We start from the raw sequence: 72,089 nt of genomic DNA on the forward strand, positions 1-72,089 counted from the left end.
CACATCCTACTGCATTCTACCGAGGAATTTGCGACATAATTGGTTTCATTTATCATAATTAGAGCCACTTCTTAGATTTTACTCTTTTTATTATCTGCTTCTTTCAGGACTATACTTGAATCTCTCCACTGAACTCTATGTTCATTATCCCATGCGTGTTGACATATTTGAGATCTATCAAATTCTCTATTTTTAATATAAGACTGATGGTCACTTATTCTATAAAGTTTAATGGTCTTGATGTTTCACCTAAATAAAATTGTTCGCATTCACAAGGTATTTTATAAATACAATTCTTTGTTCTTTCTTGTTCATTGTTAAGTTTAGTTTTAGATAGAATAGATCTCAACGTGTGTTTGCTGTTTTGAATGTTGTTGAAATGTTGCATTTATTTCCTATTGTTTTAAGTTTCTCGGATAGTCATTTTATAATATGGTATTGATATTTTCCTTGTATTGTTTCTTGTGGCTGTTATAGGATCCCATTCTAAGTTGTTCTGTTCTATTCGATCCAAGCTTCACAATTCCTTATTTATAAACGATAAAGGATAATCATTTTTTATTAAAACAGATGTTAACAATTGATTTTCTTCTAACAATTAATTTTCGTTGGAACAAGTAATTTTGGAATAAGGATTTAATGATTCCCTTTTTAACGTTGATGTTGTGATTTGATTTGTAATTGAGATATCTGTTGGTGTGTGTTGGTTTTCTATACACTTGAGTCTCATATCCAGTATCCTTCTTTGAGACTAAAACATCGAGAAAAGGCAGAGTGTTATTATTATATTCCTTTTCCATTGTAAATTTTATTGTCTCTTCTTGATCGTGTATAATATTTAGGAATGTATCCAACAATTCTGATATATGAGGTCATATTGAAAACATATCATCTATATATCTCCACTATACTGTGGGTTTTAAAGTTTGTTTAGATATGATATTAGTTTCGAAATCCTCCATAGATATATAAGCCAATAATGGAGATAAAGAAGAGCCCATTACTAGACCAAAATTTTGTTTATAGAATTCATTATTTAGTTGAAAATAGTAAATAAATTTAAATTAAATTGAAAATACTTTAAAATGTATAATACATGTCTGAATTGCCGATATACATGAGTCAGATTAAGTAAATTATTAGAAGAATTTTTTACTAAGCAACAACATTTTTGTTTAATTTAGTATTATTTTGTATTTTGACAACGACACCCGACTTGGGCGTCGAAACGTTAATAAAATCATTTTTTGGTAATAATGTGGCTTATTTCCCATTGAAAATAGTTGTTTATTTTTAATATTTAATATAATTAAAATAATTATAATTTTAAAAATTATTTCAGTTGAAAATAAATTTTATTGAAATAAAAGTAATTATTATTGATTATATTGTTATTGCAGTGTTTTTATTGTAGGTATTAAAACGTCTAAGGTGAATTTATACATAAATATGTACGAATTATATAAAATCAAAGTTTTCTCGAAAAGTTACCAAAATACGATTTTGATTTTGTTCAGAGGTAATTACTGAAACACCGACTTTTGATTCTGTTGATTCTGGAAAAATTTTGGGGTGATTTACATGTAGGATTAAAATTTTTTCTATACTACCGTGCCAGGTATCTGACAAATCTTTTTATATAATGTAAACCCATACGAAGAAAACCTACCTGTTCTGTTTCCTGCCTAGACTTCGGAGCCGTTTTTTAATTAAGTACTAATAATTTAGTGCAAAAATCGCGATGTTTTCGATTTTTTGCATCCCATTAAAAAGTTAAATATTTGACATAAAATTAATACAAAATTTGGTTTTGATGACATTGAAAGACTCTCAAAATGCAACGCAATATCGGTATTTGTTAATATAGAAGAGTGAATGGAGTTGTTACTTACGAAAAAAAAATCAAAGAAGATAGAACTTTTTATAATGTCATTAAGAAATGTATAATAAACAACATATTTATCAAAAAGTTCTACTACACAAGTGGGTGCTTAATTTTTTATTAAACATTTTTTTTTTTGTTTTTTATTAAACAAATGAACTGCGAAATTAGTTTTTTTAAATACCTACAAAAATATAAATTTTAGAAAAAAACTGACGTGACCATTGAAAAATTCAGAAAATTTTACACAAAAGACCTTATATTTATACACATTTTTCTAAAATTAAATCTATAGCTTCTATCAGTCTATCACTCAAGTCACCCCTCATAAACATTCAGCGTTTGTTGGAGCGCGGGATTGAGTTAATTTAGTATTATTTTTTAACTAATTGATCAAATTAAATTTTGCAAATTGGAAGTAAAAGAAGAACACTAAGGCTATCATATTTATTACAAATATATACTATATAAAAAATATATATTGTATTACAAAAAAAATATGTGCATAAGTACAGTGTGGCCGGAAAATGGGACTTACATGAATTTTGTTTAAAAGTGATTAAAAATGTGTTACTAATACAATTTTAACTATAAAACTCTAAAATTTGTACAACTTACTTTTCAAACATCGTACTAAACGACGTTTCATTAAAAAAATCTCAAACTCTCATATAATAAGGATACTCAATATCTCTCAAATAATAGGACATCTCAAAAATATAATGACGGGCCATGGACACAAAAACTTACAGTATGGAAACCACGACCGAACAGAAGAAGCAGAGGTAGATCATCTACCCGATGGAAAGACGATGTCAAAAGAATCGCTGGGAATTGGCTGTAGAATGCAGCTCAATATCGACTGAACTGAAAGATTAGGGGAGGCTTATATCCAACTTTGGACGCAAAAAGCTCTATGGTGATGATGACCGAACAACGTAGTGCAAAAATACATTCGAATTTACATAAAATTGACTATAAAATGCAGCAGGTTTTCATTTGAAATTTGCGGTTGAAATGGACTACCTGAGAAGATCTTGTCGTTTATCAAGAGCAGAACGTATACCTAATAATGAAATTAAAAGAAAAACAGATAGAGTACGTACAACTTCGGAAAGAATAGATACTAGACAGTTAATATGGTATAAACATGTGAAGCGGATGGACGAAAACAGATGGCCAAAAAGAGCTATGGAATATAAACCAAGTAATAGAAGGAAACGAGGAAGACCAGCCAAGTCTTGGATACAAGGTATCATGGAAACCATGAAAGACAGAGCCATTGATGAAGACACCTGGAGAGATAGAAAAAGACGGCGATCGAAATGCGGGAAGCGGCAAAAGCTGTAGGACCCCCGCTTGTACATGTATATTAGATATATAAACGTTTTTGAGCAAACAAAACTTTTTATCGGAGACCGGTCCTGCATAGATAACTATAATGTTGTATTCAATGTTGGCTCCGAATATTTTTAATCAAAGTTTAATATAAGTTATAAATTTTGAATCTCAGTGATATATTGAAATAAACTGTAAGTGTACAAACTCTTTACATAATATCCAGTTAAATTAGCATTAAAAGTCAGAAAATTGCAATTATTTGTTATTGTTGTCAACAAACAAATCCAGTTTTACCAGCAAAATAACCGCTTTTAGTAAATACCAATATACCTGTTTTAGCAGGTGTAGAGGGTCGGACTTACTTTTCACTTAGCGTTTATCGAAATGAATTCAAACATGGAATCAAGCAACAGTTCTACAATACAAGACCATCAAAGTCAAATAAACGCATCACAGTCATACTCCTTGGCAGCGTCGAGAGTGCAATTTCCTTTTAAAGTCCGAAGCAATTATTTTTAATGCCTTAAAAAACACCAAACTTCAAGACTACTTTCTCCCTCTTGGAAATATAATTCAACCGAAAAATATAATCTTCTCTTCTAGATTATCTAATAACCGCATATGTATGTATTTATCCAATAAATAAATAGTGGATGATTTTATGAATAATCATGGTCAAATAGAAATAAAAGGTGAAATTGTCAGAGCAAGGTTAGTTACACCAGAGGAACGACTTGTGATCTCCGGCGTATGTCCTTCAATACCGCACGACATGCTAATCAATGAGTTACAAAAAAACGGCATAGTTCCTGTCTCCCCCATGACATTCCTGAGTACAATTACATTCTTAGTTTTCGAAGACAAATCTATATCAGTCCTCACAGTCTAACACTACCAGAGTCATTTACTCTTGTTTTTGACAACACGATATATAGAATATTCATTTCTCAAGACTGCTTAGTTTGCTTTAGATGCAAGAAGCCGGGTCACATTGCATCACAGTGCTCCGAACCACTAGCTCAACTAAACCCCAACCAAAACAATGAAGCATCGGTATCCAGCGCAACAAATATATCTTCGCAAGCACCCAATGATACAAACCCTTATCAGTGTGAACAAATGTCTATTTCTAATGTATCGTCCCGGAGATATCGAACAAAGTAAATGCGTCAAATAAGGACAGTCACATAATTAATCAACCAAAACGTAACGATGAAATTATTTCACCTGAAGCAGATCCATCTTCAAGAGAACGTCATTTTTCCACAACCTAAAGTCCAAGCAAAATCTAAAAAAGCTAAAATTAGTTCAGCAAGCACTTCTGAACGCTCATTTTCTCTCTTACTTGACCCTGCCAAAAATTTCATAGAAAATCACCCTCTACCTTTCCCTCTAAACTTTGATCAACTTAACATGCTCCTAACGAATATCACGAGATCAACAGATCCTATAGCCACGATTCAAGAATATACCACAGATCTACCAAGTGAGGCATGGGACTGGGAAAGTGACACATCTCAATTAAGTCAATATTAAGATTCAAGTTTCTACTTCAAAAGAATATTGATGTATTTTCCATCGCCTTACTATGCTCCAACATATTTCTCTAAATTCCAGCATCTATACTGCAGAGCTCTTTGCTTTGTTTAAGCCATCAAACGTGTGAATATTAAAAACCTACCTTGTCTAGTCCTTTCCGACTTTCTTAGCATAGTCAAAGCTATGCAAAATATATACCATAAACACCCCATTAAGAAAAGAATCAAGGCCGAAATAATGGAAGCTCAAGAAAGGCTCAATACTTCATTCTTTTTAAAACCAGTCGATAACTCTGAACTGACCCAAACAATCAATAGTATCAAAAGCAAATCATCCTGTAGTACTAATGGACTATCTATAAAAATTTAATCTCACAGAAAATGTGTTGGAAATCCTCGTCTCACTACTTAATGATTCCTTCGAAAAAGGTAAATTTTCAGAGTGCCTAAAGACAGCCACTATTATTCCTCTTCATAAGGGTGGTGCAAAATCTAATGCCTGCAACTATAGACCTATTGCTTTACTACCGGCACTCTCCAAAATTATTGAGAGACTCATTAAAACTCGACTTATGTCCTTTATCGTTGATAACAACATTTTATCTCAAAATCAGTTCGGCTTTTTAACTAATAAATATACCACTGATGCCATGTTTTCTGTACTACATGAGGTTTATCAAGCACTAAACAATAATCTTTATACTGCCACGGTTTTCTGTGACTATGCCAAAGGTTTTGATTGTGTAAATCGCGACATCTTGATTAAAAAACTAAATTTCTATGGAATTAGAGGTATTTCTTTGAAATGGTTCCAATCCTACTTGAATAATAGGAAACAACTAGTTAGAGCAAATGATACTGACTCTAGTCTCAAAATCATTGTATGTGGAGTACCGCAAGGTTACCAAGTAAGTAACACTGCGGTACTTGCGGTACCGCAAGTACCGCAAGGTATCTTTATAAATGACATCACTAATTTAAAAATTGATGGGAAAATTTTTCTTTTTGCCGATGATAGCAGTATCACTTGGAGCAACTCAACTATTGCATCTCTTCATGAAACTATAACTTCGGATCTACTGATGATAAAGACCTGGTCTGACTCTAATTTACTCTCTTTTAATATAGACAAAACAGTAGCATTATCCTATAAAGGAGCTCTTCAACCTTTGCTTCTTAATAACAGCCAGATCAGTACCGTTGATGCTGTAAAATTTCTTGGTATTTTTTTTTAGACAGCAACCTCAAATGATCCCTTCATATCGATTCGTTAAGTAAGAAACTCGCCTCAGCTTGCTATGCATTAAGATCTGCCTCAAGGGAACTCAATTTAGCATCTTCTAAAATAACATATTTTTCGTTGTTCGAGTCTGATCTTCGATATGGTCTTCCTTTTTGGGGTTCTAGTACAGCTGCTCAATTTGATGTCATTTTTAGATTGCAAAAAAGAGCAATAAGATATCTGTTTGGCCTCAGAATATCTACACATTGCAGAAGTTACTTCAGAAATCACGAAATTTTAACACTTCCATCTTTATATATTCTAGAAACGGTTTGTTTAATTCGTAAACACCTTCATGTCTTTCCAGCAAGGCCCAATCGTATTTACTCTGCCAGAAATTCAATCTTTGATATTTATTTACCGATCCCATCCACTGAGTTAGTAAAGAAATCTATATTATATTCCGCAAAAAAACTTTACAACTATCTCCCTTTACAACTTAAATCTGCAACATCTTTCCCAAAGTTCCGCAAAATGACCAAAGCCTATCTATCTAAAAGACCATATTATTCAATAGAAGAATTTCTTAATTAATAACTAAGAAAATTGGGTTTCATACGCAGTAGCTTAAACTGTCAATTCCTAATGTTGTATTTTATTTGTTGTAAGTATGTTCAATTTGCAATTTAGGTATATAAATTTTGCAATTAATTGTTTTTGTCTTTGGTTTTATATCATATTTACTGTATATTTACGATTTATCTAATTTTAGTAAATTGTAGTTTTTATTTGTTATTTGTTGTTGATATTATTTTTCTTTTGACTGTATGTAAGCTTTGTCCATAAAATTGTAAAAATTTTTAGTGACAATAAAGCATATTTCTATTCTATTCTATTCTATTCTAAAGTTTCAGAAGAATCCACTTCCTGTGGATACCATTCCACATAGGCAAAGAAGGAAATATAAACAAGCAGAATACTAGTGCGTGTAACGCTATCACTAATGATGTATCAGAAAGAGAGTGTCGGAGTGTCGCTAGCGATCTGAAATTTCATTTCAAAAATAAAGTGTTTAAGGTAGACTTCCGCACCAAGCGACCGAGACAGGAGACCGAGACAGGCGACAGATAGGCGAGGTCTCCCCACGACTGCTCTCAATGCAATTATATCAGGGTAGTTCTGCAGCCCGCGACAGAGACCAGCGACCAACTATCGTCTAATCGCGACCTATCTGTCGCCTGTCGCGGTCTCCTGTCTCGGTCGCTTGGTGCGGAACTCTACCTTTAGTGCGTGGAATCCAGTTATTGCGCCAAAGGTTTAATTGTTTACAAATTGTAACTAGTTTTTACCAATTTTTGATTTTATATTGTTACAAATGTTACAGAAATGTCGCTAATAACCTTCGGGTGGATGCGACTTTGTCTTTTAAATAAAAAAAAACTTTTTATCAAGCATGACATTTTTCGCTAAAAATAAAAATAAATATATGTTGCTCTTAAGCACCCTATGTGTATAAAACACACCGTACTTCCTATTCAAGCTGAGCTAAATATTTATAAATCTTTAGTATTTAATACCTTTAATACCTTTAATAACTTTAATACCTTTAATACCTTTAAAAGTATTAAAAAATAGATATATAGTATATATATTTAAAATATGTGCAATCTTATTTAATAGTAAGTACTTTAAAATATAAAGTTTCCAAACCTTAACTGCAGACTTTTAACAAGAAATGTGCTCCAAGTAAGTTCGCTTTAAACAGTTTTTGTCTCGGAAAAACTTCGACCTCTATAAACGTAATCAATTATTCATTTGAAACAAAGATCCGATATCGAAAACTTTTCAACGTAAAAGATCAGCGAAACGATATATTTATTTTATTTTCATTTAGAAGAAGGAAATGAACTTACAACGTTCAACTAGTTACTAGTTTGTCTGATGTATTTTTCCTATGTATTTATTAGTAGAGTCCTAGGATTTAGTGTTTAATTTTAATTCTTCTTTTCCTTACCATTATGTGTCAAACACTATTCATGATAGGTGAGCCCACGCGGGGATTTTTGCAGTTACTCGAGCGCGTCAGATTATCATATGTGGAGAAACCTGGTACCCTGAAGATGTACCCCTACCATATTGGCTCTTAACACAGGGAAGTTCGTTAAGGGGGCCCGAAAAAAATCTATCCTTAAAAATACTCGAAATTGTCATATTAAGATAAGGTAAATTAAGTACATGCAAAATAGTGTATATTTCAAAAATCTGACGATTTGAGCGGGGCCTAAGGAAATGGGTGAGTCAAAAGTTTCACAAAAAAAGCGAATAATTCGCGAAATGAACGTCAGATCGAAAAACAAAAAAATAGGTCAAAAATCTATCGAATGGTACTAACCGTGACCCCCCACGGAGGGGGGCGGGGGTGTAAATTTAAAATTTTAACTACAAACCCCGCGATATTTCGCAAAAAGACGACCCCCCACGGAGGTGGAGTGGGGGGTTACTTTAAAATCTTAAATGGGACCCCCAAATTTTTATTGCAGATTACGTAAAAATAAGAATTTTTATTCGAGACATTTTTTCGAATTATGGATAGATGGCGCTATAATCGGAAAAAACGATTGTCGGAAATGGAAAATTAAATTAAAAAATGGAAAGCGCCCCCTAAAATGGAAAATTTTACTTAGCTTTTTGTGATTTTAGGACCTAATAATCACAACCTAATAGGTCCCATAACGCTCGAGTGACTGCATTTTTTGCATTTAGCATTCTTTGCTCCCCTACCATCATGAGTATGAAACACAATTTCACTAGAAAATACATCGTAGTGTTTTTAAAGTTACATACATATCAAATTAGAAGTTGGTGGTAATATTTGGAGTAAACTAAATATAAGATCAAGTACTTACTATTTCAAAATAGAATCATAAGTTTTGCTTTTAATTTTTTCTCGTTGGACAATGGAATTACCAATGTTAGAATTTTAGTGCCTTGATTGAGTATGGTTGCCTTTTCAAAAATAATCACATATTAAAATTATTTCTGACTGACACTTCAAAACTAAAGTTGATTTCATAATAGTCATAATTTCCGTTTTTTACGAGATGATACTCATGATTATGTAGTACTTCAGAGTACCCCACTATGAAAATATTCTTATCGAGTTCAACTTCGAGTATATATGTTTTGCTCGGTTCTATTTATACAGTTCCTTTTGTTCCATGATTTTGGCCTACTTTGTAGCACCCTCTTATATTCTACTTTCTTTTTTATAATTTACGTGATATTTCTTACCGATATGAAAGTATTCTTTGCTACCTCTGCATGGCTTTCGGTGTTGTTTCTTGCTGTGAGCTGTTACTTTTCCTGGCTGAATTTGCTGCATACAGTAACAAAATATTCTGAGTCAACCTCCACCCATACATTAGGCTCCGATCGACATGTTTTGTCTTTTGAATTTTAGTCTTTTAAAGTAGAGGTCCTAAAAGATCCATGGTCCTTCATAAGCTGTGTGAACTAAAAATTCATATAAAATAGGAGACGGTTGAATGCTTGAATAATGAAATTTATGGAAATAAAAGGCAGGTATCGAGCACCTAGTTTATTAAAATTTTGCGCAAGTATAGTTTTGCTCCTAGAGCATCGTCAGGGGCGTCTGAAAGAGGCCAAAACACGCCATTGTAACAATACAAAAAGTTGAAAAAACTTTTACAAAAAATCGATGATGATGTGTAATGAAAAGTATGCAATAACGTTGTAGACTTACTTCGTCAAATCGGGAAGATATCCCAGAATTTCGTAACATTTGTGGCATTTACATAAAGTGATAGTAAAAGTAACATAATAACACACTGAACAATGTAGGAACAGATTAAAATTAAAATAAAACCCGATACTAAGTTGTGTATGTTCATATCTGTATAAATATCAATATTTGGGGGATCATTTTTCTGCGCCATATTAAAGTGTACTACAAATGTAATATACCAGCTTTTGCGACATTCCAAAATCTCTATTGGTTTAAGAGATATAGCCTGGATAAATTAGTCTGGGGTTACTCTACATATACTAACATATCCACCTAGAAAATAAAGAATATCCTTGGTGAGTGCGTCATAAAAAACTGCCGTTTTTATCATACTGTATATCGCCTAAATTATAACTTATAACATTTTAAATTTAAATCAAATTACCGAGAAACGGAATATGAAGACAGTTTTATGATTATGAATACCATTAACATAACTAATCAAGGGAAAAATGAGATGAAACGTGAAATACGTTCAAATTACATTTGTTAGAGGGCACATTGTGATGACTGCCCGTAATGTAGGTAGATTCGGTTTTGTGCCTCTTACGTTTTTTGGAATAATGAGCAACGTGTATCTCGAATGATAATTTTTTTATATTATTTTTTTTTTTATAATCAAGAATTTTTAAAGATAAAATGTGTACATATTGCAATGTTACATGTTAATAATAAAATTTTTGATAGGATGCAAAAGTCTGTATTACTATTATTAATATGTAGTATAGATCAAATAATGACAGGTATAAAAACAAAGAAGAATATTATTAAAGAAATGCCAGATGTAAACAATAAGTCTGACACCTCTCGTGGAACCACTATCTGGTAACATCCTTAATATCTGCCTTTTACAATTTATATGACAAATGCAATAAATGCAATAAATGCAAGGAATTAGAAAAGTTAAATGAAAAACATGATACGTTTAATATGTTTAAAAAAAGTTAGAGAAGTAGCTGATCTTTATCATAAGAAAACTCCACACAATATAACCGACTCGTCGGAAAAAATGTTAATAGACGAACACGAAATTCGAACTACCTGGTATAATTATATGTATAAATGAACTGTATAATGATGATAGACCCGAAGAACATGGAGACTTCAGATGAAGGTGAAGGACCAGAAATACTAAAATCAGAAATACTACATGCTATAAAATTTGCTAAAAACAAGAAAGCCGTTGGTCCTGACAACATACCTACAGAAATGTTAAAGCTCATAAATGAGGAAAACATTGGAATACTAGTCAAACTTTTCCATGATGTTTATTCGACTGGCGAAAGTTGGTTCCGTTTACTCAAAATATGGGTAAAATGAAAAATAAAAGACAGCTTATGTTTGATTTCGGTTAAGAGATGATCCATCATCACCAAACGTATGTTTTGGTCTCTTTCTCAGTTGGGCTACGTGAACACCTCTGAATCAAAACGAGACCAAACTGTATAGGAGCACACTAGTTCGCTCCCGTGGTCAAAAAACCCATTTAATTATATACTAGTTCGCTCACATGGTTAAAGCGGATTAAATACTTATCTACTAATTTCTAGGAGAATTAATATCGGCAAAATTGGTTCTGTGATTTTTGTATTTTATATAGAAATTATATTAAAATATTATTTGTTACATATTTATTTACAAGATAGTTGAATTAGATTGTTTGTATAATATTCACTTAATTTTGGTTCCTATTTTGAAAAATCTTAGTATGTAAGCAATTTTATTAGAAATTTTGCTTTAGAATGACCGGAGCGAACTTACCTGTGACCCTTTTCTGTCGGGTATTAAAATCTGACCGCCGCGCCGGAGCGAACTAGTTTATGCCCAACGGGCATTACTAGTTCGCTCCGGCGGCCAGATTTTAATACCATACAGAAAAGTGGCATAGGTAAATTCGCTCCGGCCATATATTTCTTAGAAAAGATAGTTTAAAAATGCCTTTACTGGGTACACAATGAATAATAATGAATAGCCAGGATCAGCGAATACAGACAATGTTTCCTTCATAAAGCAGATACTTTGATACATTTTATTAATACAATTTTTAATAAATATTTCTCAAACTTTGTATTTACCTAAATATAAACCTACTTCTTACTTAAAATTGTATTAAAATTATAACCATATTATCAGTAAAGTATTATTATGTATAATAAAGTATTATTATTATTATTATGATGTTATAGCTCATATTCCCTTGTTCAATATTTGATTGGGTTTTTACGTATAAGAAATTGCAAGTTATATATTTCGTTGAAAAGATTGGTAATTAGTAGCCACCTGAAATTTATAAGATAGAGGGGTGGTGCAAATCTCATCATTATTACTTTAGTTACGGTTTGAATGGGTCTATTGAATAAAAATAAGTATTTGCTTTTACTTACAAATATTTAAGTATTTACTTAATAGTAATTGAATAAGGTCATTTCTTTAATGCTTTATTTAATTACTATTAAGTAAATACTTAAATACTTGTAAGTAAAAGCAAATACTTATTTTTATTTAATAGACCCATTGCCTTTAGTTCATGAGGGAGATATCTGAAATAAGTGAAATAGGAGGTGTATGTTATTTATTGACAATTGGGCCTTGTTATGCAAAAAGGCAACCAACCCACATTTTTGAGGAAAACAAGGTAATGTCACATATCGATTTAAAAATGTGTATTCTACATTGTGTAAAAAGCAACCAAGCCATTCTAAAAATTAAACCATGAAAAATACTACTCCAAATTATTTCTGTTTAATAATAGTTCACTTAAGATTTCGCATAAGACAACCAACCCTCTTGGATTGTTTGTGTGTATCACTGGACTGAACATATTATTACATTGCACTGTCGAAAAGTACCAGCCAAGGGGGTTGATATTGTTATGCCGATTACGGTTCCTGGAATGTTGCATCTTTTTGTTTTTACATGTAGGTACTGACCAATATTACTTCGTGCTTAAATATTAAAATATTTGTTGTGTTATATCTATTATATTATGAAGAAATCTTTGAATCTTTAATGCGAAAAATATGTTTAAATCAAGAACTACTGTTAAAATAATTAAAGCGGCTCGGGAATTTCAGAAAATGGTAAGTTTTAGGATTAAGGCTATGTTTATCTTACTTTTTAAATATTATGGTTTGTTGTTTTGACTGATTATCGCATATTTTTTATTTGTATTGATATTATGTTTAATAGTAGAAATTCTACTGTATGGTATTACTGAGTTGACTGAATCGGTTTTATTCATGGATTTTGTGGGTTGGTTGGATTTTGCAGATTGCATTTTATTAGATATATTTCCAACAGCAAAAAGAAACCAACCCTCAATATGGCTATTTTTTTTGTAAAAAATTATTAGGATAATTTTGATACTACTATGATAAAATTGCTCTAAAATTAAACTATCGATTAGTGAAGTTATCGTTTAAAAAAATACGACGGAAAATTAAATATTTAGAAAAACATAAAAAGTTAATTTTCTCTTAATTTACAAATTGAGGGTTGGTTGCTTTTTGTTTAACATGGCCCAATTACAAGTATAACTTAGATAAAATGCTTGCTAATAATATCAAATGTTGGCATTGTGTAAAAAGAAGTTGCTAAGTATTTGTTAAAACTTTAAATATTTGTAACAGTATACTTGAATATTATAGTGATAAATACACCCATGAAGTTTAACAAAACCAGCGTTAAACCGGAAAAAATTGAGTAATGGTGTTAAGCGGAAGGCAATGGACGATTTTTGTGAAAAAACATTGAAATGGATACACAGAGAAATAAAACAAGGTGTAGGTATATTTGCTAACCATATTCTTTTTTTCCACAAAATACTTATTTTTTCAGTTGTTTGAGAAAAACCGCACGAAAACGTGTTTTTGTGTCCAAAAATAAACATATTTACTCGCAAATAACTCGAAAAGTATTAACTGAGTTAAAAAACTCTCTAGGACAAAAATTGCTTAGAATTAGTCAATTTATCCATTTCTGGACTTATTTCAAAGTATGTTTTCTCACTTATGAGAATGGGTGGCTTTCACCCCCCCCCCCCCCCTAATAAAAGCAATCAACGGCAGCAGTCTAACTTTGAAGTGAAAGGTAAGCAGAACCTAAAACCAAATTTTCAAGCAAATCGTAACGCGTAACGCAGAAAATTACACTCCAAAACGGTCATTTATTGGGATAAATCTAAAATAGTCTAATTCCACTGTCTCATATATTTATGTAAATACAGTAGAACCCCGCAAATCCGAACTAATTGGGGCGAGAGCCGGTTCGGATTCCGAAAAGTTTGGATTATCCGAAAGTTAGCCCGGAAAACATGAAAGAATAGTGCACTTTTTAAGCAATGGTTTGAAAAACAATTTATTCCATCCGTTTCGATATTTAATAAGAAAGTGGAAAAACTGTTTTCCTACCACCAAATATGGCCACCTTATTGAAACCCATGCTGCCGTGCTAAGCCCAAAGGCGGGAACTGATTTTTTATCGAAAATGAGATTTTTGTATTTTTAGGTAAAATAGGGTATTTAGTATATATTTATAAAGTTCTTGGAGTTGTAGAAGCATTATATTTTAAATAAAATTGCAATTTTGTTAGCGGTATCTACACTTTTCAGTTAAAATACTAAGCCATTTGGCGGCAAATGTTAAATACTATGGCGTTTTGACGGTATCTGCTACAGTTGCCGTCCATATACCTTAGCATATTGCACTTACCGCTAATCTACTTTCAAAAATACTACGCCTACATTTAGAAACCGCCAAATCGCCTTAGTATTACAAAGTAAATTCGGCCTAACTTTACAATAAATTATTGTGTTAGTTAAAAGAGTTGTGTATGTGTGTGTTCACAAAGAGGGGATGGCATTAGATAGTTAGTAAAAGAAATAATTAGCGAGGATGGTAAGAAATTTTCGAGTTTATTATATCTATTGAAATGTATTTTCATTTTTGTTTATAATATTTCAAGAATTAACCAAATTATGTTGTCCTAAACAATATGAATCTGCCCCAAGTGTATGATTTTTTATATCTTGAATTAGGCAGTAAGAGATTTTCATATTTAAAAAATATGTATTTTTTTAATTAGTTTTTAAAAACTTTTACAATTTATTGTAAAGCAATTACAAGAGGTGAAAAAAACTATGTTCAGCCTATACAGGCGCAAGGTTTGTTTCATACTTTGTTTAAAGGTTTGTTTCAGTTTTCTGTATGTTTAAACCCTTTGTTGGCCGTACATGGGATTAGCAGTCCCATCGATTGCATTTTTTTTTTGTTTAAATACAAGCTAATATCATTGTTTAACTAGATAATGTCTAGCAGTCTAGTTATACAATGCTATTATGGATACGGGATTGTAGATTTGGGATATCTTTATTTAATCTTTTGAGAATTCTTTACGTAAGTTTTATACAAAAATGCTGGTTTTATTCCTTTATAAATTTTCTAAGAATGCGTCAGGTACCTGGATAATAATCCAAAAATTTGTTTGCATATTTTAAAAATCTTATATATCCCATAATTAGGTATTTTTCGGTCTAAAAGACAATGGTCATCATATTTTAATGATAACATATAACTAGTTTGTACAATACAACTAATAAAATGTTAAAATTTGCCCTAATTACTGTAAATTATGGTATTTTCATAAATATAATTTTGTGAAATACCCAATAATATAACAATACATAATAATATTAGGGCAGGTGTCGGCGATCATAAAAATCTTGAAGCTCTATAATAACTCAGGCCTGTCGTAAAATAGCAAACCTTTGTCGCTAAGAAACAAAATAAAAATAGCTGAGAAAGTCAAAAGTATGGTTTACAATCACATTCACAGTTAAAGAATTATTTAAAACGCTTCAGCAGATGTTGAAACATCTATAACAATCTGAACGAATTCTGTTTAGTATAAGTACAGTTCTGCCCAAATTATTAGACACAGTATAAAAGATTTTATAAAAAATGTTAATTATGAGGTAATACCATTGTATTGTAATACTAAATAGGTTTTGTATATGTACCAGACACAAATTATGTTGTTTGGTGGTCTATTAAATTGTCTATATTGAATCACAAATATAACATTAATATTAATGAACCAATATGTATTTATTGACTCTTGAAAGAAACAGATATAACTACAACTAAATATTGTCAATTTGTTGTTGTCATATTGTAGCTCAACAAAATAATAACATTTAATAGTACTTTAATTCTTTCAATTTAATAAACTGTAATACACAGAAAAGCTTTTTATTTCATATCAATCACAACTGTAAACCACATACCGCTAATAGGCTTAGTTTTATAGTAAGTTTTGATAAAACGTTTTAGCGGCATCTACCTCTTTTTATATAAAACTTTGTTTTAAAATATAATTAATGGTTCCCTTAATAAACTGGGGCATATATCCATGCATAAAAACTATTAGCTAGTCCATAATTCCCTTACGGGCCAAAATTTTAGCCCTCAATTTTGAAATCGATTTTGCCACCATTTTGTGAAATGTTAGTTACCGCCTTTGGGCCTAGCACGGCAGCATGGACCAGGGCATTCTGCAGTTTATAAAACTGTACTATAGAAAAAATTTAGAAGGCGAGGAAAGCCGTCCACTACTGACAACCTGAAAAAAAAAAATCACCGTAAAAGATCTCATTTATTGGGTGGCTGAGGCCTGGGACAACAGCCCTTTGACTTTAGTTACAAAATCATGAAATAGGTTGTGGCCAGATTTACAATTAAAAGAAGCTCCATTACAAGATGATCTAGAAGTCGTAACACAACTTCTAAGATGTGAAAACAAAGAAGAAAGTGTAATTACAAAATGTATTGAAGCTGGCGACAATGGGCACCAATAATTTACGGATGAAGACATTGTGGACTTGGTTCAACCTTAGGCAACCATAATGTAGAAGAAGAAAGGGTGAAAGAAGTTTTTCTGCTAGATCGAATGTCACACGCAGTTGCCACTAAAGCTCTGGATGTGGCTCTATGTTACGTGGAGCAGAACTCTACTGCGTTACAGGTCGATGTAATGTTTATGCGTAAATGGTTTAACATCGCTGTATTAACTCGCTACACCTCCATGCGTCAGACGAAAGTTACCGACTTCTTAAAAAATACGCCTTATTAATCCTACATTGTTAAATTTTCTGGTTTTACTACGTATAATAAACATGTTTTTAAGTTTTTGTCTTGAATTTTCAAATTTTTTTAAATTTCCGTGGGTTCGGATTTGCCGAACGTTCGGATTAGCGGGGTTCGGATTTGCGGGATTCTACTGTATGTAACAACCAATATTTTTTAGAATTTCTATATAAAATACAAAAGTCACAGTACCAATTTTGCCGATATTCATTTTCCTAGAACTTAATAGATAAATACTTAAAACCCTGGAAGATCATACCTATTTTTTTTTTAACCTTTAACTACCCGCGCATCAAGTTATAACATAACTACACGCGTGGCGTACTTTGTACGCCACAAGAAAATACATTTAAAAACAGCGGATTTGTTTAATTTTTTTTGAAAAAATACACTTACTTGTTTGCTATAAACCTTATTCGGCATCAGTGAATACTTGGAGTTCCTTTTCAGTAAGCCAATTGGGATTTATAACTGGAATCATGGAATAACTGGATTCCATGATAAATAAAATTACTAATAAAAAATTTTTTTAAATGTGATTTTTTACAGGAGAAAAAGTATTGTTTACAAAGAAAAATATATTTTTTGCCATAATGACTAAAAAACAATTAAAATATGTACTTATATTACGACTTATAGTAATATAATGATGGGGTATATTGTCCACCACCGGAAACAACAAATAATAAAATGTAAATTACGATCTTTCCAGAACGCCGATTATAACGAAACTAAAACCAAATTGTAAAGCACATTCCAGTGATAGGTTAGAAAAATAAGCAAGGTCAAAAATTAAATTTTTAAATATATTTCCAGTAGAATTCTTATATCTGGCGTACAAAGTACGCCAGCGCGTGTAGTTAAATAAACCGCACACATGGGTATCAGATACTAAATGATTTTTTTTTTGAAGAAATAAAAAAAAGTAAATATTTTTTGATTTCCAGTGGCTCTCTAATCACTATTGAATACATAAGAATAATTAAATCAATCATTTTATTTTCTGTCTCTTAATTGTAGTAACACAAAAGAAAAAAATATTAAAAATACCTAAAAATAATTAAAAACATTTTCTAACAAACCGGAAACATAATTTAAACTATTTTAATTTAATTTAACAACAAAATGGTCTTTCTAACTAAAATATAACACCTTTTTATTATAGAACTCATATTCTTTCTTAGTCAGGTATTTCAGTTTCACTCATTTTAGTGACTACATTCATAAGACAGTGTGGCCCTATGCTCCATGGAATATGCTTAATAGCAAGCTGAGCATGCACGCTTTGTTTTTCCATCTTTGCCTTTGCAGAAATAACCTAGTTTGTTTTATTAAATTTGTGAGATATTGTGTTGTTAGGTCATTAACTTGAACGCACACTTGATCGCAAACCTCACACATGGGTGCTACATACCGTAGCCTGTATTCAATAAATTTTCGTGATTGGAAATATTGTTCAAATGAGACCGTAACTACACACCCGTCCTTGGCAGACTAGAGACTGAATTTACATAAAGCAGCATTACCATTGAAATGCAGCTGCGGAAGATACATGCAGTTAAGTTTCGCGATGGGTATATCACACCCAAGTGTGAGCTTCCAGGGTTAATCCGCTTAACCATGGGAGCGAACTAGGTTATGGTTTTCGGAGCTTACTAGTATGTAATTAAGAGGGTTTTTTGACCTTGGGAGCGAACTAGTGTGCTCCGTGCCCAACTGTATATTTAATTTTTCAAAATCAATGGGAAATTCCCAGTAGCTGGCTGTATACCATAATTAAAAATCATACAGAACAAGTAAAAACTTCGTTTGTGTAATGGTATAAAAAGTGTATTGAAAAACTATTAAAAAGCCATCCAAAAGGATTCGCAAAACGTTTTCGATCTAGATCAGATCATCTTCAGTGCGTTCTGCTTAGTAGATGGACCTAGCATCCTTATAGAATAGGTTACATCGAGAAATATGATTTACATTTCGAAAAACTGGTGTTAGTAGCGACTCTAAGTCGATGTTAAAAGATGATTTAAGAGTGCTCAAAAGGCCAACATGATTCAATGCTCCCATTGACAATTCGTCAATTAATTTAAATTTTATTCAATTTGTTTATCCAAAGAGCTTTTTTTTGCAATGTTATTGTTCAGAAAATAATAATGTTACAGCAATTCTGTGGAAAGTACATGAAAGAAGAATACTTATATTTTCAAAGCATTTAAAAAAATCTATAAAAAGTAATTTTTATCATTCCGAAAACATTTTACCAAAGTAGAGTCATTTTTGGCTTAAAATCAATTTGAAAAGCTTTGTTAATATTTACTGTAGAGTAAATCTACTTTGGAATTTCAAAAGCTGGTATTTTTACACGAATTTTAAAAAGAACACTTTTTGCCTAGGTTAATTGCGGCCAAAGTTAGCCACTTTTATTATTTAATTCACAGTTACTTCTATATACATAAAATTTTCCTTTAACAGGGTTAGTTACCATACTCCTCCGAAACGGCTTGAGCGATTTTTACGAAATTTTACACGTATATCCTGTAGGACTGAGAATAGGTTCTAATCTATTTTTCATGCCCATAAATTATTAGCAGGGTTGCCCCCTTGATATATTTTAATTTTTTTTTGGATAAAATTGTCTACCTTAATTTTATATGGCATAGAATTACAAAATACATACAACCCTTAATTTTCACTCTTCTATCACCAACTTCTATTTTTTAATAGCCATCTATATATTTGCATCTATAAAATTCTCTTGTCACACTGTTAGTTGCCATACTTCTCGGAGACCGCTTGACCGATAGTTATGAAATTATATATGTATATTCGGTAGGTCTTATAATCGGTCGTAATCTATTTTTTATATCCCTAAGTGAGAAGGGGAGTTCCCCCTAACATTTTGTAATGTTAGGTAGGGATATGTGTACATAACGTACTCTACAAGACTACGAGTACATACAAATTAAAAAAATTATGATCAACATCCATCAACAAGCTCCGGAGATTTTAATTGCAGCATATGTTTGAAGAATCAATTTCATTTTTTTGGTGCACCGATTTTAAAAATTATTCCCCTCCACCGACCACGAACCGATTTCGTAAGGACGTAATTTTGAAAGCTTTATTAACCACTTTATTGAAGTTCAAAGTTTAGTCAAATTTTACACATAAACTATATACCTTGAACTTCAAAATGGCGCTAGTTAGGTTGCTTAATTTTTATAAACGAAGTAGCTGTAAATTGAATAAAAAAAATGGCTAACTTTGACCCTGATTAACATATGCAAAAAGGTTTTTTTTAAATTCGTGTAAAAATACCAGCTATTCAAATCCTAAAGTAGTTTTAGTCTAGAGTCAATATTAACGAGTTATTCAAATTGGTTATAAGCCAAAAATGACCCTACTTTAGCAAAATGTTTTCGGAATAATAAAAATGACTTTTAAATGATTTTTTTTAAATATTTTGAAAACATAACTATTCTTCTTTCACGTGGTTTCAACAGAATTGCTATATCGGTATTATATTCTGAGCAATAACATTGCAAAAAAAGCTCTTTGGGATGAACAAGTTGAATAATATTATTTAAGTTAATTGATTAATTGATGTCATTTTTTGGCGCACTGGTATAACATCTGATCTACTACCACCTTTTTTCCATGATTGATCCCAGATATGTTAAGTTATCTACCTCCTCTATTTGTCTTCCGTTTATTTCAATGTTAGTTTCTTGGTTGCTGTTTTTTAAGAGTTTTGTTTTTTTTTGTATTTATCTCCAGGCCCATTACCTTGGAGAATTTTGCAAGCTTGTTGATCTTACTTTGTATATGGCTGCTATGTTCGGTTAGGAGACAAATGTCGTCTCCGAACTCCAAATCCTCCAACTGGTCATGCAAGTTTCACCTAACACCTCTTTTATTATCGCTTACTTCCTGTATGATCCAGTCCGTTATATACTCCAGGGAAATAAGGCAAAAATAAGGCATGTTCGGGACACTTGAGCAGCCAGGCTGCAAATGGGTTTTTTGGGTACTATATACCTAATACATTATACATACAAAAATGCCCGTCACAGTTCGGACGAGAAATTTAGTTATTAACAAATAAGTGTCAAAACTGGCAGTTTTTTCGTTTAAATCGCTACGGGTAAAAATAGGGTAATTAAATATCTTATTTATTCTATTATTCTCATCGTAGATGAGCCAAGGTTTAAAACGGCAGTTTTTGAATTTCGGTTCGATCATTTGTTGCTTCAGAAATTGCAAAATAAAACTAAAATTTCGAAAATAAAAAAATTGGTGTGAAAATGACCCTAAGACTTTCATATTGCACGAAAAGTTGAGGCAAACAGTCCGTATAACGCACAAAAATTTTTAAGACGATTCGTCAATTAGTTTAAATTTTATTCAATTTGTTTATCCCAATGAGCTTTTTTTTCGCAATAATATTGTTCAGAAAATAGTAATGTAATAGCAATTCTGTGAAAACCACATGAAAGGAGAAAAGTCATGACTTCAAAATGTTAAAAAAAAAATCATTAAAAAGGCATTTTTATCATTCCGAAAACATTTTACTAAAGTAGGGTCATTTTTAGTTCAAAAACAATTTGAATAACTTTGTTAATATTGACTGTAGATTAAAACTGCTTTAGGATTTAAAAAGCTGGTATTTTTATACGAATTTTTAAAAAAACACTTTTTGCCTAGGTTAATTACAGTCAAAGTTAGCCACTTTTTTTATTTAATTGACAGCTACTTTGTTTATAACAATTAAGCAACCCAACTAGCGCCATTTCGAAGTTGAAGGTATATAGTTTATGTGTAAAAGTTTGAGTAAACTTTAAACTTCAACAGAGTTGTTAATAAAGCTTTAAAAATAACGTTCTAATGAAATCGATTTGTGGTCGGTGGAAATGAATTATTAAAATCCGTGGACTCAAAAAATGAAACTGATTCTTCAAACATATGCTGCGATTAATATCTCCAGAGCTTTTTGATGGATTTTGATCATAATTTTTTTAAATTGTGTGTACTCGTAGTCTTGTAGAGTACGTTATGTACGTAAATCCCTACCTAACATTTCAAAATGTTAGGGGGAGTTCCCCTTATCACTCAGGGATATGAAAAATAGATTACGACCGATTCTAAGACCTACCGAATATACATATATAATTTCATAAATATCGGTCAAGCGGTCTCGGAGGAATATGACAACTAACACTGTGACACGAGAATTTTATAGATGTAAATATATAGATGGGTATTAACAAATAGGGGTTGGTGATGGAAAAGTGTAAATTAAGGGTTGTATGTACTTTTTAATCCTACATTATATAAAATTAAGATAGACAATTTTGTCCAAAAAAATAAAAAAAAAATGTCAGGGGGGCAACCCCCTTATAACTTATGGATATAAAAAATAGATTAAAACATATTCTCAGTCCCATAGGATACACCTGTAAAATTTCATAAAAATCGGCCAAGCCGTTTCGGAATAATATGGTAACTAACACTGTTACAGGAGAATTTTATGTATATTGAAGTAACTGTGAATTAAATAATAAAAGTGGCTAACTTTGACCGTAATTAACATAGGCGAAAAGTTTTTTTTTGAAAATTTGTGTAAAAATACCAGCTTTTGAAATTCCAAGGTAAATTTACTCTACAGTCAATATTAACAAAGCTATTCAAATTGTTTTCAAGCCAAAAATGACTCTACTTTAGTAAAATGTTTTCGTAGTGACAAAAATTGCTTTTTAATGATTTTCTTCAATAATTTGAAAACAAGACTATTGTTCTTTCATGTGGTTTTCACAGAATTTCTATATAATTATTATTTTCTGAACAATAACCTTACAAAAAAAAGCTCTTTGGGATAAACAAATTGAATAAAATTTAAACTAATTGACGAATCGTCTCATAATTTTTTGTGCAGTATATAGACTCTTTGACTCAACTTTTTGTGAAATATAAAAGTCATAAGGTCACTTTTGCGAAAGTTATAGCAAATTTTTTATTTTCAAAATTTTAGTTTTATTTTGCAATTTTCGAAGCAACAAATGATCGAACCAAAATTAAAAAACTGCCGTTTTAAACACTGGCTCATCTACTAAACGAAGAATACTATAAATAAGATATTTAATTATCCTATTTTTACCTGTAGCGATTTAAACGAAAAAACTGCCGTTTTTGACCCTTATTTGTTAATAACAAATTCTCGTCCGAACTGTGACGGGCATTTGTGTATGTATAATGTATTAGGTATATAGTACCCAAAAAACCCATTTGCAACCTGGCTGCTTAAGTGTCCCGACAAAAACCTTATTTCCCTGGAGTAATAATACTTTTGTCCAAAATGAATTATCTTAAAGTTATAAGTAAGAGAAATAGAAAAAAAAACGGTTTTTACGCATTTTTAAATATTTTAATTGTTTTATTAATATTCCCGACCTATTGAAGAGGGAGGAAAAGTCAATTATTATTACTGAAATTATCATACAACTTTTTATTCAAAAATGAGATTGCTATCTTTCACATCAACCTCAAAATATCCGCGCTGGTCTGTAATAAATTGTCATTAATAGAGTGTATCATAAAATTTAAACTGAAAACGTATTACACATTAATCTGTCCTGTTTTTCTACTATACATATAATTTTACACGGTAATGGTGTTATGAAATAACGTACAGACTCTTAAGGAGGGGGTATGGTATGAAATCAACATATCAAGCACATTTTTGTGAAGTTTTTTCGAAACTACGGTAGAATTATTTTATAAACACATTAAGTACAATTCAAAGAATATTTAAGAAAAAATTCAACTCAAAATATTGAAAAATAAGCCATTGGTGACAAATTTTGGCAGGCAGCTCAAGAAAAAATAGATTTTGCGGTGGACATCAGAACTCATCACTGGATTATACTAAACAATAAATTCAAAAAGATTTTATTAGTTTATGAGTTTTACGAGGTAACAAAGTTGAGTTTTTTTATTTTTAATGATTTTTGAATTTTTGGTATCACTCAAAAATCAAAAATACGAAATTTTTGATAAAAATTTTGTGGAAAACAAGAGATTTAATATTGTTGAAAAAAAAAATAAGCACAAAACAAAAAATATCTCGACGTTGTTACCTCACGAAATGTCTAAAAAAAATCTGTGCAAAATATCAGGTAGATCGGCCGAGTAGTTTTTCAGTTACAATGTCCACCGCATTTGAAAAAAAGTTTTGAGAAAAATGCGTTTAAAGTTTTGACAACTGCATCTTCATCTTGTTATTTGTCTGCCAAATCGTAAAGTGATGAACATTGGAATATGTTTTTAAAATTGGGGAGTAATCTACAAAAGAGAAGGCGAACAGTTGTTTAACGTTTCTCACTACGCTCCGGCGTGCTGGCGCGAAGCCGCGGCAAAGCGAGTCGAAGATAGGGATATTCAACACCCTGTATCTCTGGTAATTTTACTCCGATTATTTTGAAATTTTCAGAGATTATTCTTAAATAATAAAAAAATTTAAATATTTCAAACCATACCACCTCCTTAATGCACAACGCTGATGTGCATTTGGGAATGGACTGATTAATAGTAATATAATATTCAACGAGCATGTTATGCACAATAGTGAAGTTTTCGACACGAGCCGAATGCGAGATTTGAACCAAATTTGGTGTATAGATTCTTTTTTTTTTATGTGTAACACCGTGGTTTTGAAACGGAAAGAATCGGTATACCAGAAGTTGTGTTTTTCCTGATTTTTATGTAAAAATATATATATTTTTTAAAAAATATTTTTACGGTCTTTTCAACGCCGGTATTACCTTTTTGAAAAATTAATATATACAGGGTGAAAGAATTGAAAAAAAAACATCATATTTCTACATAAAAACCAGGAAAAACATAAAACATTTTGGTAAACCGATTCTTCTGGTGCAAGACCACGATCTAATACATCAAAAAAAGAACCTATATACCAAATTTGGTTGAAGTCTGATGTCTCGTTCAAAAGCTATCGTGCTATTAGTCACATATGTATGGTCACCATTTTGAATGCCCGCCGTTTTTGTAAATGGTAATTAACATAACTAAAAAGTTCAAAATATTTTCTAAAAGATATTTTTACACCCTTTTTAATGGCGGTATTAACTTTTTTTTTTAAATATTATATACAGGGTGAAAGAATTGAAAAAAAAAACAAAATATTTTTATATAAAACCAGGAGAAAACACACTTTTTGATAAACCGATTCTTCCAGTGCAAGACCTCGATCTTATACATCAAAAAAGGAACTTATATACCAAATTTGGTTGAAATCGGACGTCTCGATCAAAAGTTATCGTGCTATTAGTCACATATGTATAGTCACCATTTTGAATGCCCGCCGTTTTTGTAAAAGAAAAATCTGAGATGTCCTCCTATCTAAAATTGAACCTTTATATGTGTAGTGTATGTGGTCCAAATTATATGCTTATATCATTAAATGCACAATTGTTTCACGTAACTGCTGCACTATTATACATTTTTTAAGTTATATAAAAATTGTTTTGGTATACAAAATTCCCAAAATATCAGTCACTGACTTTATTCTTTATCAGAAAGAGTAATCATTACAACTTCTTACTACAAAATTTAAAATGAATGTAGTATAAGGATATGCACCTACAACTCAAAGTGAAGACATCGATAGGGAAGAATTTTACGGTCATATTGAACAAGTATTAAATTAAAAAACATGAAATACTTGTTATAATGGATAATTTGAATGGCAAGGAGAAATGCGAGCCTTTGATTAGAGATCTGGCATTGGCAAGCGCAATGAAAGCGAATTTGTTGAAGAAAAAGAAAGAGTAATAAAAAACACGTTATGCACGCTTCCGCTAGGAGAATTATATACCTAAGATTCAAAAATAAGGAGGATTAAATTGTAAGAAAGGACATAGGTTATAATTGTTTTCGCCCAATTTTGAAAGGATGTGAAAACGTTGAACTATCCAGGTCCGTCTGTCCGTCCATAAACACAAATCCTCCGCCATAATACCAGATATAATGACAAATGAGGTGTCGATTGAAAGCTTGGTAACTCAAGCATGGTAAATTTTATCTAAGACTTCCGATTTTAGAAATGCAACCGGAAGTACTGGAATGGTTCCTATAGTGGAGAATTTACTTATTAAAAGTAATATTAATAGAGTTTCAATTTCTCACTTGTTGGGTTTACTTAAATTTTGTTTATCACAAGATTTCTTCACCTTTAATGATATTATTTATAGACAAGCACAATGCTTGGCAATGGGCAATCCTTTATCACCCTTGCTAGCAGATCTATTTCTTAATAACCTCGAGATTAATATCTTTGATAATAATTCTTCGAACCAAAACTCTTTCCAAAAAATCTTATATTGGTTCAGATATGTTGATGATGTATTGGCTATTATAGATGGCAATTCTACAGATGGTGAAAATATTCTAGTTTCGCTCAACAATTTACATCCAGCTATAAATTTCACTCTAGAAACCGAGTCTAACAAATCTATAAATTTTCTAGACCTTACTTTAACTAGAATGGACAGTAAACTAAATTTTTCAGTTTTTAGAAAACCTACTCAGACTGACCATACCATCCCTAGATCTTCTAACCATCCTTTTCAACAGAAGATGGCTTCTTTTTATTGCTACATCCATCGTTTACTTAGTCTACCATTACCAGATACTAATTTCAAGTCAAAATTAGATATTATGAAACAACTTGCATATAGTAATGGTTACTCCCCAACTTTGGTTGATAACATACTCAACAAATTAAGGAATAAAAGGAATAGATCCCTAGCTTACAATTATGTCCTTAACAATCCACTGCAGCAGTTATGTATAGATCAATATTATACATAGGTTACACAGGCCTACAGTGTTTTTGGTGCCAAAGTGTTAAGAGCTGATTTTAGGTATATTTGGGGTCCTGATTCCGAATATGGCTTTAATTTAGCCCTATCAGCTCTAGTTTTCAAGATAACATAGGTCATGCTAGCTTTTTTGCATTAAACTACGAATATGCCGATATGGATATACTTACTAAATTGAAAAAAAAATCATACAATTAGAAAATAGGTATATTTTAAGCCATTTAACCACAATAAAACCCTTTGTACAATGAAACAGATAGACAATTAGTTTTGAGAAAAAAAACTAACAAAATAGAAAAAAAACTTTACTTGACGTAGGTAACGAAAGCTTCGGTTGCGTGATTTCCTGGAATGAATTTTTAAACAGTCTCTGTTCAAACTCCAGCAAAAATCTGCCATCATATGAGTGTCCCATCTTCCTTGGTAGCGGTCCTCCATGGTTTTTATATCTTGGTGAAATCTCTCACCTTGCTCCTCATTTGTGTCACCTAACTTTTCAGGGAAACGGTCCAGGTGGCCGTGATGATAGTGGCTTTTGATGCTCATATTACATCCAAGTGATTGGAAGTTACTCAGCAAACGGTTTACCAGCTCAGCATAATTTTCACTTTTGTGATTTCCCATAAAATTTTTCATAATGTCCACAAATGAAATTCAAGCTTTTTTCTCTTCCTGATTCATTGACCCCACAAAAGCCGGATCCTTTGTAAGATGTCTGATATTATGTGGTCCCTCAAAGATTCCAGCTTTAAGTTTTTCCGTACTTATCTATGGCAGCTTAATTCCTATGTAGGCGAAGCATAGTCCATTAGAATCAAGTGCCTTAACGAATTGCTTCAATAGGCTTAGCTTAATATGGAGAGGTGGTAAGATTATTTTCTCTGATTCGACTAAAGACTGGTAATGTAACGACATTAAAGTATTATTTCTTGCATAAGTAAGGCATAATACTGTGGGAGCAACAAATATACTGAGGAGTAAGTTTACTTAACAATATATATTCATTTGAATAGCATACTATTCATTATCTCAAGCATTAAAACTACTAATTTAGGAATGTGCCATATCCATAAAACTAGAGCTGATATAAAAAAAAGAATCCATATTTCGATTTATCGCCCCTAATATAGTAAAAATCAGCTTAAAGATTCACGGCACCAAAACAAATTTTTTTTCTGTAGGCCTGTGTTATCCTTCAGATAATATAGCCAAAATCTTAAATAACATTCCCAACCTTAAACTTTCATTCAAATGTAAAGAAAATATCAAATCTATTTTTTCTCACACCAAAGATAAAATTGAAAAAACATCAAAAAGTGGTATATAAATGGTCCTGTGGAGACTGCCCTGTTACCTATGTGGGTAGAACTATGCGACCTTTGAAAACACGCATTAAAGAATATTTGTCTAAGATTAACAAATCTAGATTTAGTAATCACTTACATGCTTCTAAACATAACTTCAGTCCCCAAAGAGATAGTAGGATTCTACATAGTATACCCATTAACAACTATACAATAATGAATTCATTAGAAGACTTAGAAATTAGCAGGGAACTAAAAAGAAACCCTCAAAATTGTGTTAACACCCAGATTCAATTAAATTGTAAATTTGATCCAATCTTTAAGAAGTTCCTTTATTAATTTTATATTCAGCATTCCCAACAATTTCTCAAGTTTTTTGAACATTTTGAATTTTCTTTCATCGATTACAAATAAGTAAATATTTTCGATTTGGCTTAATTTAATAATAATATTGTTCTTAAAGAAACAGTTTTGGAACTCTGAGCTTTTTTAATAATTTATAATAATTTACTAATACTTTGATAATTTTGATAATTTTTCACATTTAACTTTTTACTTTAAACTGAACGATTGTTATATAAATTTAAATTTAGAATTTCATATTAACTTCTAACTTCAAACCAATTTAACCTACATATGACAACTTAGTCATTTTCAAATTTTTAATTAGTTTTTAATAATAATATTAGTTTTTTTAATTTTTGATTGTAAAAATGGTAGCCATTTTTAAAACACACTAAATGTGATTAATTTATTCATTTAAGGGTTTTTACCCTGACCAGTGGTTAGATCCCTGGGTTAATTTTTAATATTAGAATGTGTTTGTTCAAAGTTATCTCTTCATTTGAGGTAGTTACAATTATAAGACGTAAGTTTCACTTTATAATTTTTTATGAATAAGATTCTTCAACTTAGTCTTTTTATAGGATAGCTCTGATGATGTCATTAAAAATGCTGAAAGTACTTAGCTGATTTTAATAAATTTATTTACACACTATCAGTCTTTGAAAACATACACCAGTTTCCGTTTTGATTTATATAGAAGTGTGCACAAGTCAAAGAGTCTGTTTCTATTTAAATATGTATATGTTTAGTTTTTATGTTATTTCCGGTTAAAAACTTGTAACCGTAAGTGGCATATTTTAGTCGCAGGAATAATACATGTGACATATAAATCAAAGCGTATTGAAAAGTCAAGCTTGAATCTTTATTTCCAGTTTTGAAGTCATTTCCGTTTAAAAAATTATGACCCAAAGGTCAATAAAAATGACTCGAAAGTAGATAAATCGTATATCACTCGACGCAAAGTTACACGATCATTTTATATGGACTTACGGTTCTACTTTCGGTCACTTTGCGTAAAAACCTAGACTTACGAAGTCCAGTCCTATTATGATAGGAAGAATATACAGAATTTATATCAAATTCACAAAGACGTGTTCAGGTGCTGACAAAGCTTCTGATAACAGCACCGTTGTTGCTGAGTTTAAATTTAGTTTAAATATAAAACAATCTAAACAGAGTCAAAATAGACATAACATATATCTCTTCACATTGAGAGATAAAGAAACAAAAACTTATGACGAGTTGATCTGGGCGTAATGGGTGAGTCACAAAGATTCGCAAAAAAAAAATATTTCATGAAATGAACATCAGATCGAAAAACTGAAGAAAACGTGTTCAATATTTTTCAAAGATCTATCGAATGATACTAAAAACACGACCCCCCCACGGAGGGGGATGGGGTAACTTTAAAATTTAAAATAGGAACCCCGCGATTTTTCGCGAAATGGACCTCAGATCGAAAAACTGAAAAATACGTCGCACCCAAACTTTGTTATTGCCATAACCCTAAAAAAATTGAAAATCGTTTTTCTTTATCCTAACAAATTTCTTTAGGTTACAAAATTTCTTTAGGCGTTGTCTTCATTGTGGAATAATGTCATATTATTTAGTTATCTCAAAATGGAGATATTGCAAATTTGTCGTTATTACCTTTTTTGGTTTTGACGTTTCCAGCATTAGCAAGACCGCCACAATAGTTATTTATGAAACAGTTCGGGAAGTATGCTTTTTGCGAACGCACGCGATGTTTAGAGCACGAGGGACAACGGAGCGAGTGCTATACATCGCCTAAGTTCGGAAAAAGTACTTCACGCACAGTTTCATACAATATTTTATCTACGATAAACAAATAAAAAACTGTAACTCTTCGTCACTGGAATTCATTTCTATTCTACAATTTTTAGAATTTTGACATTTAAAAATTGTAACTACTTTCAAACCACAAAACTGTCAAAAGTTTTGTTGTAATTTATTGCTCATATTGTCATCACCGTGACAACGCGAAAGTTAAGGATATTTGATTATATGAAAGTGTGTCAAAAACAGTGCGAAAAAGTAAATCCCATTTAAAATACATCGTTACTTCACGCACACTTTAAACCCTTCACGCACTGCTATCTATAATGACAGTTTTCACAAACTAAAATCTTATATATGACATAGAATGGATAAACCATTTTGCATCACGCTGTGGTCGAGAGTGGATATACGGTAAATACCGTTCAACTTTGAATATTGCCTGTCATATGATAATGCATTTGTTTTCCAAGAAAAATTATTCAAGTAAAACCTGTGTCAGTGCCATAACCTGTGATAAGGCGGGTTGTTACGCCCTTATCCTCGAATTTTGAATATGGGTGCCTTAAAAATAGCGCCTTATCATAGTTTAAGGGTTAATTTCAGGGTAAAGCAATGTCAATAAATAAAAATAAATACTAGCATTAGATATCTACACACATAATTAACATGAGTGCAGAATCTGGTTATGTTAGAGAGTGAAGATGCAGAGAAAAAAAAATGAAGACTTTACATAAAATTTTGTTTTTGCTTTCCTGAAAAGTTTTAGATTTCGTGGTAATGGCACTAACGAAGTCGGGGTGCAACTTGTTCAATATATTTCAAAAACCTATCCAATGACACCAAACACGGCCACTCATGAAGTTGGAATACTTTAAAATCTTAAATAGGAACTCCCATTTTTTATTGCAGGTTTGGATTCCTTGCGTAAAAATAAGTAGGAAACTTTAATTTGAGACATTTTTTCGAATTATGGACAGATGCCGCTCTAATCGAAAAAAACAATTTTTAAAAATGGAAAATTAAATTAATAAATGGAAAATCCACACTAAAATACAAAATTAAACTTTTTTCGTTTTAGGACTTTATCTACACAACCCAATAAATCTCCATTACGCTTTAGTAACTGTAAATTTAGTATCCTAGGCTCACCTATCATCAGGAACACGGTTAAAAGGACACCTTTAAAACAAATGTAGGCTTTTATCTTCTGTTTGTCTAGTGTCTGGGGTTGATTCTTTGGTCACAGGTCGATTTTAGGATAGAGCAAATACTTTACTCGTAAATTACAAGGATAATGTAACAACTAATGTGAACGGTAATTAACACTGAACATCTAAAACGGCTTTATATCAAAAATATGCTATCTTATTTCGTCGTTCGTCTTTATTCTGATGAAAAAGGCCGTCTGCCCCCTATCATCAGCGACTTAATGTCAACTCGACTTTTCTCTGACTTTCTGACTACTGTCTACTGTCACTTGGCCATGATATGCTGAACCTATAGATCTATCGCGTTTTTTTTATTATTAGGCAAATGCCACTTAACTGGCTTTCGGCTCGCGTTTATGATAAAATAAAAAACTTAAACGAATTTAATCCTACACAAAGTTGACATATTTACCACTTTTTATCACATTATTAAAACAGTTTAATCTCAAGTTCATTCTAAACAAAGAGACACCCATTTAAATTTGGTATCATCTCTAGTTTATCTGACACTGATTAAGACCGATTCTGTTCGTAACAACTTATCAAGTTCCCCTTTCGGGAAAGATTAACGATATATGTCTAACAGCACCGCAACATAAGAATGTTCTTTTTATTTTTCTGACATAATTCTAAAAATATATATCTATTTGTCCCCTCTGAAAAAACTTATTTGTTTTACACTTACAGGGTGATTGATTAGTGGGGTAGCTCAATAGATCCGCTATAGTAATAGATTACAATAAAAGTTTATAACAAACATTTTAGCCACCTTTGAGCTTCATATTACAAAATTAGTTAGAATGTTACAGGGTGTTCGATAATACAGTGGCAGACCAAACTTATGCTTTTTTAAAAGGAACATCCTATATTTTATTTTAAATTAGAAATTTTGCTAACTTTTTCATCAAAAAAATATAAATGTTTGTTATGTTATACAGGGTATTTACAAAGTTATAACCAATTGTATATGAAAATCGTAACAAGTTCAACTCCCTGTATAAACTAAAATAAGCAAAACAGCAATGGTTTGTTAATGCCGTATTTTTTTATGTACTGTCAAAATTTTCAAGAATGACTGATATTGCTAATTAGTAGAGTCACTGAAGGTGGATATGAGCTATTACCTCCGATTTCGTTGACCCTTCATAGATTTGCATGAAAATTGGTGAGTGGTTAGAGGGTATCTCAAGGAACAAAGGTGACATGGTGCCAACTTGCGCTTTTACCCTGGGGGTGGATGCCACCCCTTCTCGGGGGTGAAAATTATTTTATTAAAAATAACCCCATAATTCGATAGAGGGACAAATTTCAAGCAAAATTTGTTATATAAAGTTACTAAAATAAATAAAAACTTTTTGAGTTATTAAAGATCAAAGATTTTAATTTTTCTTGAGAAAAATGCATGTTTTTAACCAATTTTTCATCAATAACTCAAAAAGTGTAAGTTTTTACAAAAAAGTTGTTATAATCAAAATTGAAGCTAATAAAAAATAAAATAAACCCCTTACTAGAAAATCCTTTTAATGCTAACTAAAAGTGAGTTAGAGGTAATTGAATGTATATTTTTTTCGGCGAGTAAAAAACTCTAGTATTCAAGCTGAAATTACGGGAAATTTATGCATTTTATAACATAAACTTATTCAACATTTGTCAAATTATTTAAAAATATTTATCAAATGAGCCCTCCGTATTCTCCAAAATTTTTTCAAAATTTATCTTTTAAAAGTTTTTCCAAAAAATGTTATTGCTTTTTTTTAAACTCCGTTCGTGTTTACGATATCAGATTCGTCTAAAAACTGTTTAAAAGTTAATTCCAAGTGCTATGTAAGCACATTCAACTTAATCTTTTAAACCCCTTACTTTTTTAAAAATAAAAGGTTAAATGACCCCGGTTGCATGGTTCACACAGCAAAATTTAATATTTAAACGTTTCTATCTCGGTTATTTTTTACCCTATAAAAATAGTAAAACAGGAAAAATATTTGGCATAGAAAAAAATAAAATTTAGTTTTATATAATTTTTTACGTATATTGAGTATTTTTGGAGTTATTATCAAAAGAATATAAGAATTACATTAATTCTAAAAATTATGATTTTTTTAAATTATATCTTTTTTTCAAAAATATGAATTCTAAACCGGTCAAAATTATCTAAAACATTACTTATGCTAATATAAAGAAATTCTTGTTAAGATTGCTATAAATTTTAATTTTTGTGGAAATGGCGTATGTTTTATTTTTCACTTTATCCTAAAAAACTCGAAACGGTTCTTTTATTTTCATTATAACTTGCTTAATTTTGACGCTATTACCTTGTTCTGAAGCTCATTTGATAGGTATTCCGAAGTACTTTGACAAATCTTTAGCCGGAATATTTTATACATTGCATCGTTTTCCCGTTATTTAAGCTTCAATACTTAGATTTGAGTACTCGTCGAAAAAAATACACATTTAATTGCCAATAACTCACTTTGAACCAACATTAGTTTAGTTCTTTATGTGAGGAATGTATTCAATTTTTTATTATCTTCAATTTCAGTAGTAATAATTTTTTTGGAAAAGTTTATAGTTTTTGATTTATACATGAAAACCCGATTTAAAACATGCATTTTTTACGAAAAAATAAAATCTTTGGTCTTTAATAACTCAAAAAGTGTTGATTTATTTTAATAACTTTATATAACAAATTTTGCTTATAATTTGTCCCTCTATCGACTTATGGTATTATTTTTAATAAAATAATTTTCACCCTCAAGAAGGGGTGGCATCCACTCCCAGGGTAAAAGCGCAAGTTGGCATCATGTCATCTTTGTTCCTTGAGGTAACCTCTAATTACTCACCAAGTTTCATGAAAATCGATGGAGGTTCAACGAAATCGGAGGTGAAAACCTTCAGTGACTGCAGTTTCTTTATATCAAATACTTTTATATCAAGTACTTTAATTTTTGGATAACATTCCCTATGTCTAAATTTATTAGTTTTCAAGATATTTTCATTTTTCAATGGACCAGTAGCGTGGCCACCTAAATCACCAGAATTTAATAAACTGGACACATTTTTTTGGGGTTACGTTAATAATGAAGTTTATAAAGTACCTCCAACAACAATGGATGAGATGAAAAATAGAATACAAAGTGTATTTCGATGTGTTAATTTCAAATGCTTCGTAGAGTAAGTAGCTTATTCAATGATCATTTTTAGGTGTTCATAAATGTGTTAGGAGGTACCTAATTTTGAACACCTTATGTAATTGAATATTAAAAATATTTTATTAAAAGTAGCTTCTAATTTTTTCAAACATGTTTTTTTGCAAAATGTATTAAGTACTGAAAAATTATGTTTCGTTCTTTATTTGTTACATTGTTACATTTACATAAAAAAGTAATGTTTAATTGTCTTCACAAAATGTTGTATTCTGTGTTTGTGTGTCTTTTTGTAAAATTTATACTAATTTTCTTTGTTTATTTGTTGCATTTACATAAAAAAAGTAGTTTTTAATTATGTATAAACATTCTCAATTTCTGTGCAACACGAAAATGCAGCAGCTGCATAATACTATGGTCAAATCTGAGAGTGCAGGAAGAGTCTATACCGGTTTCGGGGGTTGTTTCCCCCTCATCAGTAGTCCCATATCCTCCTCTCTCAGATTCTTCCACGTACCACACTTTGGGCCTTTCCGAATTGCAAAGAAAGAAATGTCACGGATGAACTAGGGCCATCTACCGAAAAACAAAGTAAGTTATCAATCAAAGTAGCACACAAAACGACAATAAATATCGTCTCCATACCACCAGATTGAAAACAGGTGGAATGCTTTCTTTGGTTACACCTCCTTAGATTTTCTAAATCTATAAATCATACTGGATGCCGAGGAAATTAAGATGAGAGAATCCTGTATGATTTATAAATTTTGAAAATCTCAGGAGGTGTAACCAAAGAAAGTATTCCACCTGTTGTCAATCTGGTGGTATGGAGACGATATTTATTGTCGTTTTCTGTGCTACTTCGATTGATAACTTACTTTGTTTTTCGGTAGATGGTCCTAGTTCATCCGTGACATTTGTTTCTTTGCAATTCAGAAGGGCCCAAAGTGTGGTACGTGGAAGAATCTGAGAGAGGAGGATATGGGACTACTAGTGAGGGGGAAACAACCCCCGAAACCGGTATAAACTCTTCCTGCACTTTCAGATTTGACCATAGTATTATGCAGCTGCTGTATTTTCGTGTTGCAAAGAAATTGAGAATGTTTATACATGTTTAATTCATTTACTCTTTTGTTTGATTATTAAGGAATCTTTCTTGTTGGAGCTTTTACCACGCTGAGCAGATGAGTTGTGAATTATTTAAAATTCTCTCATCTTAATTTCCTCGGCATCCTGTATGATTTATAAATTTTGAAAATCTCAGGAGGTGTACCAAAAAAATACCACGATTAGTAAGTAAATAACATATCGAGGATGGTACATAATTTATATTTTAGTATTATTTATGTATCTGTATATTATTAATATTATTTATAATTTAAAAGACCATATATATAAAATCAGAGTTTGGTGTTAGTTTTGAGAGTAAACTGAATGTAACACCAAATACTACAATATCGGGATAGTATTATCGAGGTTATTTCCTAGGTTTTCCCCTTGATTTACTGTGGAATCTCTAAAACGAGGATTTTACTGTCACCATTGCATGTGGTTATCTTTTTAAAGACAAATCACATGCTATGATTTTTTTGCGACGGATATTCTTGAGTTAAATTTGATTTCATGTAATCAAATGAATTATCTTTCAATTAATTCGTCCCAAGAATGCAACTCAATATTGGCAACATCATTTTAAAGTAGAAGACTTAATGATATATGTCTGAGTTGCCGATATGAATGAGAAAGATTAAATTAAATCATTATTGGAAGAATTGGTTTTACTAAGCAACCACATTTTACGGGTATCCCTACTTTTTCTGTCTTTACACGGCAAATTACGTGTAGTAAAATTCACACTGGTGTGGATATGTAATAATTACTATAATGTCATTCTACTTGAAAATGTCATCATTAATTTAAAGAGATGGCTTTTGGATGTTCTTGGATAACTGTTATTTTTATAATTAATTCAGTTAATAAATGTGATAATTTTTTCACTTACTATGTATTCAGTGATTGTTATAATTTATATGTACAACAAAATCTAATACTCAATTAAGAAAAGAGAAAGTGTTGAAGTGATTTTTTAATAGTATATTGTTACTATGGAACGCTTACAATTTTGAACATCTTTAACAACAAAATACTTAGATCACAGAATATATTATCCTGATGTATTCTCTGCTTGGATCTTCGACAAATAATACACAATAAAATACCTTTTTATTAAGTTCACGCCTTAAATCAATTATTTATCGAATACACTATATATCAATATTATTTAATCAACAACTCAAAATATTCCCGATGCCATGTCAAATATTTAAAATTGTCACTGATTGTCACTGTCTGACTGACAGTATGCTGACAATATTCTATTCGACTGAGTGCGTTGTATGACAAAGATAGATTTGGAAATATTACCACGGACATTGTGTTCATTTTTTACGAATCCTGAAAAAACCAATAAATATTTTAAAAAAATTTAAACGCAAAATGAAATTCAATGTTATTGCCGAGGGCCGAAAGTCCCTTAGAATAAATAAAAAGTTTTTTTGAATGAGATATTTTAAATTAAATACCACACTAAATTTTCTCTTAGTTTTTCACCCCTGTAACTTGTTAAAATAAACATTATAGAAGTTTTCAGGGACTTTCGACCCTCGCCAATAAGGTAATCTTTCATTCTGCGTTTAAATTTTTCAAAAATATTTATTAGTTTTCTCGGGATTCGAAAAAAATGAATCCCCATTTGAATAGCATTGCAGCCGAAAATACGTACCCATCCTCTTAATTTAGTAATACTTTGAATTTTGATAACGCCGTCCGAGGTGGAACTCGAAACGTCTATACAATCATTTTTTTAAGTTAAGTTAGGGCTAACATAGTGGACACGGCGAATGCTGCACTGGAAGAAGTGAAAACACAAGACGGAAGCCTTGATATTAAAATGACCTAGAGACGGAGAACACATCTCCTTCACCCTCGAAGGAGAAAGAATAACGCCGGCCAAAAAGATTGGATATTTGGAAGTGATGCTGGACAGTAAGCAGATATTTGGCGAACATGTCAAATATGCTACACACAAGACAGAACAGAGAGCAACAGGATTGGCACTAATCCTGCTCAATATAGGAAGTCCAGGTACGGGGAAAAGAAAGATCCTAATGGTAGTGGTACACTTCACAATCCTATATGCGGCACCGCTGTGGAATCAAGCATTAAACAAAAAAAGTACAAAAACATCTTAGAGAAAGCCCAATGAAAAGCCCTATCGCGCCTAAAATAACTTCAAAAAATCTAAGATGATTTATCAAGAGAACACCCTTAAAATACCGAAGTATTTCATTTATACATCATCGAATTTTCAAAAATCCGATCAACTTAAAACAAGGTATCAAACTTAATTTTATTTTGTATAAACCTAGAAAAACATTGACTGTCTTTTGCGTAAAACCCTTAGCTAATTCTATTAAGATATAGAGCTAGTTTCCGAAATCTGGGAGAAGACGGTAGTGTCAAATCGGAAGTGCAGAAATTTTCAAATTATCCCCAGACAATAATCCAATTTCAGGCATGCTCGAAGATACATTCAGAGTATATATTAAACAGCACCCGGGACAGGATGCATCCTTACCTCACTCCTCTATCTATGGAGACTGCCTCTGTCAATTGTTCATCCACTTAAATATTGGCAGTTTGGTTGTAATACAAATTATATATGATTCTCAAGTCTCTATCATCTACTCCCGCTACGTATGACGTCGATACATTAATATTAGACGACACATGGCAGAAGCTAGAAACAAATGACAATCGATGAAAAGCCCTCTCGCGCTTAAAGTAACTTCAAAGAATATGAGACGATTTATCAAGAGAACACTCTTAAAATATCGAAGTATTTCATTTATACATCATCGAATTTTCAAAAATCCGATCAACTTAAAACAAGGTATCAAACTTAATTTTATTTTGTATAAACCTAGAAAAACATTCACTGTCTTTTGCGTAAAACCCTTAGCTAATTCCATTAAGATATAGAGCTAGTTTCCGAAATCTGGGAGAAGACGGTAGTGTCAAATCGGAAGTGCAGAAATTTTCAAATTATCCCCAGACAATAATCCAATTTCAGGCATGAACGACAAGCGGATTAAAATTCTGCTCGTCTGAAGCCTTCTCAGTTAATTTCCGATAATTGGTTTTAGAACTTTTAAATACTGCCTAGCAATCAGCAATGCTGAAGGATCGGAAATGTATTTGGAGGGTCCTCTGCCCTTTGTTGCAATATCAAGCACGTCGAACGAGCTTTCTGTCATTGTTGTTTTCTGTAAACGCGAGTTGGCTTTTTAACATGATTTTAACAAAACGCTAACTGGTTGCGAAGTAGGAGTTTACACGAAAATTATAATTTAGAAGCCAATTACATGCGTAGCGTTAAACTTAAGGCTGCATTTAAAATATACTTTTTTAAACTTTTTACTGTTTATTTAAAAATATAATTAGTCGAGGAAATGAAGCTGGAAAAATGGCAAAACCTCGCAATTTTTTCGTCCAGCATCTATTTGTACAAAAATTTGGAATTAGGCTCATTTCACCCTCTAGTTTATTTTCTATATTTAGTAGTATATTTTCTATATTGTACGCTTTTGGTTTTTTAAGGGTGAAAGCCACCCCTAATTCTAAAAAATTATAAAATAACATTTTAAACTTTAATTTTGTCAACATTTGCTTCTTATTAAATACATAATGATTGTTTTGTGCTTTAAGATATAATATCACAATATTTCAACGCTTAAAATCACCCTTGTTGGAGCTATATGTGAAAAGTTTACTTATCCTAAAAGAATAATTTCGGCTTGCATCAATTTACATAAAAATTTGGGGTTAGTATCATCTTACCCTGTACTTCATATATCATGCTCAAGGGCGTTGATTATTTTTAGGGGTGTAAACTACCCTTATTGTCAAAAATTATATAAAAACATTGTAAACTTTATTATAGGTAAAATTTGGTTTTGACTGGTTAAATAATGATTGTTTTATGCTTTAGGATATAATATAATATTTCTACTCTTAAAAATCACCTTTAATAACATTGCAATTTTTATAAGTAGACAATTTAATAAATCTATACAGAAAAAAAAGTAGAATTAAAGAATTAAAAAAACATTTATTTACACAAAAATACGAATTTACACATATATAAAAATACACATACAAATAGTTTTTAGGCATCCAGTATAATACGAACCGGCTCTCTGGTATTATATAGGTACATTGAAAATGCTCTATAAGGGAACAATTCGAATTTTTCGAAAAAAAATTAGTTTTATAAACATAGCTCCTTCATTTTTGGCGATAAAAAGTTTTTTCAATAACAGTTTTGTAGGATTTTTTAAGAGTAATAAGACTGTGTAAATTAAATTCCGTAAGTTCCCCTAATTTTTAATTGAGGTGGGTTTAAAGGGCTCGAATAAGGGGATGTTTGCTCCTAAATAGATGTTTTAAACAGCTATATCTCGCTAACTGTTTACTGTAATGAAAATCTTTGCATAAAAAAAATTTAGCTATTAAAAAGGCTACAATTTAGTTGTTCATCATTTTTTTCGTATCTCCAGTATTTTTGGAGATATTTTGAAGAAAATGATAAAAAATTCAAAATTGCAAAAAATCAATTTTTCTTTAAACTCCAATTTTCCTAAAATTAGGCCTTTTAAATAGGTCAAACTTCTTGGGTATATTGATAATATAAATATAAAAGGAACTACAGAAAGTCGAAGACCAATTTTTAGTTACAAGGGTATGTAGGGGGTTGTTTTCACTGTTTTTTTCATAGAGAAAAATAGGTACCGACTTTTCTTTGATCATAAGTTGCTCAATTTTTATGCTATAAACTTTTTATTATTTTTTTTTGAAAGACCTTATTGTATGTTTGAAAAAACATTAGGTAAGTTTTCCTGGAAAAGTGCAAAGTTTTCCCGTTATTTGGCTTTGATTATTTCAAATTCTGCATTTGACGAAAAAAGCTAACTTTTAACATGCCTTATCTCAGTTTGTATTGGTCGTAAGAATATTATAGAAAAACAGTTTCGTTTGTGTTACTAAAAGGTACAATTTTGATATGTATAGCTTTTTTGATTAAATGCATATTTGTCGAGTTATTCTCAAATAACCCTCTAAAAAAGTTGATTTTTCCGTTGAAAAACTGTTACTTTCAACCACGAATAATTCGAAAAATATTAGTTTTACGAAGAAAATGTAAAAAACATTTTTTTCTTAAAATTACTTTTTACATCGATTTTCATGGTTAAAATGCAATAAAAAATTCCCACCCCCGAGATGGGGTGGCAACTACCCCCAAGGTATTAGCGTAGAGCAGCATGATATAAAAAATGATCCTTGGACTATTCCCTACCTTCTGTGAAAATTTCAAGTAAATCGATGCTGGACGAAAAAATTGCGAGCCAAAATGCTTTATTTCCTCGACTAAATGTGACTATGTATCATACATTTGAGCTCTGTTTGTTCTAATATTTTATGAAACAAATATAGGCCAAGAAATTAAGCATTTTGGCTCGCAATTTTTTCGTCCAACATGGATTTACTTGAGATTTTCACAGAAGGTAGGGAATAGCTTAAGGATCATTTGCTATATCATACCGCTTCACGCTAAAACCTTGGGGGTGGTTGCCACCCCATCTCGGGGGTGGGAATTTTTCGTTGCATTTTAACCATGGAATTCGATGGAAAAAGTAATTCTAAGAAAAAATGTTCTTTACGTTTTCTTCGTAAAACTAACATTCTTCGAGTGATTCGCGGTTGAAGGTAACAATTTTGCGAAGAAAAAATCGAGTTTTTAAGAGGGTTTTTTAATAATAACTCAAGAAATGTGCATTAAATTAAAAAACTGTACATATCAAAATTGTATCTTTTAGTAACACAAACCAAATTCTTTTTCTGTAATATTTTTAGGACCAATACAAACCGAGATACGACATGTTCAAAGTTAGATTTTTTATCAAATGCATAATTTGAAATATTCAAAGCCAAATAACGAGAAAACTCTGCATTTCTCAAAGAAAACTTGCAAATTCTTTTTCAAGTATACAAGCAGACGTTAAAAAAAAGAAAAAAGGTTCTAGCGTAAAAATTAAACGTCTTATAATCAAAATAAAATCGGTACCTACTTTTTTCTATGAAAAAAATTAGTGAACACAACTATCCTCCTAATTAAAATTGATCTTCACCCTTCTGTAAATCTTTTTATATATGTATTATCAATACATCCAAGAAGAGTGACCTATTTAAAAGGCCCAACTTTAGAAAAATTAGAGTTTAAAGATAAATTTATTTTTTGCAATTTCGTATTTTTTGCCATTTTCTTCAAAATATCTCCGAAAATACTGGAGACACGAAAAAAAGTATTAAGTACTAAATTGTAGCTTTTTTAATAGCTCAAATTTATCTGTGCATGAATTTTCTCTACAGTAAATATTTAGCGAGGTATAGCTGTTTAAAACCTCTATTTGCGAGCAAACACCCCCTTATTCGAGCAGTTAAAACTCAACCCACTTAAAAACTAAGGAATCTCACGAAATTTAATTTTCATAATCTTTTAGCTATTTAAAAAAGCCTACAAAACCATTTGTGAAAAAACTTTTTATCACCAAAAATGAAGGAGCTATATATGTTTATAGAACGAATTTTTTTTTCAAAAAATTCGAATAGCCCCAAAATTTGAAAAAAGAGGAAGATGCGAGATATGATGCAAAAAAATTTATAACTAACGTATTTTAGGGAAAAATGAGAAGTACCTATATTCAACACCTCAAATACCAGAATTAAAATGCATCTTTTTCCTTTTACAATACCTTTTATTATAGTGTTTTTCCTATGTTCAAAAAGTTGGACGGGTATAAAATGAACCCAAGAAGCAATTGGACGTAATATTACGACGTGTTAACGTTGGATTAAATGCCCCAACGTTAATACGCGACGACGGTCAGAAAACCGCTATTTGCACCTAAGTGGGGAATAGAAATACGGGTTGCCTCGACGTCCCCCTCTCGACTTCTCAGCTCGAGATATTTTATCGTCAAATTACGTTAGTTTTTAGGACTTTGGTCTTGTAAAGTAATAGTATAAAATTCTCTACCACAGAAGTACGGCCGACGCACTTTATTTTTACCAAATGGGTTAATAATCTTGGAGGATATTAAATCATCAGAAACTAAGATGCATGACGGCCTGTTGATACTCATTTAAGTAGGTTCCTACTCTATTCAGAATATAACCTAAGTAACTTGTATAATTATTTTATTAATTATCTGCCTCATTGCATAATGCGGTCGAAAATTTACAAACGCAAGGAAGTGTACTGTTAAACTAGGTATAAAAATTGCTAAAAACTGAAACGCCTCAGAAATTTACAGGTTAAATCGAACAAAACAGTAAAAATAGAAATAACCATCGTAATTAAAAAAACATATTATTATGTCTAGACCCATAAAAAATTACCCTTGATTTATATACAGGGTGAGTCATGAGGAACTGTACATACTCCTACCTCGTATAGAGGCCCCTATGGGGAATAACAAATGACCAATAAAAAGTGTCTGCTCCCATTGTTTAATAATATACAGGGCGAGTTTCGCATTTTGACAGAAAATTTTATTCGTCATAATTTTTGAACGGTCAGATCGATGTGTCTCTTATTTTGGTCAATCGTTACACTATTGCCACCTAATCCACTGATTTATTCAAACTCGAAAAAAATCAGGTCCGGCTTTAAAAAAATTAGTTCGTTTTGGTCTTAGAAAAAATTTCACCCTGTATAAGCTTTTTGAAAAGTCTAATATGAATTTTACAAATTAGACAAATAGGCAATTAAAATAACATATTTATTTTTTTTTCCGCACACGATTGCTTAATTTTTTTATAAAAAAATCAAATTTGATTATGAATTAAAAGTTTGTTAAAGTGAACCATAGATTTAACAAAATTAACTTTTATTACCAAAGTTAATTTTTTTCATTCGTTTCGTAATTCGTTTTGGTCTTAGAAAAAATTTCACCCTGTATACGCTTTTTGAAAACTCTAATATGATTTTTACAAATTAGACAAATAGGCAATTAAAATGGTATATTTATTTTTTCCCTACATGATTACTTAATTTTTTACAAAAAAAAAATCAAATTTGACTATGAATAATTAAAAGTTTGGTAAAGTGAACCATAGATTAAAATAAAAATAACTTTTATTACAAGAATGAATTTTTTTTAACAAATATTTAATTTATGTTATCACCCAATCAACTGATTTATTCAAACTAGAAAAAATCAGGCCCGGATTTAAAAAATTAATTTGTTTGGGTCTTAGGAAAAATTTCACCTTGTATACGTTTTTTGAAAACTCTAATATGAATTTTACAAATAAGAAAAATAGGCAATTAAAATAACATATTTATTTTTTTCCGCACACGATTGCTTAATTTTTTATAAAAAAATCAAATTTGATTATGAATTAAAAATTTGGTAAAGTGAACCATAGTTTTAACAAAATTAACTTTTATTACCAAAGTTAATTTTTTGAAGTTATACTTCTTTACGGGCGTAATGACGGTGAAATTTTATATGGGAAAACCTAGCGACCGGGCGCATGCGCATTATAACTTTGTTCTGATTGGATGTTCAAATGACATGACAAAAATTATCCAATATGGCAGCTGTGGCACAGCTGTGGGACTGTGTTTGGTTATAATGTATGCTTGTTGCGTTTTAAAATTTGTAGGAAGAGAAACAACAAACAAAAAGTTAGTTAATGGTTATACTGCCTTTTTAAATAGTTTTCATATTATATTTTTGGACTTATTTACATAGAAGAGATGATTGTTGCATGCCAATGTGAAAGCTCATCAAACTGTGCCTAGTATGAGTGCCGCAGATCTCGCTTATTCAAAGCTAAAGAATCTTTCACTGGTAAGTGTTTTATAAATAGTTGATCAAATTTTGTTATGATATTTGAACATAGCCACTTTGCACGACGCAAGTGATTGCGAAATTTATTAGTCGTTATACGGGCTCCGATACCTACCTTGAACCTACCAAAATACATAAGTAGTATGTAATACTTTTTTTACATAATTTGATTACCATCAAAATTTCTATCAATATTCACCTAATATATTGTCTTCTTACCCTATGTTTTGTTGTATTTTTTCAATTCTAAATCATTTCAATTCAAAATCAAAATAATTTGATTTACATAAGTTAAAAATGTCAAAAGGTTAATCTGTTTAGTTAGACGATCTTCGCACATAATGACAAGCTGTCTCTGTGGTGCAGTTTTAATGCGGGTGAATCCCAATACAACGCAAATACCAGCCGCGTGGTAAGTTGGTTCGAATCCCAATAGAAACTTTTATTTTTTTATTTTTTTTATACATTTTATGATTGTAAGTATATTTATTATATAATTTTATTTTCAGAAAATACGTATTTAGTTAAAAAATTTTCCGACAATTAATGTTCAGAAATCATTTGTGGCATTTTTAATGTGTTTGTGTGTGTTTTATTTTTTTATTATTTTAATTTTTGGCACTGTTTTAATAAAAATGTTTGAGAAGTATTAAGTATAAATTAATTTAATATTTAAATAAAATATAAATAAAAAGTATATTAATTTCGTTTATAATCATATAATCATATAATCATATAATAGAAGTATAACTTCTTACGTGCGTACAAAGTACACACACATTCTTTTTTTGAACAAATATTTAATTTATGTTATCACTCAATCAACTGATTTATTCAAACTAGAAAAAAATCAGGCCCGGATTTAAAAAATTAGTTTGTTTGGGTCTTAGGGAAAATTTCACCTGGTATACGTTTTTTGAAAACTCTAATATGAATTTTACAAATAAGATAAATAGGCAATTAAAATGACATATTTATTTTTTCCCCACACGATTGTTTATTTTTTTATTAAAAAATCAAATTTGACTATGCATAAAAAGTTTGGCAAAATTTTTACATAGATTTAAAAAAATTAACATTTTTTGCAAAAATTAATTTACAAAAACAACCTTTTTCTTAAAATTAAAAGTTTTACCATTTTTTTTATATAACACGTCTACGTCTAAAACTTCCCATAACACTTCTTTTGGACTCTATAATTTAACATAGACGTGATCAAATTGATAAATTTTAAATTTTTCCACCTAATTTTTGCGATTTACAAGTTTGCAACTTTTACAAGAAGAAGACTGAAAGTCTACAACAATTTTCATAGTCTTCACAATGGTAAGAGGTATGTGCTGTAAAAATTTCAGAAAAAAAAATATTAAAATGGAACAGAGTTGTAGCGATTTAAACCGTGGGTTCATTTTTTTTATTTTTAGGTTAAAATTCCGATTTTGACAAATTTGATTTTTTAATAAAAAATTAAGTAATCGTATTTGTCTTATTTGTAAAATTCATATTAGAGTTTTCAAAAAGCATATACAGGGTGAAATTTTTTCTAAGACCAAAACGAACTAATTTTTTAAATCCGGACCTGATTTTTTTCTAGTTTGAATAAATCAGTTGATTGGATGGTAACATAAATTACTTATTTGTGCAAAAAAGGTTAATTTTTGTAATAAAAGTTATTTTTTTTAAATACATGGTTCACTTCACCAAACTTTTAATTCATAGTGAAATTTGATTTTTTTATAAAAAATTAAGTAATCGTGAGCGGAAAAAAATAAATATGCCATTTTAATTGCCTATTTTTCTAATTTGTAAAATTCATATTAGAGTTTTCAAAAAGCGTATACAGGGTGAAATTTTTTCTAAGACCCAAACGAACTAATTTTTTTAAAGCCGGACCTGATTTTTTTCTAGTTTGAATAAATTAGTTGATTAGGTGGTAATAGTGTAACGATTGGCCAAAATAAGAGACACATCGATCTGACCATTCAAAAATTATGACGAATACAAATTTCTGTCAAAATGCGAAACTCGCCCTGTATATTATTAAACAATGGGAGCAGACACTTTTTAATGGTCATTTCTTATTCCCCATAGGAGCCTCTATACGAGGTAGCAGTATGTACAGTTCCTCATGACTCACCCTGTATAAACAAAATTCGTTAATTAAAATCAATATTAAAATCTAGCAAAAAAATTGCCAAACATTATGTTTCAAAAAATGGCTGAACCATGGCGATCTTTCATTAATGGCGAATTTGACTCGCGACCTAAATTGCACTACATTTTAAGTGATTTGGACAAGGACACCCCCTGCCAACCTTTAGTATAACCTATTTTTACCTTGCAAACCTCGAATTTACCTATTGGTATACCTAATACGTCCTAAAGTAAGGGCAAACAACCTGGTCTTGACGACAGACTGCCGACGACCGGTCGTCGGCGTGAACACGCCTTAATCTGGTATAGTAAATTACATTGTAGTATAGAGGTTATACCCGACGTCAGCTTAACGTTAAACCTTAACCTAATAATTAACGTTGGTGTTCTCAACGTTGGATTGTCGTTGTCGTCTTCCCGAAAATACGTCTACCATACTCGATAAAACACCAACGTCCTCTGAACGTTGGCATCTATCCTAAAAAATACGTTGTAATTCCCGACGTTGAGTAGTCGTTGATGTATGCCACTTAATTGCACTTATACTACAGATAGGTTAAGACCGACGTCAGCTTAACTTCAAAACTTATCCTAATAATTGACGTCGTTATTCCCGATGTCGCTTGGTCATCAGATTATATTACTTATTAGCAGCAACGTTGATCCATAGGAAAAACAAACGTTGTCCTTGGTTAAGGCTTATTGTGAACCAATTTTGTCCTTAAATTTAACGTCCCATTAGGACAAAATTGGTTGCAGGTCGTAAAATTGCTACTTGGGAATGGTTTTTGAAAGAAATAAGATCAAATTATAGAGCGCATTTTAATTTTTTTTAAGAGATGCGAAAAAAATACATTACCAAAATGTAGGGTTTTATCAGATAATAATTTTGTTTTTATTTTATTATTGTACTTCTTTTTCATTTTCGAGATACACGGAGAAAAAGAAAGATTTTTAAAACCCGCGAGTAGTCGCGCGGTGAGCTAGAATCTCAATTTTTATCCTTTTTCGCGATAACTTGATGAAAAATTTTGCAATTTTGAAAAAATTTCGTAAGTGCCTCGAGGAAGGGTGTAGTAATGCGTAGGAATTTTTTTTTCTTCTTCTTCTTTTTGTGGAATTTATGGCTTTGGGGAGAGCCAATTAGCTTTAACCCGCGAGTAGTCGCGCCGTTAGATAGAATCTCACATTTCATCCTTTTTCGTAATACAGTAAAACCTGTCAGAAATTGTGTAAACTAATACGATAACTTTAAGCACCCAGGAATGCCTTTAGCATGGTTCATGAGAGGGTATGAAAAAGTTATAGAATATTTCAGGCGGTCAGTGTGCTGTGTGATAGTTGAAAGAAGAGACATCCCTCTTCAAGTGAGGGAATTCCTCACTGCGCGTGCAATCACGGTGAAATCACGTTTCTGTTATCCCAAAGAAACTTTTAGGTTTTTATTTAACATTTAGGTAGGTTTAATTAAAATATTATTGTTTGGATTAGGTTAGGAACAGTGGCAAACCGAGGGGGGTTTGGGGGTTAAAATCCCACCCAGAGCATATAGAAATATATATAAAAGAAAGTAGGAAAATGTAACTTGTCTTTCACAAATAATACAAAAAACTTTCGGTGCGCAAGCAAACCCCCCCCCCCCCCCCAGAGGAAAAATTCTAGGTGCGCCACTGGTTAAGAACCCATTTTTAAATTTACCTATTCTAATTGGGAAATACGCCACAATTTACCTTGAAAAATTGATTTTATTGACGTTTCGAATTCCACCTCGGACGTCGTTATCAAAATACAAAATATTAATAGTTAATTACATAAATGCCACAAAGAAATAGCTTCAGAACAGTTGTTAATTTTAATTTGTATTTTTAGTAAAATTAATTCGCGTAAAGAACGTTGATTTCTTCAGTGGCTTGCTGAAATTGAAAATTAGGAAAATTTGCTTTTGATCTATATTATTTTTACTTTTGCTTTGTTAAATTAATAAAAAAAATTGGTTTACGAGACTTTCTATAATATGTGAGTACAACCCATTTTATATTTATACATGTTGACATTCATTCTTCCTCGAAATAAGTCGAATTGATGTAGGTGAGGGCGACGCTCATACGCGTGCAACCACGTCACAATAGAAGACGCGTGTAACGGCGGGTTAACACAGGTTTTACTGTACAGTAAAATTTGTCAGTAACGGCCACTAAAAACGAAAGAACTATTGGCCGATATAGAAAGGTAGACGGTATTGCCAGTTTTTGTAGTCTACATATAATGTAAGTTAATGTATAAGGTTCAGTTTAATCAATTATTATTACCTTAAAGACTTGTTTACACGGGTAGAGTTTTGAGGAGAGTAGAGTAGCGAGGAAAATAGACTCTACTCGCTACTCTACCAAAAATGGCTTGATACCGTTCACACGAGGAGAGCACAAGTATAGTACTGATGCTAGTATAGTACTGATGCTAGTATAATGAACCCGATTTTTTTATTTTTGTATTTTTAAACACTCTTGATTATAAGTGCACCTTAAATTCTTAATTTTTTGCTTGAGCGGTTTACTCCAAAGCCTCCCTTTGCTATTCTTTCGACGATTTCATCCTCCGCAGCTTGCCTCATACTTTTATTTCTGTAGTGTACACTACCTAAATTCCATAAACACTGGTATTCGCCATACAGATCTACAAGTTTTAAAGTTTCATCTTCGGTGAACTTCATTTTCACTATTTACACAAAACACAATTCCAGCCGGAATGACAGCGTCCCTATGTACTTTCCTACCTACTCTACTCTACCACTTCTACCAAAATTGAGCGCGTTCGATGGGTAGAGTGCGCAGGCGAGTGGACATTTCGACGGTGGTGGTGGTAGTAGAGTAGAGTTACTTTGCCACATGTTGCTAGTCACTCTACTTTACCACCTACTATACACTCTACTTGCTACTCTACTGTGCTGAGCGTTTTTATGGGTAGAGTTACTCTACTCTGTCAAGTACTTGCATCATTACTCTACCCGTGTAAACAAGTCTTTAGGGTTGTTAAAACATTCAATCATTTTTATTACTTTCTGTCAGTTACACTGGGGTGCAAAATTAACCGGACACCTCAAAAATGGGTCATTTTTGATGTCTCAAATTTAGTAAACCTGCTGTCCGATTTAAGTGATTTTTTAATACATATATTATTCTAGCCGTATTCTTTAACAATATCGCTGTAATAGTAGTGTTGCTAAACAGTTAAATTTTCATTGTATACCGGGTGTACTAATCAAACTGTGTTTTTTTCTCAAAGTTCGTATCACCCTGTGGAATATTCTAGAATTTATAAAATACTGAAATTAAAATTCAACTGTAGCCTCATGTTCTCTCAACATTTTGTTTTTTGATTCATTAGCTTATGTTGGATTGTAAAAAAGATAGGTACTTTAACAACTAGCTATGTTTTTCATCAATACAGGGTGCTTTTAAATAAGTATGGCAAACTTTAAGGGGTAATTCTGCATGAAAAAATAATAACAGTTTGCTTTATAAACGGTACGTCCACAAATGCTTCGTTTCCGAGATAGGGGTTGTTGAAATTTTTCTTACAAACTGACGATTTATTTATTGCTATACAACCGGTTGAGATATGCAAATGAAATTTGCTAAGTTTTAAGACGTAGTCATTGTACATTTTTTCACGTACAAGTAAGAATTTAATATTTATCATTGGCGCGCATACGGGTAATATTACGGCTCATATTACCCGTATGCGCGCCAATGGTGCATATTAAATTCTTACTTGTATGTGAAAAAATGTATAAGAACTACGTCTTAAAACTCACCAAATTTCATTAGCATATCTCAACCGGTTTTAAAGTAATAAATAAATCGTCAGTTTGTAAGAAAAATTTTAACACCCCCTATCTCAAAAACGAAGCATTTGCGGACGTTTATAAATATAGGTTTATAAAGCAAACTGTCATTATTTTTTCATGTAGAATTACCCCTTGAAGTTTGCCATACTTATTTAAAAACACTCTGTATTGATGAAAAACATGGCTAATTCTTAAAGTGCCTAGCTTTTTACGGTCCAATATAAGCGAATGAGCCAAAAAACAGAATGTTGAGAAAACATGAGGCTATAGTTGGGTTTTAATTTGAGTATTTTATACATGCTAGAATAATAAAAAAAACACAATTTGATTAGTACACCCGGTATAGAATAACAATTTAACTGTTTAGCAACAATATTATTACAGCGATATTGTTAAGGAATAAGGCTATAGCATATTAAAATTGAATTACTTAAATGGGACAAGTTTGGAAAATTCGAGACATCAAAAATGACCCATTTTTAAAGTGTCCGGTTAATTTTGCACCCCAGTGTATAACATATAACATAGTTCGTTCTCTAATAAAACCACAGTCCCAAATAAAAAGTACCGTAGATCCCCAGTTTAACAGCTTTCGGCAGTTAAATAATGAGTTAGATCGGTATTGTATAACAAATTTTTTGTCATTCGTGATATCATCCTCTAAAGGGGGAAGTAAAAAATCAGGGCAAGCTTTTCCCGAACCATTTCGCTTTTACGAGGATTCACTATTTTATACCAAAAACCGGTTATGAAACAAAAAACGATCTTGATCGTAATGTCGGCATATTTTTCCTGAAATCGTTTCATGGAACATCGAAGGGAAATTTTATTCATATTGATTATCAATTTTCGAGGAAATATGATATAAGGCTTCTCGACGACGGCACTACTAAATTTATTGATGACTAGAGAAGAAGTGGGATGATTTATCTGTAGCAGTGACACAAAAATTGATCAATTGTCACTGGGACAAGTAATAGTGATTTTTGACAAAAACTGTAAGTTTATTTTTCGATTGTACACAAAAACTACATGATTTTATGTTTAGCATAAAATTTTATTTAAACAAAAATTAACAAAAAAAGAAATAGAAACGTAGGTATCTGCTATAAGCTTCGCTATTATCGCCAACTAGCGGATTTACTGTACAACTTTGATTGGAAATTTAAAGAGAAAATTATTGCGAAAATAGCAAATAATTATTTCAAACAACTTATTATTACAACGCAATGTAAATAATTATAGTAAGTAATTATATTGTAATCTTTCATTAATATCAGTAAGTAAAGAATTTATTATTCTAAAAGGGAAGTTCCCTAGGTTGGCTGTATACCATATAGTTAAAAAACTCTAACAAGAAGTAAAACCACTTCTATGTAAATTGGTATATTTATTAAAACTTAAAAATCCCAATGGATTGAATAAAATATGTCCATATTTATGGACATATTTTATTCAATCCATTGGGATTTTTAAGTTTTAATAAATATACCAATTTACATAGAAGTGGTTTTACTTCTTGTTAGAGTTTTTTAATTTATTATTCGTTACGACTATGTTTTTTTTTTATTTTGCTTACCATTTTGAGGTTATATTGACTGCGAATATTAAAAAAATATATTATTTGGATTTATTCCTATTCCATAGTGGAATAGGATAAATTCCTATTCCACTATTAACAAAAGTAAAATACTCGGGGGGCGAAAGCATAGGTGCCACTAAAACAATATTCACAGCCGTCAAGAAAACCACTACAAATTTTGCAACATGGTACCAAATAGTCCAGACAAATAAGGTTTTTGTCGGGACACTTAAGCAGCCAGGTTGCAAATGAGTTTTTTGGCTACCATATACCTAATATATTATAAATACAAAAATGCCCATCACAGTTCGGACGAGAATTTTAGTTATTAACAAATAAGGTTCAAATATGGCAGTTTTTTTTATTTAAATCGCTACAGGTAAAAACAGTGTAATTAAATATGTTATTTTGAGTATTCTTCTTTTAGTAAATGAGCAAAGGTTTAAAATGGCAGTTTTTGAATTTTGGTTCGATCATTAATTTGTTGCTTCGGAAATTGCAAAATAAAAATAAAATTTCGAAAATAAAAAATTTGCTATAACTTTTGCGAAAATGACCATCAGACTTTTATGTTGCATGAAAAGTTGAGTCAAGTAGCCCATATAATGCTCAAAAAATTTAAAGACTATTCGTCAATTAGTTTAAAATTTATTCAATTTGTTTATCCCAAAGAGCTTTTATTGCCACGTTATTGTTCAGGAAATAAAAACCACATAGCAATTCTGTGGAAACCGCATGACAGAAGAATACTTATATTTTCAAAGAATATAAAAAAATCAACAAATAGTCATTTTTATCATTTCAAAAACATTTTACTAAAGTTGAGTCATTTTTGGCTTGTAAACAATTTGAATAGCTTTGTTAATATTGACTGTAGAGTAAATCTACATTTGAATTTCAAAAGCTGATAGTTTTACACGAATTTTCAAAAAAAAAACTTTTTGCCTAGGTAAATTACGATCAAAGTTAGCAACTTTTATTTTTTAATTCACAGTTACTTCTATATATTCATAAAATTCTCCTGTAACAGTGTTACTTACCGTACTCGTCTGAAACGGCTTGACCGATTTTTATAAAATTTTACACGTAAATCCGTATATCCTGTAGGACTGAGAATAGGTTTTATCTATTTTTTATACCCATAAGTTATAAGAGGGATTGTCCCCCTGGCATTTTTTTATGTTTTTGACAAAATTGTCTACCTTAATCTTATATCATGTAGAATTAAAAAATACATACAACCGTTAATTTTTACTTTTCTCTCACCAACCCATATTTTTTAATAGCCATATTATATGTATACACACACCCAAACTTATATGGAATCACCATGTATTTCAAAGTAATATTTATTTCTTTTGAAAAAACTTATTATTGTTGCAAAGAATAAAGGTTTGTATTGAAAATAAACAAATATATAAGACAATCGGATAGTACCGCTGGGTACGGTGGTGTAGGTTATTTGCTTGAGTTGCAAATTTAACGAAAATAAATAAACTAACTTTTGAGTCCAACAACGAAAATATGCCTCATATGGGGTTATAGAAACTTACAACGGGGAAATATTATTGGTCTTGTGGAAAACGTAATGTTCTCAGAGGGACATAGCTGTAGAACTAGGCGTAATACAGGGCATTCTGTCCAAAACCTATGCTAGGTAACAGGAACTAGGAAAGCTCAAAAATAAAGCAAGGAAAAGTCGCCAAAAGTAATAACGCCTCTCCAAGATCGTTTAATTGCCCAATCAGCTGGAACACACCCAACCATTTATCACCTGCAGCTCCAATGGCAGCTTTTGGAAGCTACAGGTGTAACTGTTTCAGTTGAAAGGATAAGAAGAATAGTTCGTACCAAGAATTATACAGCCGAAGACAGTTATGAGTTCCCAAGTTATCCAGGAAGCACAATATTGATCGCCTAAATTGATGTCTTCACCACCAAAACTGGAAAATTGGGAATTGACAAAATGTGCTATTTTCAAAAAAAGTCAGGATTTGTGTAAAATCAGATGACCCATGAAATCGTGTACTTTGAGGTCGAGGAAGACAAGCAAGAACGAAAACTGTTAGATCTGTTCACAAATTAACAAGGGGAAGTGTAATGTTCTGTAGAGGAATTGTGATCCGTAAAAAACTCCTTTAATTTTCATTCAATCAACTTTAACTGCCCACAGGTATGTTGATAACCTGTAGTCAAGCTCTGGAAAGGTGCAACATAAGAAAATTTTAATTTTATTGCATGATAATGGACCTCTACATACCATTAGAGTGACTACAGACATCATTGAAGCAGAAGGTATCCCTTGTTTGGAGTGGCCTACTTGCTCACCCGAGCTTAATCCTATAGGATATTTGTGGGATATGCTTAAAAAAAATTAGAGCTCGCCGGGATAATCCACAAATCATCGCACGGCTAGTAAAAGCTGCTCTTAAAGGATGGAGCAACCTACCACAACATGTTGATAATTTTATTAGGAGCGTGCCCACGCAAACTGAAGCTTACATAAGGACTAAAGGTGATAATAGTGACTACCACAAAATACAAAAGAAAAATTAAAACAATTTAAACACTATTCGTTTTACATTGAAATTTTGTATGCTATTGACTTTAAAACAATTACCTTCAATTTGTTTGTTAAATACTTTATTGTGTTATTTAATTGTTATTAAATTGCTTTAAAATAAATATCGTTTGACTTCGTGGGTTTGTTTTTTAAATTCGCACGAAATAGTGAGAAATGTCAGATGATTCCATAATATAAGTTTGGGTGTTTTATTTACTTCTATAAAATTCTCCTGTCACAGTGTTAGTTGCCATACTCCTCCGAGCCTGCCTGACCGATTTTTATGAAATTATGTATGTATATTCGGTAGGCCTCAGAATCGTTTGTAATCTATTTTTTATATCCATGAGTTATAAGGGGGGGCTACCCCAAAAATTTTTTTATATTAGGTGGGGATATGTGTACATAACGTACTCTACAACACTACAAGTACATACAAATTTAAAAAAATTATGTTAAAAATCCATCAACAAGCTCCGGAGATCTTCTTCTTCTTGTGCCACTCCTATCGGAGATTAGAAATCGCCAAGGCTATCCTGACCTTGTTTACAACTGACCTAAAAAGTTCATTAGTGGTGCAGCCAAACCACTCTTTCAAATTCCGCAACCATGACATTCTTCTATGGCCTGGATTGCGTTTTCCTTCTATTTTTCCTTGCATTATATTTTGAAGTAATGCTTATTTACGTCCTCTTATCAGGTGACCCAGATATTCGAGTTTTCTTCGTTTTATCGTTGACAAAATTTCTGGGTCTCTTCCTATCCTAATACTTCAAGGTTTGTGACTCTTTCAACCCAATTATCTTCAGCATTCGACGGTAGCATCACATCTCGAAACTTTCAATATTTTGTATGTTGTTTTGTTTGAGAATCCAGGCCTCTACACCGTATAATAGCGTGTTAAATACGTAGCCCCCTTAATCGTAGAGGGATGCATATATCTCCGTTGCAGAAGAATTTTCTCATCTTTATGAAGGTGGCCCTGGCAATTTTGATACGTCTTTTTGTTTTATTGTTTTGGTCTTCAGTTTCGTTTATTAAAGTTCCCAAGTATTTGTAACTTGATACTTTTTTAATTTGAATGCCGTTTATACTAATATCTGCTGGTTGTGTCATGTTTATAGTGAAGACCCTATACTTGGTTTTTTTGATATTGATATTTATGCCTTAATTGTTGCAAGCAATATTTATGTTTGTAAGTAATCGTTGTAATTCTTCTACTGTTCTTGCGAGTAGTACAGTGTCGTCCGCGTATCGAATATTATTTACAACATCTCCAAAAGGGATTCCTGGCAGATGCTTTCATTATATACATTAAATAGCAGTGGTAACAAAATGCACCCCTGTCGTACTCATCTACGTATCTCTATTGCTTGTGATGTCTCATTCTCTATTTTGATGTTGGCTTTCTGATTCCAATATAAATTGTAAATTATTCTCAAATCTTTATGATATATGTCTTTTCTTTCACTTATCGTGGCTTACTCTGTCAAGCGCTTTTTCAAAACCGATAAAACATGCATGTACTGATTAACGGAGATATTAATAGCAGCATATGTTTGAAGAATCAATTTCATTTTTTGAGGGGATTTTAATAATTCCCCTCCACCGACAACGAATCGATTTCGTTAGGACGTCATTTTTAAAGCTTATTAACCACTCTGTTGAAGTTCAAAGTTTACCCAAACTTTTACACATAAACTGTATACATTGAACATCAAATTGGAGCTAGTTAAGTTGCTTAATTATTATAAACAAAGTAGCTGTGAATTAAATAAAAAATAGTGGCTAACTTTGACCTTAATAAACCTAGGCAAAAAGTTTTTTTTGAAAATCCGTGAAAAAATACTAGCTTTACAAATCCCAAAGTAGTTTTAGTCTTTTTCTTCTTTACATGACATCTCCGCGAGGAAAGTTGGCAATCATCATTGCTATTCTAATTTTTGACACTACTGTCCGAAAGAGTTCAGTTGAGCTGCATCCAAACCATTCTCTAAGATTTCTCAGCCAGGACATTTTTCTTCTACCTGCGCCTTCCTTGAAACATTCCCTGCATTATCAATTTTAGGAGCTCATATCTGTCACCACGTGTTATATGGCCCAAGTATTGCAGTTTCCTTATTTTGATGGAATCCAGTATCTCCCTGCTGTTCTCTATTCTTCTTAGTACTTCTTCTTATTACTTCTTCATGGGTTATTATCTCTGTTCAGGAGATTCTCATCATTCTTCTTTATGTCCACATTTCAAATGCTTTCAACCTATTGAGACATTTTTTATTAAGAGTCCATGTCTCCACACCATACAAAAGAACAGAAAATGCATATCATTTTAGTACTCGTTTTCTAATATATTTAGGCTGAGGTCTCTACTACATAATATTTGTTTCATATTATTGAATGCACTTCTAACCTTTTCTATTACAACTCTGATTTCTTTGGCATAATCGCGTGTTTCATTAATATTTGTCCCTAAACAGTTATAATTCTGAACTCGTTATATCGTTTTATTATTTACGTGTAGATTGATGTTTCTAATATATTTCTTTGATATAACCATGAATTTGGTTTTCTTTATGTATGGTTTATTTTGGCAGACAAAATTCTTCGCTCGTTGCAACAACCTTATCTAAAATTCTTTGTAGATCAGTAATATTTTCTGATATTTGTATTGTGTCATCAGCATAATATCTAATTTCACATATATGAGTATGCCATTTATTTTTTTGCTTGCTACTTCACCTTATAAAATGCTTTAGTGTACAGTTTTAGTCTAGTCAATATTAACAAAGATATTCGAATTGTTTATAAGCCAAAATGACTGTGCTTTAGTAAAATGTTTACGAAATCATAATAATGACTTTTTAATGATTTTTTTAAATATGTACTTTGAAAACATAAATACTATTCTTCCTTTATGTGGATTCCACAGAATTGCTATATCAATATTATTTTCTGAACAATAAAGTTGCAAAAATGATTTTTGGGATAAACAAATTGAAAAAAATTAAATAAAATTTAAATTAATTGACGGGTCTTGAAATTTTTTGTACGTTATAGGGACTATTTGACTCAACTTTTCGTGCAATATGAAAGTCTCAAGATCATTTTCGCAAAAGTTATAGCAAATTTTTTATTTCTGAAATTCTAGTCTAATTTTGCAATTTCTGAAGCAACAACCAAAATTAAAAACTGCCATTTTAAACATTTGCTTATCTACAAAAAGAAAAATAATATAAATAAGACATTTAATTACCCTATTTTTACCTGTAGCGATTTAAACAAAAAAACTGCCATTTTTGACACTAAATTGTTAATAACTAAAATTCTCGTCTAAACTGTGACGGGCATTTTTGTATTTATAATGTATTCGGTATACAGTACCCAAAAAACCCATTTGAACCCTGGCTGCTCAAGTGTTCCGAACGTGGTATATTTTTGCCTTATTTCTCTGGTGTAAAAAGCGAACAAGCAAACTTAATACTGTTTATCAAAAAATGACAAAGTGATATTACCAAACTTAGTGAAAAAGGAATTAAAGGCGTACCGCAATATGAAGACTTTCTTATTCGAGATAAGAATCAATAACCGGGCCATATTCCTGAACACAGCGAAAAATTGGGACGACGGCAAAAGAAAGAACACAATTATAATTAAAATATTCTTTTGTATCATGTGTTTTTAATTTCAAATAATGAGTACTTGTGAAAATGCTTTACATTCTCTTTTTGTCAGATAAATAATTATATCCCTGTGGCCAGTACGAATCATTACATGAATGAGCTATCATATAAATTCTACATGCCATGACACTTGAGTTGTTTAACAATTATTTTCAGTGTCGAAATTTTAAAGCTCCAAGTATTTGGCAGAATGTGCGACAGTAACTGAACAGTAACGGCAAGCCTTCTACAGAAATAAAATAAATTAAATCCAGCAAAGGTAATTCACCAAAAAAATGGCAATTAAAATTCATTAGATTAAAATTGGATGGAAACGACAAAATTTAATCAAAAGTAATAAGTTAAATTAATGAAGTATCGTCGTTTAAACAACCTCTTATAAAACTTCCGGTAGGTAATTACTGCAAAATTACAGTAAAAATAATATGAATGATTGGAGTGCTTTCTGATTGTCATACGTATACGTACACGACCGACTCATTAAAGAAGAAATTAAAGCCTTTGTCATAGGAATTTTAAATTATATGGAAGGAAAAGTGAGTGGTTGAAAATATTTTTTTTTGTTTATTCATGTTTTGATTAGCCCTCAAAACGGGCAATAGAATTTGCAACTCATTTAAGACGACAAAGGGACTATGTGCTAAAGGGCTGCTCCACATCCCCTACCTTAGAATAAGTAATAAGTAAAATATCATCTGAGCTGATAGAAGGATTTGCCAATCGAGGATAAAATCAATTGACAGGTAGTCTAGGCCTTCGAATAAATGAAAAGAAGACGAAAAGCATGCTAGTAACCAAAAATTCAAGAACAAGAATTAAGCAGAACATAACCATTAATGACCACAACTTTGAAGTAGTAAAATAGTTTAAATATCTAGGGGCGGTAATCACAGATGATAACCACATATATAAAAAGAGGTCTCAGCAAAAATAGCTGCGTGGAAAAGAGCATCATACTCTTCTTCTTCTTCTTCTTCTTAACGTGCCCTATCAAGTCCCCTTGAGGTTGGCGAATAACATGGCGAAACTGTCTCTGTCTCAAGCTATTCTAAATAGGTTTCCTGCTTTCTTTATTCGCGTCCACTCCCGGATATTCTTCAACCAAGGGGTCTGCTTTCTACCAATTCCTCTGCCTCCTTCGATTTTACCCATCATAATAAGTTGAAGAATATTATACCGGTCTCCTCTTACTACGTGTCCAAAATAGGCCATCTTTCTATATTTGATGTTATCAAGCAGCTCGCGGGCAGCATTTGCTCTCTTAAGGACTGCCACATTTGTCAGCATAACCGTCCATAGTATTTTCAGTATACGTATGTGCTAAATGAGGCCACATTTCAAAGGCCTCCAAACGGTTAATGGTGGATATTTTTAATGTCCATGCTTCGACACCATACAAGAGGACTGACCAAATGTAACATTTAATCATGCGCTTTTGAAGTTGAAGTTGCAAGTTATCATTACCGAAGGATGACCTCATTTTTATAAATGTCGTGCGGGCTACCTCAATTCTACATTTAATCTCTTTATCTGGATCTAGTTGTTCAGTAATATGGCAACCAAGATTTCTAAAACCGGGTACTCTTTGAATTATATGACCATCAACATATAACCGTGAATCTTGATGGGCCAAACGGCTAAATACCATGTATTTAGTTTTTGAACAGTTTATGTTTAGGCCAAACTCTCTTCCCACTGTCAATGGCATTTAAAAGGTGTTGTAATCCATTCATACCATCACTTAAAATAACTGTATCGTCTGCATATCTGATTGTATTTATCAGAATTCCACTAATTTTCACACCCCATTCCAAATTATGCAGCGCTTCCTTAAATATTATATCTGAATATAAATTGAATAACAGTGGGGACAGTATACAACCTTGTCTGACACCTCCCTGTATTTTGCATATTTCCGTTGATTTTACATTTATGCGGGCTGTCGCTGTTTGACGCCAGTATAATTTTTCTATGATTCGTACATCTTGACTATCAACTCCTTTATCCTTTAATATTTTAATTAATTTGTGATGTACGCGATCAAAGGCCTTCTCATAGTCAATAAATACAGCAAAGACGTATTTCCTTTGATCTCGGCATTTCTGTAATAATAAATTTAGTGCAAAGGGTGTGTCCCGGGTTCCCAGTCCATTTCTGAAGCCAAATTGTGTTTCATCCTGGTCTTCTTCACATTTATCTCTGACTCTACTGTGAATGATACGTAGAAATATTTTCAGAGTGTGGCTTATAAAGCTTATCATTCTATAATCGCTACAGTTATTCGGACGTTGTTTTTTTGGTAGGGTTATGAATTCGGACTTTCTCCAATCTTCAGGGATATCACCAGTCGAATAAACATCATTGAAAAGTTTAACTAGTATCCCAATGTTTTCCTTATTTATGAGCTTTAACATTTCTGTAGGTATGTTGTCAGGACCAACGGCTTTCTTGTTTTTTTGCCAATTTTATAGCATGTACTATTTCTGATTTTAGTATTTCTGGTCCTTCACCTTCATCTAAAGGCTCCAATTCTTCGGGTCTATCATCATTTTACAGTTCATCTATGTAATTATAGTGGAGTTTTCTTATGATAAAGACCAGCTACTTCTCTAACTTTTTTAAACATATTAAACGTATCATGTTTTTCATTTAACTTTTCTAATTCCTTGCATTTATCCTTCATCCATTTTTCTTTAGCTACCTTTATTTTTTGTTTAATTAGTTTCTGTTTTTCTTTGTATTCTCTCTTGTTATCTTTCAGTTTTCTTCTTTGCTCCATCAATTACAGGATTTCATCAGTCATCCATTGTTGTTTTTTGTGACTCTTCATCGTTGTTGTATATTTTTCCATTACTTTCCAGGTAAGATCTTTAAACTTGTTCCATATTTCTGTATTGTTTTCACTTGTTGAATTCTTTAGCTGATTATTCTGGTCATTTTCTATTAGCGTTTTCTTGGATACTGAGATAAGTAATTTTGGTGTTTTGGGGCTTTCTTTGACTTTTTTGAGCTTCACTTGGATGTGAGCTATTAGAGGGTTATGGTCTGAACTGTTTATAGCGTCGAAAATCACACTCCCTATCACAAATTAAGATCTAAGCTGCTAAAAAGACAATTTAAATTAAGACTACATGCCAATTATTCGCCCAATTGTTACATATGGAAGTGAAACATGGAAGACTCTACATCAGCGGAAATAAATCTGTTGCTGGTTTTTAAAGAAAAGTTCTCAGAATGATATTTGACTCTCAAAGAGGTTAATTGACCGGAGAGTAGAGAAGGCGCAGCAAAGCTGAATTGATTACTGTGTATGGTACTGAAAACATCGTCAGACATATAAAAGCTAAATGGACAGGGAATGTGGTAAGACCAGAGGAAGACAGAGAAACATTTTATACCATTTTTACACTTTTTAAATAATTGTTGCTAGCGGCACGTAAAAAATTTCAAATTTAAAAAAATGGCTTGGACTAACAATGCGTTTGGTCCCCCCTGATATATATATACCTTGAGTTTTGATGATGACCAAATAGTGATTGAACAAGACAAAGATAACCTCAGTTTTTTTATGAGAAAACTAGAACAGGAATATAGAATGGGATGGAAACAAACCTAAAGAAAACTAAATACTTAATAACGGAGAATACAGAAATAAAATCTCTGGAATTAGACGAAGGTAAACAAATCAAAGGATCAGACAAGTACAAGTATTATTTAGGTTTCACACATCAAACAAAAGAACACCTGATTAGGACATAAAAAATAGTATAAGACAAACAAGAGACTACATATGAAAGTTGAATCAGGTACAGTGAGATAACAATATCGGTATAAAAACAAAAAGAACAATATATAACACCATAACAAGAAGTACCCAGAATTATTGTTGTAAAAATTGGAAAATAACTAAAAGACTAAAAGCAAAATAAGAGCAATAGAGAAATAATATTTAAGAACGGGCTGCAGGGTAACAAGAATAGATAAAATAAATAACATTGAACTTAAGAAAAGAATGAGAATGAACTCAGATATTATAATAGACTAAATAGAACTGAACAGATTAACCTAGTACGGACATGTCAGAAGAGCAGACCAAAATTGTTGGATAAACAGAATAACAGAGTGACGCCCAATAGCAGGAATAAAGAGAAGCAGAACCCGAAGATCTTTCAGAGATGAAGTGGACGAAGTAATGAAAGGAATAAATCTGTAGAAAGGGGTCTGGCAAAATAGAAAAAACTGGATAGAACGGTTTAGTGAAAACTGTGAACATGTTTAGTTATAACTAGTATATAGTCCGTCCGCTATAATTTTTCCCATGCGGTACGATTCATTTTCAATCAAATTAAGTCAAAACAGAAAGTGAAACGTACGCCGATGTGTGTATTATACAGGGTGTAACAAAAATACAGGTCATAAATTAAACCACATATTCTGGGACCAAAAATAGTTCGAATGAACCTAACTTACCTTAGTACAAATATACACAAAAAAGAAGTTACAGCCCTTTGAAGATACAAAATGAAAATAAATTTTTTTGAATGTATCGAAAACTATTAGAGGTTTTTTGTTGAAAATTGACATGTAGCATTCTTATGGAAAGAAAATCTTAAAGAAAAATTATAGTGAAATTTGTGAACCCCATAAAAATTTTATGGGAGATTTGTTCCCTTAGACCCCCCAAACTTTTGTGTTCGTTCCAAATAAATTATTATTGTGGTGCCATTAGTTAAATTCAATATTTTTAAAACTTTTTTGCCTCTTAGTATTTTTTCGATAAGGCAGTTTTTATCGAGTTGCGGCTTCTTTTTTAATATGTTTACATAAAAATTTTATGAGGGTTTTGTTCCTTTAAACCCCCCAAATGTTTGTGTACGTTCCAATTAAACTATTACAGCGGTACCATTAGTTAAACACAGTGTTTTTAAATCTTTTTTGCCTCTTTGTATTTTTTTGATAAAGCATCTTTTATCGAGATGTGGCTTATTTTTTAATATGGTTCAAAATATACTTAAAAATGTAAATCATAAATAAATTTTCATGTTATTACCAAGTGTCCATAACCGTACTTTACCATATACAAATATGTGGTGGATTTGATAAATATTCAAATATCTCGATAAAAACTGACTTTTGAAAAAAGTACTAAGAGACAAAAAAGTTTTTAAATACTTGTGTTTAACTAATGGCTTTACAATAATAATTAAATTGGAACGTACACAAAAGTTTGGAGGGTTTAAAGGAACCAAACCCCCATAAAATTTTTATGGGGTGTCCAAATTTCATTATAATTTTTTCTTAAAATGCTACTTCTATAAGAATACCACATGTCCATTTTCAATAAAAAATAGCTAATAGTTTTCGATATATTGGAAAAAATCGATTTTCATTTTGTAAATTCAAAGGGCTGTAACTTTTTTTTTCGTGCACATTTGTACTAAGGTAAGTTAGGTTCAATCGAACTATTTTTGGTCACAGAATATGCGATTAAATTTATGACCTGTATTTTTGTTAAACCCTGTATAGTATACAGTATACAAAATGTATATACACATCGACGTTCGTTTCAATTTATGTTTTGGCTTAATTTGATCGAAAATGAATCGTACGGCATGGGAAAACTTATAGCGGACGGACTTATATATTATGATGTTTTATATCGATGACACTGATTATTATTTTATGGTAAAGATGTGCTAATTAAAATACGATATGTCAAAATTTAATAATTATTAAAATAAAATAAACAGAAAGGTGAACAATGCGGAATATCTCCGCATCTTATTTAATATCTATCACCCTAGAAAAACTCATACGAGAATCAACAGTCAAAGAATAGCGACATAATGAGCTTTTCCAACAAGAAATTTAAATATAAAAAACCAAAAAGCTAGATATGTACTACCTAATCCTTGCACGAATCAAATAAAAAACTGTTATTATTCCTTTCACTCAATGTAAAATATTGCAAAACCTCCAAATTTTAACAAACCGCTTGGATTGACATTTGGCAAAAACATAGCTAATATGTAAAAAAAGTGATATTGTGCCGATGTGTGCTTTTGCCTTGGGAGTGAGTTTCACCACTTCTCGGAGGTGGAAAACATACGTTCAAAATAAGTCCAGAAGTGGATAAACTAACTACTGAATTTAAGCATTTTTTGTTGTATAGAGTTTTTTCACTTAGTAATTTCGAGTTATTTGTAAGTGAATCTGTTCATTTTTCAACAAATAAACCCCGGGTTTAGACGGGTTTTCTGAAATAACTCAAAAAGTAAGTATTTTATCGAAAAAAAAACATATTTAGTAAAAATATAGCCTAAAAAAAGGTTAAAAAAAATGTATATATACCAAGTCTATAGACCCGGTAGAAGAGTTATAGTTAATGAAAAGTGGGCTCTTATTCATCAAATTCCAAATCGAATAATTCAACATGAAATAACCAAAAAACCAAGCACTTTTCGGGGAAAACTCATTACAACTGTTTTAAAGTGTTTAAAAAGCTTTATTTAATTTTTTTTAAATGAATTTTTTTTCAAAATTATAAAAAAAATTGCAGAACCATTTATTTTTAATAAGAAGTTTGAACCGATGAAACTTACAGATCATATAACAATATATATGAGGGGTCTAATTGCAAAACTCACATTGTCCACTTTTTCAAATTTTACAGGATACCAATGGCCATTCCAGGCATTATTTAAATAAAAAAAAATACAGGAACTAAAGAAACTTTAAAATAAAATTTAAAAAATTAACCATTTTTCATGTGTTACTTTTTTGCAAATAGTGTAACATAATCAACATTTTTAATAGCTCATAAAATGTTTATCTAGCCTAATAAGGCATAAATTTCATATTAAATGTTGGAGAATGTGAGTTTTGTTTATTATCGTTTTTCGTATTTTTTTTTCCATGATTTTTCTTTATTGGAAGTGTTAACTCGAGTTACATTTTATTCCATTTTATAAAAGACTTATTTAAAAATATAAAATTACATTAAGGTATTAATTAATTATATATTACTAACTAAAATATCAAAAGCAACTCACTACTACACTGCTTTTATAATATCCAACCGCACAATATTTTTAACACATAGGTCATGTGACCGAAATGCGTGCCTGTGATTTGACTGCAGGGAGGGAAATGTGAGTTTTGAAAATTACTCGTGCTTTTGTACTTGATTTTATATTAAATATTGTTAGTTTTGGTTATCATCCTATATTACGAATTATCTAGCTCAACATGTACTGTACAGGCTTATTCACTATATTTTGACCCCTCTGTAAACTGCTTTATTTAGAAAATTAGAATAAAATGTAAAATAGAAAAGTTATTCAATTTTTAAATTATGATTTTTTGAGATATATATCGTTCTAGTGACGTCATCCATTTGGGCATGATGACGTAATTGACTATTTTTTTAAATGGCAATAGGGGTCTAGTGCTAGCTCATTTGAAAGGTAATTAAATTCTCTATTCAGTAATATAAACATTAAGATCATTATTGAGTGTATGTAATTTATTTAATTCAAAACACATTCTACCGCTGCCAGAAAGCAGAAATAAATAATTATTGAACAAATAAACATTACTTTTCACTTAAATTCAATGTTCAAGCTGCCACCCATCTGCCTCTTGGCACACTCTTGGCAGTTGGAACATTGAATTTAAGCAAAAATTAATGTTTATTTGTGCAATAAACATATATTTCTGTTTTTTAAAAGCAATAAAATTTATTTTAAATTAAATAAATTACATACATTCTTCTTTTTGTGTTAATTAATTTAATTCAAAAATTTTTTTTTAAAACCCTGTACAAATAATGATCTTAATGTTTATATTACTGAATAGAGAATTCAAATATCTTTTAAATGACCTAGCAGTCGACCCATATTCCCATTTAAAAAAAATAGTCGATTACGTCATCACGCCCAAATGGATGACGTCACTAGTATGATATATATGTCAAAAAATCATAATTTTAAAATTGAATACCTTTTGTATTTTACATTTTTTTTCTAATTCTCTAAATAAAGCAGTTTACAGGGGGTCATACTATAGTGAATAAACCTGTACAGCTAGAACCAAAAAGTCATTATATACTTATACTTATAAGTATCTTGTGAAGCGGTAACGATTAATTTTATTTTGGATGATAATGAAGTTGGTGATTTTTAGTTTTTTTTTCATCAAAAAAAAGGGACCAACTGTATTTTGACGCAACTTACTTATTTTTGATGCTAGAAAGTTTTTTACACAAACACTAAAATAAAGTTAATGCGTGTTATTTTTCATAGTTTAGTTTTTGTAGACCTATAGGAAGAAAACATACCTGTTTTCTGCCTAGAGTTCGCGTCCGTTTTTAACAATTTAGTGCAAAATCCGCGGTTTTTTCGATTTTTTGCACCCCATTCAAAATCTAAACAGTTGACATAAAACTACAAAATTTAATTTTTTAGTACATTAGAAAACCTCCAAAATTCCGATTTTTAAAAGTTAAAAAGTTAATTTGTTGCTTCGCAAATTGGAAATAAATGAAAATTGATAGTTGTTTATAACTTTTACTAAATTTAACTTTGAATTTTAGGGTTTCATTCAAATTTGGGTATTTTGGTACTTAACAAACCCTCAAAAGAGACCGATCCATTAATTAGTTTAAAAGATATTCTAATTGTTTATCCCAGAGACCTTTATTTTGCGATAACATAAGACAGAAAATAATGAAGATAGGGCAATTCTGAGTTTGCCACATGAAAGTAGAAGACTGATACTATCAAAATGTATTAAAAAAAGACAAAAAAAATTATCTAATAAATGTCAAATTGCAAATAGACAAATTGCATATTTGTAATGTGCAGAAGAGTACGACAGAAATGCATTTTGTCACCACTGCTATTTAATGTATATAGTGAAAGCATCTGCCAGGAAGCCCTTTTGCAAGCAAATGAAGGAATCGTAATCAATGAAGAAGTTGTAAATAATATTCGATACACGGACGACACTGTACTAGTTGCAAGAACAGTAAAAGAATTACAACGATTACTTACAAACATAAATATGGCTTGCAACAATTATGGCATAAACATTAATATCAAAAAAACCAAGTATATTATGGTCTTCAGTAAAATTATGACACAACCAGCACATATTACTATAAACGGCATTCAAATTGAAAAAGTATTATGTTACAAATACTTGGAAACTTTAATAAACGAAACTGAAGACCAAAGTAATGAAATAAAAAGACATATCGAAATTGCCAGGGCCACCTTCATAGAGATGAGAAAAGTCTTCTGCAACAGAGATATAAGCATCCCTTAAGCCAAACCGCACACCAAAGAAACATGAAACGAAAAACATGAAACATGAAACGAAAAACATGTTTCATGAAAAGAAAACACTGCTAAAAAAATCTCAAAGTCCGCCTACTAATGAAACGAGTGTGATTCATGCTCATGACACATTTTTATTTTCGGAGAGTCTCATAAATGGCCGGATATATATTTGTTTAGCAGTGGTTTATTTCCATGAAACGTAATTTACGTTTCATGTTTCTTTGATGTGCGGCCGGGCTTACGATTAAGAATGCTAAGAGGCTACGTATTCACGCTATTATACTGTGTAGAGGCCTCGACTCTCAAAGAAAACAAGATAAAAAATATTGAAAATTTCGAGATGTGGTGCTACCGTCGAATGCTGAACATAAGTTGGGTTGAAAGAATCACAAACCTTAAAGTAATACGAAGGATAGGAAGAGACCCATAAATTTTTTTAACGATAAAACGAAGAAAACTCGAATATTTGGTTCACCTGATGAGAGGTCATAAATACGCATCACTTCAAAATATAGTGCAAGGAAAAATAGAAGGAAAACGGAATCCAGGCCGTAGGAAGAAGAATGTCATGGTTGCGGAATTTGAGAGAGTGGTTTGGCTGCACTTTTTAGGTCAGCTGTAAACAAGGTCAGGGTAGCCGTGATGATTTCCAATCTCCGATAGGAGTGGCACAAGAAGAAGAAGAATGTACAGAAAAATTACATACAAATTAAAAAAAGAAAGATCAAAATATATTCAGTAGATCCCGAGATATAGAAAATGATAGTAGTTGTAATTTGCCTTTTTTAGTTTTTGAACTCGTGCATTTGTCGGCTCCCAGCTCTACCTCCACTTACCACGACTAGTCACCAATTGTACTACATTTTTAAAATTCCGTATAAAAGACCAACTTTTCCAATATGTAAAATGATTTTTTCTACGGACAATATTATTAAAGTTATTTTAAATGTTTTTAAACTACAAAATTTCAAAAATTTGGCATTAGTATTTTTGACTATTATATTAGATAATGTTTTTATCTTTTTTTAGTACATTTTGATAGCATCAGTTTTCTACTTTCATTTGGCATACGCAGAATTGCCCTATCTTCATTTTTCTCTCTAATGTTATTGCAAAATAGGGGTCTCTGGGATAAACAAAAATAGAATAACTTTTAAACTAATTAATAAATCGATCTCAATTTTGAGAGAGTGTTAAGTACCTCAATACCCAACTTTTGGTGAAACAGTAAAGTTCTAAAATAGTTTTAGTAAAAGTTATTAACAAATAACGATTTTCATTTATTTTGCAGTTTGCGTAGCAACAAATTAATTTTATAACTTTCAAAAATCGGCATTAAGGTTTTTCAATGTTCTAAAAAATTAAATTTTGTAGTTTTATGTCAACTGTTTATCTTTTGAACGGGTTGCAAAAAATAGAAAAATCACGATTTTTGCACTAAATTGTTAATAATTAAAAAAGGGAGGCGAACTGTAGGCATGAAACAGGTAGGTTTTCTTCCTATAGGTCTACAATAACTAAAAAATAGTCAGCTACCAGGATTTTTGAGTGTCCCGAACATGGTCTATTTCTAATTTATTTCCCTGGAGTATAAGAATATTTATAAAATCTAACAGTGACTTACCAAAGTTTGCAGTCATCAACCGGTAATCATGCAAGTCTTTGCTCACAAATCAAAAACTAAAAACACACGAGAACTTTTTAAAACAACCGATATCGCGCATCGAATGGAATGTATAATCACTTAAGCCTTTTGAAATATCTTACACTACATAAAAAAGTCCAATCTAACAGATTTGCCCTATTTTAATTTACTGTAAAATCATCTACCACGATTGATACAACGAGACGCGTACCTGAATGCAAAGGTGTCTGTGACTGAATGCTTGTTTTTTATAACATAGGTAGTCGTTTTTTAGCGACTCACACATTAAAACTGGTTTCTGACGCTAGAAAATGAGCTAGAATACTTACTTTAGGTATAGAATACTTGAAAATTTTAAGTTAAAATATTGATATATTTTAATAGAAATATGATTAACTGCAACGTTGCCTGATTTTAACAATCGGTAAATATTTTTAAGAAGTTTCTATTTTAAATGTTTTAACAAATCTATAATAATTATTATTTATACAAGTGCCTTTGCATTTACATGATGTTTGTTACTGCTTTGGATGTAGTTCCCAATGATCTGAAATCAGATTATTTTATCACTTAATTTAGACCAGGGCATCTTGGGAATTAAATAATCGATTTTTAAATTCAGCACCTATCGACATACAGCTTTTTGCATTGTGTTGGGTGGAAATTTGTATAATTTTATTTACATTGTATAAAATGCATCTAAAAATGCATAAACTTGTCAACATCAGCATATTAATGGCCAGATTTTGTTACCCTGGGGGTTTTTGGGGTCTCTGATCCTGAATATCAGAAACGACCCCAGAGGCAGCTGCTGAGAAGGGTTACTTCTAGTCCGTACTAAATTGATGCAATCAGATTACACGGGTGGTTTTGGAGTCGCAGAGTAAGAATATGCTATCAGCACCGACCCCGGGCACCTGGTGCCCAGGGTCACTGCTAAGATATGCCACCTTATGAAGTGTCGAAGGTTTTTTGCACTAAATTGACGCAAACAGATTACTCGTTTATTTACACCAGGTGACCCCCGGAACACCTGGTGCCCAGGATCACTGCTAAGGCACGTCATCTTCTGGAGTTTCGAAAGTTTTTGGCACTAAATTGATGCAAACAGCTTACTTGGGGGGTTTTTGGGATTGTGCTCAGTTTGACTGCTATGCCCGAGAACACCGCGTGTATTAATTTAGTGTCGGAAAGCCTCGAAATTCCTTAACCTTTCGATGACCAACCTTTTTTGTTACAAGGATGACCAGCGGGGGTAAAAAATGGCCCAGGTCAAAAATGACCTGGAATGAATATTTTCAGCATTTAAATCTTCATCTACGATTCGCCGTCGGTTCGATACCTAGAACCAAGCTATGAAAAGCAATGGAAGGTATCGAAGTTCCACAAATATGTATTAAAATCACTATCAAAACGTAGCTATCACAACAGGCAATAGAATATGCAGTCCATTTAAGACCTTAAGGGGACTATCACAGGGCTGCTTCACATCTTCTACCCTGTTCACAATATTCCTGGAAAAACCCCGAAACTATGGAAAAGAAAGTGCATAGGAATGGGCACACCAGTAAGAAAGGAAAACCTAATCGTTGGGCTGAAAAGTTCGTAGGCTAACATAGAAAGATTTTTTTTTGATATAATTTGGTTTAATTTATTCAATATAGTTACCTTCGAGAGCAATACAACAATTATAGCGGTTATACAACTTTTCAATACAATTTTTATAATAGAATTTGTCTTTAGCCTCAAAATACTTTAGCCACTCTTCATTGGTGCTAAATTTCTTTCCAGCAAGCATTCTCTTGAGGTCAGCGAACAAGCGTTAGTCCCTGGTATCCATATCTGGTGAAAACGGCGGCTGCGGTAGCCGTTTGAAGCCCAATTCATGAAATTTTGCCATCGTTTTCTTTTATTTGTGACACGGTGCGTTGTCTTGATGAAATAGCACTTCAAACGTTGTCTTTTTCTTCAAATGGAGCCGTTTTTTCGCGATTTCGTCCTTCGAACGCTCCAATAACCCAATGTAATAGTCGCTGTTTTTCCCTTTTCAACATAGTCGATAAATATTATAATACAATGCGCATCCTAAAATACTAACGCCATAACCTTGCCAGCCGAATGTTGCGTCTTTCGACGCTTTGGAGTAGGTTCATCGCGTGCAATCCACTCGGCAGGCTGTCGATTGGACTCCGGTGTGAAAATATGGGGCCATGTTTCATCCATTTTAATATATCGACGAAAAAATTCGGGTTTATTACGATTAAAGAGCTTCAAACACTCCTCAGAATCATCAATTCGTTGTTGTTTTTGATCGATTGTGAGCTCTCGCGGCACCCACTTTGCACAGAGCTTTCGCATACCCAAATATTCATGCACAATATATCAACACGTTTCTTTGATATCTTTAGAGTCTCATCTATCTCAAACAACTTCAGTTTACTTTTTCATCCAAAATTAATTTGTGGACTTTTTTGATGTTTTTGTCGATAGCAGCCTCTTTGGGGCGTCCACTGCGTGCATAGAATAGAATAGAATAGAATAGAATAGAATAGAATAGAATAGAATAGAATAGAATAGAATAGAATAGAATAGAATAGAATAGAATAGAATAGAATAGAATAGAATAGAATAGAATAGAATTGAATAGAATAAAATAGAATAGAATAGAATAGAATA

The sequence above is a fragment of the Diabrotica virgifera genome, chromosome 1 (genome assembly GCF_917563875.1).
Source record: "Diabrotica virgifera virgifera chromosome 1, PGI_DIABVI_V3a".
Classification (NCBI taxonomy): Eukaryota; Metazoa; Arthropoda; class Insecta; order Coleoptera; family Chrysomelidae; genus Diabrotica; species Diabrotica virgifera.